The sequence below is a fragment of the Mytilus californianus genome, unplaced genomic scaffold (genome assembly GCF_021869535.1).
Source record: "Mytilus californianus isolate M0D057914Y unplaced genomic scaffold, xbMytCali1.0.p SCAF_1, whole genome shotgun sequence".
Taxonomy (NCBI): domain Eukaryota; kingdom Metazoa; phylum Mollusca; class Bivalvia; order Mytilida; family Mytilidae; genus Mytilus; species Mytilus californianus.
In genome coordinates, this window is record NW_026262581.1 from 111,632,570 (window position 1) to 111,693,517 (window position 60,948).

Sequence of the window (60,948 nt, forward strand, 5' to 3'; positions counted from 1 at the left end):
GTCATCATTTGATTTTTTCCTCCAGCAGTCAACCCCTTGCTAAAGTTGGGCATCCTTTTGGCTGTAAGGGTGTTTAAAATACGAAACCAAGTTCGGTCGCTGATGGGTTCATAGATGGCCAGATGCAAGATAAAACAAAATGGCGCTATCCTCAATTTCCAGTGGAAATTTTTCGAAATTGTTTCATATCCCGATCGATCTACCTATTGTATTGATTGTTGATTTGTTTTCGTCCTGAATATGAATATTTGCCACTGGACGTTTAGCAAGCAACACTCAATCAATAAACTTATAGAAGCTAATGCCATTTAATGAAGATTTTTTATCACTTCATCATTTAAGACTATTAACGTAATAATTATAAAAGATACCCACAGACTGAACTGTTATAAAAATAAATTGTCATTTATAGAAGATCAACAAAAATGAAAAGACGACTAACAAAATAATTTGACGCCTTTTCGTGAATTATTGGCCAGTTATTGACGATTTTTCACTATTTTTTTCTGGATTTGGCTATTAACTTGAAAATTTCATGTATGCTATATTAACTGAATCTGAAGCAAAAAAAATCAGAAATATAAGATATACAAAAATACAAAAATACCTAGGTAACTGAAACCATGAATGGACGCATATAAAAGTTATTGTCTTATATGATGATTTCTTTTACTCATTTTAACCTTTTAGTCTTCTATCTTGAAAATTGTTATATTGTTGAGAAATCTACTACCTGACAAAAAAATCTGCAATATGAGATATACAAAATGCCTATTTGACTGAATCATACATAGACCCCTTATAGGAGTTATTGCTCTTAAAAGACGATTTTTACTCGTAATAGTATTTAACTTTTTATCATAAAACACGATTTTTGACTCCTTTTAGCGTTGAAGTCTTTTTTCTTGAAAAGTGTTATCTCTTCGAATGTTTTACGATGGCTATTATATTTTGATTGACCGTTTTGGAATATCTGTGTAACAGATGACCATGGATCGTAACAACAATTTTGTCCTCTTTTTCAAGATTTTTACATTACCATTGCGACTTATCACCGTATTTTACTTGCAATCGACTTTCTGAAAAATGGTATCAAGGTTCTCTGAGCAAGCTCTACCGTGTGAAGTGTTTTCATATACATCGCTCATTAACTTCTCTTTTTCGAATATTTATATGGGAGATGCCATTAGTCAGCAATAGCTCACAATTGATCTTGTTTAATGCAAACGAGAAGTTTTATTCATATTTTAATGTGATTTTTTCCTCTCGTGTAGAACAGAGTTTAAGAAAAAAAAATTGTTCTTTTTTCTAATAAATGCTTTATCCCCATTTAGATACGATCTACTACCCCGTACGACACATATCAAAAGGTAACTTTGAAATTAAAACATTTTGACTGGAAAGTAGACAAAAGTTCTCATATTATGAAATAAATTCATTTCTATAATAGAAAAAATGCACAGAATCGAGTCACTGAATACGAATTTTATCAACAAACTTCCATGAAAAAGTCGCAAGATCTGTCATAAAAAAAACTGAGAAATATTTGAGAAAACGACAGATCCCTAGGGAATTCTCCTTTTGAATGAGGGAAGTTGATAATTGATTGGTACCTTCCGTGCAATATAGAATTTTGCACTGACAATTCTCAAAAAACAAATTCTACACTTTCATTTACCTCGAATGTATTTTCATCGTTTCGAAGCACCAAATGGTGTCATACACAGTTGCCGGCCCGCATGAGGCGTTCTACACGGTTATATTTGCCAGGAGATAACACCAGAACCAATAAGGCAGACTTATCTAATAGATTAAATTCAGCTCTGAAAAACAGATAATATACTACCTATAAAGAGTAGTATAGAGACTACCTACATTTAATACCTATCACTGAGCTGACTAATGAGTATATGGGATATTGCTTCAGACGAAAATAAAACTTAAGATCAACTGATAGTAAGGGACGGTTATATGTTAAACTATACCACTTACTAATATATAATATAAAGTGTCCTCTCTTAAACTTTACTTCATTAGAGTAGGTAAATACTAGTTCTGGTTTATTTCCTTCATGCAAAAGGCCTTATATTTTCCCTACCAACCTCTTGCTTTTATTTTCATTATAGCTTTGACGAAAATTTATACCCAGCAATCATTTTAATCATAATTGACATACAAGCAATATTATCCAATTGACCTTTTTGTCATATAAAGCAGCATGAACAATATCTGATCAATTTCCCTAGGTATAGTCATTTGAATATCAAATGCGGATATTTACTGGTCATTTAAGCAACTTTGTCCATTAGATCATAAATTTGTCAGATTAACTTGTCAAGAAAGGAACAAGTTTAAGGCTAAACAAAAAAATATATTTGCATTTTTTTTATATCATAGAGTTTCTAGATTTATCCAGTAGATTAAAAAAAATCTAAAATAGACAAATTATTAAAGTTCGTCAAAACGTTTTTAAAAAATAAATATAATTGTTTGGTGAAATTTGGTGTTACTTTAAGGCCAAGACACAACAAAGGAGCTAGTAGTTGCAGTATCCCTCGCTCCAGGAAATCAAATTAAATGCGTATGGATACTATAATTTGTTTGTCGAAACAGAATATTTATCTAACAGGCGTGGGATACCTGATGGGTAAAAGCCTTGGTCGTTACACCTAAACCGAAACACCTCTTAAAACAGATAAATTATCATAATTAAAGCAAATCATATTATGCGGGGACGAAAAATCCCTATCAAGAAAGAAATTCAGAAAATAAAAACAAAAGAGTATTTATTGGTTTATATAGGATTTGTTCTGGGCACGTCTTATATCATACTGAAAGCTAGTTCAGAGTCAATTACAACTTATAAATAATTTTATGTTACCCAGCTAGGAGTTATAGTCTTATTTTACTCATTTTAACCTTTTAGTCTTCTACCTTAAAAAATGTTATATTATTGAGGAATATGGTAACTGAAACTAGAGGCTCCAAGTAGCCTGTGTCGCTCACCTGATATTTTTGTTTACAATTGATGTATGAAACAATGCAACAATAACACTTTTTTTAAAGGAATCTGTGTGAATCAAAATCTAAGCTTTCGTTTGATTTTAACTGCTTTCAACCCATTTGTCAATTTAAAAATTGAATTTGTCTATGTAGTTTCAGAGGAGAAGATTTTTTTAAAGATTACAAAAATTTATGAAAAATTGTTAAAAATTTACTATAAAGGGCAATAATTCCTTAAGGGTTAAATTGACAATTTTAGTCATGTTGACTTATTTTTAGAATTTACTTTGCTGAACATTATTGATGTTTACAGTTTATCTCTCTCTATAATAATATTCAAGATAATAACCAAATACTGCAAAATTTCCTTAAAATTACCAATTAAGGGGCAGCAACCCAACTACGGGTTGTCTGATTTGTCTGAAAATTTCAGGGCAGTTATATATTAACCTGATGAACATTTTTACCACTGTAAGATTTGCTCTTAATGCTTTAGTTTCAGAGATATAAGCCAAAATCTGCATTTTACCCCTATGTTCTATTTTTAGCCATGTCGGCCATGTTAGTTGGTAGGCGGGGTCATCGGACACATTTTTTAAACTAGACACCATTATGATAATTGTGGCCAAGTTTGGTTAAATTTGTCTCAGTAGTTTTAGAGGAGAAGATTTTTGTAAAAGTAAACGGACGACGACGACGGACGGCGGACGACGGACGCCAAGTGATGAGAAAAGCTCGCTTGGCCTTTCAGGCCAGGTGAGCTAAAAAGGATTGGAAAATATTTATAGACCATTTGATAAGATGTACTATTTGTGCGCGGATATTCTATCAAAAATAAAAATAACGAACACCAAATCGATCTTAAATGTCTTCCAGAATATGGTCCGTTTTTAAAGTAAATTTCTATGTAGTTTGGCCTAAAATTTCTCTTCAACCATATAATGGTAATGTTCATTAACTTGTCAAATTAATAATGTTCGTTTGTGATTAATCATTGTAATCAAGCAGTCAGCTGATATCAAACATACATCCCTGTATCCATTACTAGTATTAAAAACCCAGAAATCAATTCTATGGATTAGCTTATATATTCCTTCTCTTTTTACATGCTATAAATAAAAACGATTTTGCGTAGTTACATATTTTTAATTCTGTCATAATGGATGAAATATTTCCTTTCTATAAATTGTTTCTTTTTATTATAGAGCGTTTTCGTGACGTTACAAAATCCTAAGATTATATAGACTGGTTCTCCTGTCTAGATAAATGTTCATATTACATATTTCGTATATGTATAGAACACGGTGATTATACATAGCTGGTACCCAGTCTAAAGATTTTACAGAAATCCAAAGAAGTAAAGTTTTTGGATTATGTATAAAAAAATGGTTGACATCGAAAATCAGAAGCTGCGTTTTCGAAATAAAACATAAAAATTGGAAAAAAAAGCCTAAAGATTGAAATTCCAGACTTAACATTGAACAAAGCAAATTAGTTGGAGAAACATTAATTGTATCTAGTTCAACTGGTACATTTGGTAACAACAGAGGAAGAACAACGTTAATTATTCTGTTGAAGTAGCAATATTATCAAAAACATGTATTCATTACAAGTCTTACATTAATGAGACTTGCCCTTGTTGTTGTCCCAAAAAGAAGTGGTTATAGACATTTTCTTATAAATGTAAATTGTAATTTTTCTGAACACATGTATTGACATCTAAATTTCACTATTTACACGCCAAAATATCTATCTTTTGTGTTCTGTGTTGTATGTCGTGCACAATTTATTTTTCTTCGCTCCTAAAGGTTGCATTAAATACTAGGGGCTAGAATGATATCCGCTTTCGTACAGAAGCCGTCCACATCTTACATTTCCGTTTTCAAATAATGCACACACAACATAATTTGACCAGACGAATGAGTCGAATGTAATCACCGGGCACCTTTCCACATTGTTAATAAAATTCAATTTAGAATTGCATATTCCTTTAATGAAAGTTTGTTGATATGTGAGGGAAAAATAAAGTTTTCTTTATCTTCAGGGTATACTTGTTAACAGTTTATGTTGGTTTAAAGAATTCAAGGCACCAATACTTTCTAGGTTAAATTCTTAGATTTCAAGCATTCATAGCTATTTCCTCTTACAAGTCTTAAAAATGACAGTCATTTCATGTCAAAACTATACAAAATATTGCATGTAAGAGTGCAATGGTTTCAAAAAATTGGGTAGTACAAAACAGGACCTTCTAATCTGGGTAACAGGCAAAATTTGTGCTCCTGTTTAAATTTCATTTATGTTTCATTATTCAATAAACTGTCAACAAGGGTTCTAAAGTAACCTCAAACGCTTAATAGATGTAAGAAGATGTTGTATGAGTGCCAATGAGACAACTCTCCATCCAAGTCACAATTTGTAAAAGTAAACCATTATAGGTCAAAGTACGGCCTTCAACACGGAGCCTCACACCGAACAGCAAGCTATAAAGGGCCCCAAAAATGACTAGTGTAAAACCATTCAAACAGGAAAACCAACGGTCTAATCTATATAAAAAACGAGAAACTAGAAACACTTATGAACCACATCAACAAACGACAACCACTGAACATCAGGTTCCTGACTTAGGACAGGTGCAAACAAATGCAGCGGGTTCAAACGTTTTAATAGGCGCCAACCTTCACCCTACCTGAAATAATAGTGTAACATCACAACATAGAAAGACACACTATAAAATATCAATTGAAATGGCTTAACTCAATCACAAGACATATTAACAAAAACAAGTGAATATACACTGAACGAATAAATTTGATCTATGACACAATGTAAATACAAAATTAATAAAACAAGGGGGTTAGATGTAAAACAATATCAGAAAGACAACCATCAGCTTAAGTTTTCATTTGAAACCAAAATCACCCAAATATTTTACTTACTTACAATGTTACAGCTATTACTCTGCTATTTTTTGGAGGGGTTGCATGCAAGGAAAGTATATTTTTAGACAAATTGGGAATAACTAACATATTTAAACAAAGGAGTGGTGTGATCTATAAATCATTTACAAAATATCCACTGTCGTTTGCCATGTTTACTTATTCTAGTAACTAAACAAATGATTTAACGTCATGCGGCAAATATTACAGGAATTTCAGGACAACAAAGCAACAATATTAGTGAAAATTTGATGTGCCGGAGTTAAGAACTAGAAATTTGGGCTGCCATTGGAAACTGAGGGAATGTTCGATATGGCAGAAATTGACTTTGCAGCAGGCCACCAACGATCCCCTAATTGTAATAGTTTTTTTTTCAACGATTCTTCAACGCAGAGCGTGGCACTACCCCTATACGAGGAAACTGATTAAATGTCCCCATTCCTACCGGCCGTGTCCGCGTATTTATGCATCCCGCAGAGCTAAACCAAAATATCTCGCTGGGAAAGTTATGCCCTCAATCGAGTTTACGGATTGAGTGTTGCTTTTAGTCCAGTGATCGCAATGTTTAATGCATATTCATGGCGCGAACAAATCAAAATAAATCCGTAAGATAAATTCTATAATGTGGGTCGTACGGGGTAAACGGTAGGCCATTTATACTCTGAAAGAGGCTTAGTTAGATAGGCGTAATATGCACCCTACGGACCCCTCGATGAGTTGTTGCAAAGGTTTATTGACATGAGGCGAATGAGGCACTTACACGAGTCATTGGATTTAACCTCCTTATGCTGACCAGGCGTGATTGTGTAATTATACATCCCACAGAGCTAAACGGGTGCACCTATTTGGGCCAAGTTTAACTGCCGGGCGGGAAAAATTCATGTGATCATATTTGTATACGGTCAATTAATTAAGCCACCAAACTCTCTTCGATGACACTGTCAAACAATGCATAAACAAAAATACAATCTTTACAAATATTGAACACCTTGGAATATCTCTTGAGGGCCTAGAAACGATTATTAGGCGTACTTAGATGATCGTTTTTTTATATGCTTATTGTTTAATTCGAGCAAAGAAATCTCAGTTTCTCATTATCTTTGGATAATGTAACCATAAAGATTGCATGTTAACACTTCATTCTTTCTTCTGGAAAACCTAGCGGTCGTAGTTCCAATTTTATCTACGATTATGAATGCGTTATGAAAACTAATCGTTTAGTCAAAAAAGATCCAGTTTTACTTCCTATCATTCTATATGATAACGACCTAAACACTCATATCAATTTCAGTTGTGATTTAATTTAATAAAATAGGTGTTTGAAAATGTTTTTTTGAAAGACTGAATAAAATTATCGGCAACTGCATGTTAAATTTCTTGTTTCAAACATATTCGTAGTGTAAAGATATATGAAAAGGGAGACAAATCTAAGTAGATAAATTTGGCTATTCTTTTTATGTCCCTTTCGGTCATATAACTCCTCACGTATTTCAGTACTTCTACATCCGGGGCTTTAAAATGTGTGTTCGGGTTTAAGCATTCCCGATGTCGGTAAATTCAGATAAGCTCTGTGAACGCGTCACATGAAAAAGGGTCATTTTCATTTTTCTTGCACTGTGTTGACACCGCTGCTGGTGGATTGCTAGTCCCCAAGCGTATCATTTCACCTAATGGCTTAGGATTCCCGTTTTGTCCGAATCTAACAATTCATACCTTAATACCTGCAAATTATATACTGTCATTTAATTTGTATTTACTGTATAACATAATTAGATTCATACAATACTTTTTTTTTTAATTTATATTGAAATTTATTTTTTAGGTATTGAAATTATGTCCCGGTAAATGTAACTGAACGTATCTTGTGAAATAACTACTTGGACTACTACTAATGTACATCTCATTATGACGGATTTATAAATACACAGTCACAACATAAACCTTGGCCGTTTGCTTCCACTACCTCTTTAGAACGGTTATATGTGGCCTGATGTAAGACAAATTGTCAACACTAATAACGCCTTACTTTGTCATGATAATGAACAGACCGGCATGTTTGAAAACTTAGTTGTACAGAATAAGTATATTTTGGGAAACTGCTATGTGGAACACTAAAACAATTCAGCAACTTGAAAGTGCATTAGATTTTTTATGTCCTTGATTTCTTTCAATCTTTTTCATCCATATGCAGCAAAAATTCACAATTTTAAGCCACCTGGCTCAAAGGGCCAAGTGAGCTTTTCTCATCACCGGTAGTCCGTCGTCAATCGTCGTAGTTAACTTTTACAAAAATCTTCTCATAGGACACTATTAGTCCAAATTTAACCAAAAGTGGCTACAATCATCATTGATGTATTTTGTTTTAAAAAAAATGTGTCCAATGCCCCCGCCTGCCAAACGACATGGATAAAAATAGAACCTAGGGTTAAAATACATTTTTTTTCTATTATCTTGAAAACCGCTATGAATAAAGAAAATATGACAGGGGCAGAATTGTTCTGAATGTTGAGATCTACCTATTGTCTATCTTTATCAAAAGTGTCAGACGACTCCTCATTGGAGTTATTGCCCCTTAAAGACGATTTCCCCCTCCCCGTTTTTGTTTTTGTTTTTTGTTTTTGTCTATTATCTTAAAAAGTATAAAGATGTATAGAAACGTTAAACAGCAAAAATGGTCACCAAGACATGATCTACAAACAAGTCACATGGCCGAACTCGTCAGACGACTCCTTATTGGAGTTATTGTCCTTTCATAAAAATGTTTACATTTTTTTGCGTGCTTGCCTATTATTGCAAAAACTATTATAGATAGACAGAAACTTGAAATAGTCAAAATGATCAAAAAGAAAAGATCTACAAATAAGTCAACACGGCTGAAATCTTCAGTCAACTGCTTATTGGAGTTCTGCTCTGTAATGACGATTTTAACCATTTTTTTTGCGTTTTTTGTCAATTAACTAGAAAAATATTGAATATAGACACTTTTTGTAGCAAAAAATATTAGCAAGACAAGATCTACAATTAAGTCAAGTAATGCCGAAATTGTTAGCAGAGTAGACTCTAGTGATTGCCCTTAAATGACGATTTTTAAACTTTGTTTGTCTATTTTGGGCAAAAAACTGAAGAAGATAGAGAGAAACTGTAAACATAAAAAAATGATCGGCAATACAAGATCAACAAAAAAGAAATTTTTATCATGTAATTCTATTCTAGTCCACTGTGCTGCATGAAGAGTATCCATTGTTGAAGATACACATATACCTACGTGAGCGACACAGGCTTTTTAGAGCCTACAGTTTTGTTTCAATGTAGCAAGTTACTAATGAAATTATCTCGAAAATAAGACATTATATATCTGCAGGTATAGTTCAAATAACATATTTCACAGATCACAATTTCTTTAAAATGTACGATTGTGGTTAAGAAATGACTTGTATTCGGTAACCGGCGTAATTAAGTCACTTTTCTATTGTTTTCGTGTCATCGGTTTTCCCACTAAATGAAAGTTAAATTTTATGACAAACATGACTTGTACTTCATGACCTGTTTTCATATGCTACATTATACACTTGTCAATATCAAAGCATATATAGTAACTTAGAAAGCCTTTTCCTGCAAATCAGGTAGTCAAACAAGGAGAAAGTTTAAGTCCTACTCTATTTTATATATTTGTCGGTAACAATGGGAAATACTTGGACCCCATAAAACAATAAATCAATTTAAATTTGAATTGATCAAAAATTTTACCGTTTATTGAATTAGCAACTTGTCTCTACACTTCCTCGATTCCATGCAAAGATATAGTGGTTATAAAAAAATAAAAGAACATGTGATGTGCGATATTGTTTCGGGATATAATTCTACACATTTTGTTACAAATGAGCCCGAAAATAAAACCTGCTACACCGAAGGACAAGTGATCAGTTTGCAGTACCGGTATGTTGTTTCTCATTTACAACAGATTTTTTAATATGGATGTAAAATTTTCCAGCAGGTTGTCGTCATTCCTATGGGAAACAACTGTGTAGCTCTACTTACCGACCTTTTCTTATTTTCATGTGTCGGACTTGCTTCAGACATTTGTAAAAAACACGATTATTTAATTTCACATACATGTATATTGATGGTGTTATTTCCATTAACAATCCAAACTTTTCTCATTAATATATCCTCCTGAACTAGAGATTATAGACACCACAGATACATCTACCTCCGCATCATTTCTAGACATTCAACTCGAATATGACAACAGCGATCGTCTCAGTACCAGATTCCATGACAAACGAGACGATTTCAATTTTGAAATTATAAATTTTCCTCACCTTAGCAGCAATATACCTCTCAACTCATATGATATCCAAGAGCTTGCAGCTGCTACTCAGACTTTGTAAAACGTCATCGGTGTCTGAGCAAAAAATAAGGAGCCAGGCTTTTGTCATAGAACGTCTCGTCCTTTTTCTCAAAAAAATTCATCGGAAAGTACCAAGACCAAATAGATAAATATTCAGTGTCTACTTCACAAATAATACAAAATGGTATTGAATTATAGATTCTAGGTGCTGAAGTTGTGTATCTTATTATTCTACTCTATATTTCCCGTTATTTGTCGTTGTGCTATTGTGTTTCTTTTGGTCGTATGACTTTTGACGTGACTGGGTATTTATGCATCCCACCATCGAGTTTTTAACTTTGGGCATTCCTGGTGCAGGTGGGTCATGAGGTGCGATTCGGACACAGGGGTTTTTACAGTGTTGTTTCTATTTTGTTTGCCCTTGTATTTATATTTATATTTACTTTATCGAGAAAGTGTATACGATATACTGTTTGTACTATCAACGACAAAAACTTTTTTTGTTGACCGTCATTTTCTACTACACCTTTTTTGTAGATGTCTGTATGTTTGTTTGAATGTTTTAGTCAGTTGTATTGTATGTCTGTGATTGATGTTTCAACAGTTTTGGCTGCTGGGTCCCAATTATTGTCATTAATTTATTATGTTTGTTTGGGTTGCTCACCCAATTTTGTCAATATAACGGAGCTATAAACAACTGTCATATAGAATTTATGTTTACTTAATGTTTACTTTATTGAGAAAGTGTATAAGATTAAAAATTTTATTAGTTTAAAATCCAAACAATATTGTTACTAAAGAAAAAAATACAAATATCAAAACGATAAACAGATTACAATACAAACATGTAGCATTGAAAAAATAAAATAAAAAAAATGTTAATATTTATTGCAATACTATTTTTGACAACATGCCTCCTCCATAATGTTATCTTTTCAAATATCTTGATTATATATATTATAATATTAGTCATGGATCATACACAGTTCATGTATTGACACTGTAGTTGTTTCTCTCATTATTCATTTCACTTATACTGTTAACAATGATAATTAATATATGTATACGATACACAGTATGTACTATCAACGACAAAAACTTTTTTTGTTGACCGTCATTGTCAAATTTACTATCTACTTCACCTTTTTTGTTGGTGTCTTTGTATGTTTGTTTTTAATATTTTATTGTTTTTAATTTTCAATCAGTTGTGTTGTAAGTCTGTGATTGATGTTTCAACAGTTTTGGCTGCTGGGTCCCAATTATTGTCAACCTATTATGCCGCTGTTTGGGTTGCTCACCCAATTTTGTCAAAATAACGGAGCTATAAACAACTGTCATATAAGTAGGAGGTTTAGCTAGATATAAAACCAGGTTTAACTCAAGAGTTTTCTTAGGAAAATGCCTGTATCAAGTCAGGAATATGGTAGTTGTTTTTCACTTGTTCCGTTGATTGATAGCGGACTTCCTCTTTTTGAAATTGCCTTGGAGTTCGGTATTTTTGTGATACTTTTTTGTAGTGAACGAACCCTTCTTTATTGAGAAAACTCAGTTATGGTCAAATAAATTATCCGAATTAACAAGATATGTTTGCATATCGACAAAGAACTAGTTGCCAATCATTTCAAAAGAAAAATAGAAGATTTTCTCAAATCCAAATGAAATATAGATTGTCTAAAATAAAAGATAGCAACTCTGGAAACATTCAACTTTAAGCAAAGTCGAACTCTACTTATCACAATAATAATGATGGAATTTTATGGAATATATTCTTTTAAAACAAGTGTACATTTGTATAGAAAGCACGTTAAATCGGTGAAAAACGTTCCTAAAATTGTCTTAAAATCATAAAATCTCCCAAACCTATGCATTATTTTTTTCTGAAAATTTATATGTTAATAATTCTTATAAGATTTGCATATTAGAGAATACGTTGATATGATTGGTTGAGAGGACTTCCGGTAGTTGTTCTTGACGTTGTTTATTTTTCGATAGACGACGTTGACCGAACTTCTTTTCGTAACCAATGTAAACAAGATGGCGGCGATAATGACACAATCCGGATCGACTTTAACAAAATTTATTTTCAATTCGCGTTAATAGGTCTTAATAGTTAAATTAAATAATAAACACAAAACATTCGTTTGAATGATAATAAGAGTTTTTGTTGTTTATTTTTTATCACATTGCAAATTTCATGGAGTACATATTTTTGCGTTAACCAACAAATATATTCATGCGCCAGGCCTATTCAATGACACAAATATACAATTTACGTGTGATAGAGGATACGAGTGTGGAAAAATGAATTCCTTATCTCCAATTTTAAAGAATTATAAGGATTAAACGCCTTTTTAAAGGAATTTATTGGTGTATAAACTGTACCAAGGACTTTTACTTGTTTGTGAGTGAATTGGTCGAGTTTATACACCAATAAATTCCTTTAAAAAGGCGTTTTATCCTATAATGCCTCGTATTTTCGTTTGCATTGATTGATAGAAAAAATAAATATATTTTGGGTCACCAACTTAGTTTTTGATGTATCAACCAATCTGGTACCGTCGCTGTATGGTAAAGACCACACGACGACCTTACGCTTAGTTCGATTTTTTGACCCTGTGATATTTTATCATACTTGATAGGAAATTTATTTGGCACCCACATATCATTTTTTTAGATGGATTTGATGTTGTGAACAGATTTTTTAAAGATAATTTTAACATTTTTTTTATAGATTTTACCTACATTCTACACAGAGTTTGAACTATTTTAAGGATTTTCTCTCAATAAATATTTTACATGTATAGCAGTTAAAAGAATTATTTTTCGGATTTTCATTTAGAGTTCAGCGTGCCAATGATGTATGAAAAAATTAACAAAAATATGTGACATAGTCCATTTACTGTTTCTTGACCTGAACATAAATTGTCAGCAGACTTGACCGACTTCCTCTTGATAAAACAACACGATAAGTAGCCAACTGAAAAATCGAAATCTCCTCTGCAAATATATTAAGATCGCAACTCGGTTCATTCACTTCTGGTGCTTCTTCAAATTTTAATGAAAGGAGTAGGTCCAATTTATCCTGAATATGTTTCTTTCATGTGGACAAAAAATTCGAAAGTTTACGAAACTTAGTGATATATAAATATTTTAATACTTAATGATTTTGTAACAATTGTCCTTTAATCCATTATATTAAGATTTTCAGTGCTATAAATATCTACTAGAAGACAATTTAGGCAAAATCTTGCAAATTTTACATGTTTTTGAGAGGGATAAACATTGAACTTCAAGGACATCTTTAACTAAAATATATAATAGCGATTAAATGTTGGTTTTGGTTAAGAATGACCATCTCATTCAGCTTTTGTACAAGATACTGGAAATTTGCAAACCGGTTGCAAAATTGCAGTATTAATACATTTTTAGGCCTTTGTAATTGAGCTATATTTCAAAACTACAACATAATACGAATAAAGAAATATGGTATGATTGCCAATGATACAATTATCCACAAGAGACCAAATGAAGACGATGTGACAACCATATGGCACTGCACGGCCTTCAACGATGAGCAAAACTCATTACGAATAGTATGCTGATATGGGGTTGCCAAAATTTTGTTGACAGTAGAAGAACCATGAACTTTTTTCTATAAATTGAGTTATTTCACCAATTAGTTCAGCGTTTAAAGTGATAACGGGTTAGTTAATGTATTACCTATATGAAAACAAAGTTGTTGAAATTCAAAAACTGAAATACAAAAAAAACTCATACACTGTGACTGAAGAAGATGATTTGAAAAAAAGTTTGATAATGATTGATGAGAAATAGCCTTTAAAATTCGGAATAGATGAAAATTTTACCAGATAAAAAATTGAAATTTTTTTGTTGCTCAGTCTTTAGTTTCTTATGCTCTGTTTTGTGTACTTGTTGATTGTCTTTTGGTCGTTATTATGTTTTTTGCCATGGCATCGTCAGTTTATTTTCGACATATGAGTTTGAATGTCCTGTTGGTATCTTTTGCCTCACTTTCATTATTTTTTAGCCGAAAAATGTGGTTCTAGTTTAGCATTATAGACATTCTCAACTGCTTTAACTTAAATTTTAGAGACGAAGTTTGCAGTGATGAATCTTTCTTATTTCGTTACCTAGGTTTGTACAGAAATACGAGAATATATAAATGTTTGTAAACATGCATAGAAGTTAATGAAACATGACGTTTTCTGTAAAAACAATCGTGTCTGTTTTAATTTACCCATTAAAATACCTTGTAGCATATTTACTAATTTAAGATGATGTTATCTTAGTTAAGTGAATTTTCTGTACTTACTAGCATGTAACTTGTATTCCTAATGAGATCTGACATCATGCTTACATATACATTTACTTTTTATCAGAGTTAAGTGAGCTTGTGGCTTAATTATTTTGTTTTCAGGTGAGCAATAGTTCCCATGACGTAAAATATCAATAAGAAAATTTCAAAAAAGAAAAAAAAATCTAAAAGGTTGGTTGCTGACGATAAGTAATGCTTTTTATGCCCCATTTATGGGCATTATGGTTTTCGGTCTGTGCTTCGTTCGTTCGTTCGTTCGTTCGTTCGTTCGTTCGTTCGTTCGTTCGTTCGTTCGTCCGTCCATCCGTCCGTTCGTCCGTCTGTCCCGCTTCAGGTTAAAGTTTTTCAGGTTAATGTTCTTGGTCAAGGTAGCTTTGATGAAGTTGAAGTCCAATCAACTTGAAACTTAGTACACATGTTCCCTATGATATGATCTTTCTAATTTTATTGCCAAATTAGAGTTAAGAACCCAATTTCACGGTCCAATGAACATAGAAAATGATAGTGCGAGTGGGGCATCCGTGTACTATGGACACATTTTTTTTTTTTTTTTTTTTTTGGTGTGCAAGAAGAAAAAATTGACGGTTATACATCACTAAAAATCATACCAATACAGTAAACAAAGGGCTAAGACAAGAGAAGACTCACAAAACTCCGTTTCTGTAAACGATGTAGATATTTCAAGCCATACAAATGAATATAAGGTCATCTACTCTGTCAACTGCCATTCCTTAACTCTGCATTGTATTAGAATCCCTTTATATGAAAATATAAAAAAATGAAGGGCCAACTACATTTGTTAGTTCTAGCAAAGTGTATGGCCGTTTTACTCGCACTAATTAAAACTGAATGTGTGCATTTGTTGTATTCTGCACTATCAATGGGCCTGATTTCCCACGTGCCTTTATGCACAAAAATTATCATGTCAGAAATTGCTGGGGTTAACATTAGTACCTATAAGTCGAAACGCATTCACTACTGATATTTTTCTTCCATACTCAATACAAAATTACCTTTTTAACACAATATCAATGCTCTAGGAGGCTGAATAATTTAAAAAAAAAAAGAAGATCTCACATAGATTAACCTTTAAGTGACGTAGTTTAGTTGATAAGTTTGATAAATTTTCATTTTTTGCGCTCCACTTATTAAAACGTATGGTGACATTTCCGATCAATCAAAGCTTTGTTCTGATACTCTAAAGTCATGTTGACGATGTTAAAGGCCACACGATATTGATCTTTATCAACAATTTAATATTTTTTAGATGACCCTGCGAATGAGTTTTGAATAATCATTAATATTTTATCAAAATATTGACATGCCCTATATTTTGATTTTCATGTCTGAAATGTGACACTTTGATATTAATCAAATGAATTATATATTTTTTTTATCCCAAAAAATGAAATTTTTCATGTGGTGGCTTTTAAAGCATTATGGGAAAATTGTGATCCTTTCAATGAGAAGTCTCAGCTTTTTTGAAGTAACAATTTTTCAGCTTTTAATACACAAGTTTCATCCAATACGTTCGCTATTATCAAATTGCCCTGCTGCTTGCATATAGCTTTTGGACCAATTTGCTAATACATAAAAAAAAATCTGTATTGGACCGGTCAAATACAGGATATGTAACCTACGGGTATGTCGGTTTTTATGCCTCCTCAAACTTTAGACATATTTCAAATATTTTATATATGTATGTTCAAGACTTGAACAAGTAAAACATTATAACCAATAGGTATGATGCAAAAGTGGATTGACCAGGGTGAAGGGCGGGTAATTTGGACATTCCATGGAAAAAGAGAATGTTGGATAGGGATACAATTTTTGAATATCAAAAGGTCACCTACGTATTTCATACCCACTACACAATTATGAACACTTCATGCTGTCCTATTTCTGTATCCCGGGGTTTCTTCGGAAGATGTTTTTCAAGAGCAAAACATATTTTAAAATAGATCACAGTTATGCAATTTTACTTTCTTTATAATTAATATTCAGAATTATAACATAATCATTGAAGTAGTAAAATTTTGTTTTGTATTTCATGCGTCCGAAGTGTTTTTCTGGATTTACCTTCATTAGGAACGCTCAAAGCCAAATAGTTGAAAGCCAAGGATGTATAAGAACCGAAAGAGCTATATTGCCAAAAATGACCTTAAAAAATAGCCAACTCGATCTAAGGTCAACTTTGCCTGAGGGAGTTGAAACCTTGGTTTCTAATAATTTTCAAAATTTATTAACGGACAATTTTAGAAAGGTTTGTTATAAATCATATCAGTACCGAAGTACTGACTACTGAGCTGATGATACTCTCGGGGACTGATAGTCCACCAGTAGAGGTATCGACCCAGCGCTGTAAAAAATGAAAACAACACGTTATAAATTTCATGCGTCGGAAGTGTTTTTCTGGATTTACCTTCATTAGGAACGCTCAAAGCCGAATAGTTGAAAGCCAATGATGTATAAGAACCGAAAGAGCTATATTGCCAAAAATGACCTTAAAAACTAGCCAACTCGATCTAAGATCAACTTTGCCTGAGGGAGTTGAAACCTGAATTTCTAATAATTTTCAAAATTTATTAACGGACAATTTTAGAAATGTTTGTTATAAATCTTGTCAGTACCAAAGTACTGACTACTGGGCTGATGATACCCTCGGGTACTGATAGTCCACAATCAGAGGTATCGACCCCGTGCTGTAAAAAATGAAAACAACACGTTATAAATGTCATGCCTACGAAGCGCTTTTCTGGATTTACCTTCATCAGGAACGCTCAAAGCCGAATATTTGAAAGCCAAGGATGAATAAGAACCGAAACAGTTGAAGAGCTATATTGCCAAAAAGGACTTTAAAAAAATAGCCAAATCCATCTAAGGTCAATTTTGCCAAGCTGTTACAATAATATGATTGATAAATTGCTATTTGCTATTTGCTTAACGTCCAGTTGCATTCATTTCATGCATATTCAGCACAAGAACTATTTTTAAAATAGTCGGTAGTTTCTGTAAAGGGGTCGAACAGGATGATAGTTAGGAGTTTGGACTGCCATGGGTAATTGAGGGTATCTTGGATGTGAGCAAAATATTTGCCTTGTAATAGGCCACCTACAGATCCCTAAAAGAGGGTTGAAAGTACACCATGCATTGGATTTAACGGCATCGTTTCGACCAAACTTTTCTGTGTATTTACACATCCCACACAGCCAATCGGACTCCCCTCATCAGTTTGGTAATATCTGTTGGATTTGAGGAGTCCAGGGATGACCGTATTTCTATACCCTAGTCAGCCCTTTGGGTTAGCTATAATATTAAGATACTTTCCTGTGAAATGGATATGTAAATTATTGAACTTAAATGTCATTGTTTCGGTCCAATATTATCTACTATATTTAAAAACCACTTTACAAAATTGGATTTAAAGATAAGTCTTTCATGCCACTTGCAGCTATGCCTAATCTTATATTTTTAGAAAAAAAAATCAGAAAACAGTTCCAGTTTTTACCATGTTATATCTAAAGCTGACATTCAGAATATTTATATATTGTTCTTGTATTTATTTAGTTTTTTTTTATTTAATTATTTAAGTTCGTGAATAAGTTTTAAAAAATGTATTTTGTATATGTACCTTGCTGTCAACGATTCTGTTAGATTATATAAGAAACAAAACTTTCTGACAGTTGTACGTACTTTTGATATTTATACATTACTGTTTACATCGATAAAATTATAACAATTTTATATTGACTATTTGGTAAATTAGAAATCACGTTTCTCCAAAATATATACAAAAAACAAGATAAGGAATGAGAGAATTGTTTTTTTCTTGCTCTTATTTGAAATTTGGTAGAAAGGCACCTTGGTTCTTTTATTTAACGGTAGTGGTCTCCGATAGAAAGAATGAAGCAAGTGTTTCACTTAAATTATTTATTAATCAAACGAAATTGTATGATTTTTATCGTGATGGTCATAAGATATTTTCATTTTAATCACATAATAAAATAAAGTATAACTGTAATGGGTGAAATTCTGTTATACATAGTTTTATAGTTTTTTTGTTGTTCTGGTTAACGTTTCTTGCGTTGGTTCCATTTTTTCATGGACAACTTTTGTATAAAAAATTGATACATGTTTTCTCCTTCTTAAGGCACGTTTATGTTTAAAAACAGACAGATAGCCTAGCCGACATTATAGGTACAGATACCACCATCCTTGCAATTGAATACATATTTGTTAAAGCCATTGGTGAAATTGCCTGCTGTCCGCTCTCCCTGTCTCGGCTAACAAAATTTGTTATTATATATGTTACCTTGTGTTCATAAAATTAGCATACACCGAACATGTGTTTCCAGGCAAACTCTAAAAATACAGAAGTTTGTAATCAGCCAATGAGGCAAAGTACCCCAAAAATCCTATTACTGTGACTTGACTGAAAGTGTTGCTCTCCAACCTGTTTTGCTGTTTATTCAAAATTCTGACCAAATTGCAATTTGTTTTATCAAAACAAACTGTTAAACTGATCAGAAATTTTATCGGACTGTTCTAGAAAAACAGTCAAGTCGTGATAGTGCAAGGTGATAAAGTAAAGCATACTTACAATCCTAATAAACTCCAATTCCACTTCATTGATATTATGATATTCTTGCAAAAAAATTCTATTAATTTCGTTATTGTAATTGTCATGCGAAAGGTGATAGGTATTATTTTTGAATTTATTGAATTTCTATAAAATTTCCAAACTAAGTTTTCATACAATTTTTCTTTTAAAAAGTCTTTCTTTATTCATAAGAATCAGACATCGGTTGAATTAAAACATCTTATATTCAATAAAATATATGTGAAATTACAATACGTTGTTAATAAGTTTCCATGGGCGATAATCTAAAATCATTGATCTTTTGAAATATTGAAGTTATCTTCCTTTAAAACTTCAAGAGAACATATTCATTATAAGCTTAAATTAGTCTCTGATGCATGATTTTTTATTATTAATTGTTTTGGCTTTACACTAGGTTTCAGTAACTGCGAGTACTCTCAAATCGTACTTTCTTGTTAATTTGACCTGTTGACACAATTTGTAATGCATTTCTGTTATTCATGGTTTACTTATTTTGTATTATATCTCGTCTCACTATTTTTATTATGTACCACCTTTGATCAGTGTTCAGTATGACAATAAATTTTCACTTCTGTACTCGTACTGTGAACAACAATTTTATTTATTTTGAAAAAAAAATGTTTCCGTACTCCTAACAACAAAATTTTTACATATAAATTTACCTGTGTACGTTAATTTTTTTAGCGCCATTTTGTCCCAGGTTAGAGTTATCTTTTTGACATTGTTCCTACATCTTTTTTTTATTAATATTGTATCTATATTGTGTCATAGATCAATCTTATTCTTTCAGTGTATGTTTACTTGTTTTTGTTTATATGTCTTTTTGATCGAGTTAAACGATTTCAATTGATATTTTATAGTGTGTCTTTTTATGTTGTAATGTTACACTACTGTTTCAGGTTAGGGTGAAGGTTGGCGCCTGTTACAAATAAAGGCAACAGTAGTATACCGCTGTTCGAAATTCATAAATAGATTGAGAAAAAAAAATCCGGGTTACAAACTAAAACTGAGAGAAACACATGAAATATAAGAGGAGAACTACGACACAACAGAAACACAACATTAAAATGTAACACACACAGAAACGAACTATAGTATAACAATGGCCATTTTCCTGACTTGGTACAGGACATTTTAAGAAAAAATGGTGGGTTGAACCTGGTTTTGTGGCTAGTCAAACCTCCCGCTTTTATGGCAATGTTAAATATAACATTAAAATGACAACATTACATGACAGGACTGCAATACAAATAAATGGAAGAACATATAGGACAGAGAAACATACGAATAAAAGGTACCAGGTTTAAAATTAAAATTAAAATTTTTTTTATATAGATTAGACGTTGGTTTTCCTGTTTGAATTGTTTTACACTAGTCATTTTGGGGCCCTTTATAACTTGCTGTTCGGTGTGACACAAGACTCCGTGTTGAAGGCCGTACTTTTACCTATAATTGTTTCTTTTTATACATTGTGACTTTGATGGAGAGTTGTCTCATTGGCACTCATACCACATCTTCTTATTTATATTTAAGTATATTTCACCAAGTATTTTAGAGATCAATTCAAAGAAAGCTTTGTAGCATGCATAGAAAAACACCATTTTAGAAGAAATAATTCAAAAACTTAAATTTGGACATTTTTTAGCAATTCAAAAATAACTATCACCTTTCGCATTAAAATTACAATAACGAAATGTATAGAAATTCTTTGTGAGAATATCATGGAACCAAAGTCTAATATGATTGTGAGTATGCTTTATTTTATCACCTTGCACTTTTACGACTTGACTACGTTTTTGTACAGCAGTTCGTTATTATTTCTGACCAGTTGAACAGTTTGGTTTGATAAAAAAAAATTGTTATTAGGTCAGAATATTGAATAAACTGCAATAGGTGGGGAGCAACACGTCAAGTCACAGGAAATTTGAAAAATTACTTAAAGTGGAACTGTAAACTAAGCATTTGAGATGATACATTTATGGATTATTAATCAATCTTCTAATATGACCGCCACCAAATTTTCCCACAGAACAGTTCGCTTTCTGTTAGTTCAAAGATCAGTGTATATAATTTAGTGATAAATCTAATTAACCTGATTGGGAATTCCTGTTTTTTTTTCGTGAAAAGTCACATGCATAAGATGAATGTGTTGCATATATGCAGATATGTATTTCATATGTCACCGCATATAGCATTTTTCCACATCTCTTTTCTAACTTGATACGCGTAGAGAATATCTAAAATCATCTGTAACAACTTGTATGTTTTTAACTGATTTGTTTTGTTTCAAGTTATCAATAAGGGAAATGGTGTTAAAAATCAGGACGTCAAGAGTCGAAAGAAGTTGGACAATGAGTGGATTTTGAAGATCAAAGACAAGAAGAAATGTGAAAGTAAGCACTACTATTTTACTCCCATATATCATAATAATTAGTATTTGCATCACTCATACCTACTTTGTTATCCTCTGTTGTTAATTACTATAGCTGTTTATAGTGTGAAATAAAACATCTGTACGTATTGATTCCATTTTATCCCAAAGTACATTCGTACAAAGACATCCTAATACCACGGAGAACCAAAGTGATAAAGCAAATTATCAAGGCTGTTTCCGCATTTTAAGTATATTGAAAACAACATCAATTTGGTTAATATTGCATAATAAATGTCGATCATAGGCATGTTTAGAATAAACTTTATATGTATTGTATGTAAATATATCTATTTAAAACATGTGCATCATTTTTCTCCATTCTACAGGCTATAAACTAATGTTTGATTTGAAACCTAATTATTCGCAGGGACTATTTTTGTTTCTTTGCGTGACATCCAGTATTAACCTGGTGAATCATTGAGATTTATAATGACGTTAATTATTTAAAAAGAAATAGTTATTGCAGAAATACATAACTTGTGCCATTACTAAATAAATTTGTTTACTTCTGAAAAATATAGTACTTTTATATTCCTTCAAGAACGGTATATTAGTCAGTCAATTCGCTGTAGGTATTCTCTGGAGGCTCCATGAGCCCGAGACGTTCTTCAAAATGCATCTATGTCAAGCTTCCAATGGTTAGAACTAATACAATGTTACTACAGAAGATTTTTCTTTCATGGTAATTTTGCACATAGTCGTTCGAATAAATTTATTTAGATATCTACATGATATATGCCTGTAAGATTTTAGGTCCTAAGCCGGGGTCACACATTCACGACTTTTACTGCCGTCCTTGATAGGACCATTCCCGATTAAACTTTGTCAAAATTCTGATCAAGATTCTGTGAATCGTGTCTGGAAATTCAAACTTTAATTAAAATTTGTAAAAACGTTTATTTAATCACGACAACAATCAGATATTGTTCAGGAAGCGTCCAAATTCAACAAATTCAAGCCGAATTTGTCCCGATTATCCCGTTTTCAATCTGTGTCTAATCCGATTTGTATCTTTCGAATGGTAAAAAACGACCGAATCTTTCCCGACAGCGTCCCGATTTCGTCGAATGCGATCTGATAGAGATCTGACAGTGTCCAGAGAGTGAACCGACGCTGACGGAAGGTATCCGTTAGAAAACTGTCGCCATATTCGGGATGATAAGGTACTGTCGTACCGCATTGCAAACGGCTTTGTCTGGGCTCAGTCGTATCGTGTTCTGTAATTGTCGGGACTCTGACGTGGGTATTATTGCCTAATTTCGTATTAATAACGGTACTGTTCCGGAACGGTTTCGGCAAAGACGTTTCGCATTCGGCAAGATCTGGACACAAACGGCAAAAAAACATAAATGACAAATTTTCTCCAGATCATGCCCGTTCCACAGGACACCGTCCAGAAAATACAGAACATTGTAACAATTTTGATCCGATACAGCAGAATCTGCCACGACATAGTTAAGATTGTAATCCGACTAGACAAAATCGGCTGAGTTTCCCCGAATGTAACGGGACGCACCTAACTGTCGGGGATGCTTGGCCGACTTCTCCGGACGATTCCCGATCCGTAGGAATCTGTTACGAACGTATTAACCACTGCGTTGAGACAATGATAGGACATTCCAGATCATTGAGGATAGTAATCCGACTTTTTCACTTTTCGTGTCTTAGCGCTGTCTGATCTCAAACAGGAGCCATAATCGGCACTGTGTGAACGCCACATAATAGTTTTTGCATTCAAGAAAAATCTGTATCAATTGATAAAAAAAATATCCTTTTGAGATCTTCCGATTGATATTTAGATATGGACAATAGCCTTAACCATGCAGATATTTGTACTAACAGTTTTTTATACAAAAGCGTAAACATGAGTCAATTACATAATGTTCTTTAATAAACAATGAATGATTATGAAACTGTTTAAATAATTTTAGTGTTGTCATTATAGGGGACCAATGTTGTCATTATAGGGGACCAATGTTGTCATTATAGGGGACCAATGTTGTCATTATAGGGGACCAATGTTGTCATTATATAGGTGACCAATGTTGTCATTATAGGGGACCAATGTTGGCTTTTTCATTTCAAATTTAATAATTTAAAATTTGAATATGTAGTAGAAACATTTTGAAATCACATGAATAAAGAAGGCTGAGTGGAATGAATTCTCAGCTTCTGAAATCCAAACATGTGACATGATTAGACATCGTTACTGGAAAAGTTTCAGACACATCTTCAATGAAAATCCTGCTAACAAAACCTAGTTACATTCTTTATATGGTATTAAAGTTTCAGAGCAGAATTCATTTGTAGCTGAATAATTATTTAAAAATTGAATGCTTCTTTTTGTAATTTTAATTGGGTGAAAAAGTTTGACCAAATGCCTTTTGTATGAAGCGTTTCATACTGAATATATGCACACGATCAACGCTTTTGCGACCCTATAAAATTACAAAGAGAAGCATTTAATTCTTATAATGATATATATATATATATATATATATATAACAAGTGTCAACTCTATGACAGATCCATCCATTGGATCCCCAGTGAAGGCTGAAAACACATATTATATTCATAATTACTCTAAGTATCAGCACAACAATGTGAAATCTGCAAATTTGGGATCCGCAAAATATACCAAATTTGCAGATTTTACGTTGTTGTGCTGATACTTAGAGTAATTATGTAAAACAAATTCCTTGGTAGAGGGGTCTGAATACAGCACAAACAACATTTTCCAAATGACCAAAAAAGTGAAAAGTATATTTTAACAAAACGCATTTGGCTAACAGGCCGAACAACTGAATGTTCTTAAACCCTGCTGACTGCCGTTGACGATTGCCAAATAAATTGATCACAAGATATAACATGGATCTCAATTATTAATATAGTACCAAACAGAAAACAATAAACTAGCGGAGAAGATGGTATACCGCAAACATGAGGTGCAAAAATGTGTACACCATATCCGGATTTCGACAATTAATGTCTCTTCCGTGATGTTAGGGATCGAAACGGTATTTGGAAGGCCATATAATTTACCTCAATTTAGGGTAGACTCTTGAATTTGAAAGAGTCGAAATAGGATGAACGGATCATATAAACCCGAAGGAAAATATAATACAAGCCCAAACGAAAAAATATAAACAAGTCTAAATAGAAAACAACGTTCAAACCTATGATTGCGATGGATAAAAACCGCAATTTGTATACGTGTGCATGTAAAACAAATGTCTTGGTAGAGGGGTCTAAATAAAGCACAAACAACATTTTCCGAAAGTACAAAAACGTGAAAAAGTATATTTTAACAAAACGCATTTGACTAGCAGGTCTAACAACGGATGTTCTTAAACCCTGCTGACTGCCATTGGCGATTGCCAAATAAACGGATCACCAGATGTAACAAAATGGATCTTAACTATTAATTTAATACCAAACAGAAAACAATAAACTTGCGGAAAAGATGGTATACCGCAAACAAAAGTGCAAAAATAAGTACACCATATCCGGATTTCGACAATTAATGTCTCTTCAGTGATGTTAGGAATCGAAACGGTATTTGGAAGGCCTTATAATATACCTCAATTTAGGATAGACTATTGAATTTTGAAGAGCGCTTCGGTACTTAAATGATTTACAATACAACATATATATATATAAGTCTAAAAATTTGCACAACGGCACTAATATAAGATGGTAATATACGAAGATGATGTTATAAAATCGTGTTGACAAATATTTCGGCTTAACAAATAGCCTTCGTCAGTGTCAATAATTTTAACAATAAAAAAAATATTGTTAAAATTATTGACACTGACGAAGGATATTTGTTAAGCCGAAATATTTGTCAACACGATTTTATAACATCATCCTCGTATATTACCATCTTGTATTAGTACCGTTGTGCAAATTTTTAGACTTTTATAATGTTTTCCTTATCTGCGCAGTATCATCTATTCTAGACGATCCGGTACATATTAAATTTGCTGGTTGGTCCTTCTATATATATATATATAACTACTTTTTGTACAACTCCCTCAGGCAATGTCGACCTTAGACCTTTATGTCCCTTTAGGTCATATAGCTCCTAACGTTTCTATGAATTTATACATTACTGGCTTTCAAATATTCGGCTTTGAGCGTTCCTTATATAGTTAAATCCGCAAAGCGTTTCGGACGCACGAAATTTATAGTGTTATTTTCATTTACTAGCACTTTGTTGATACCACTATTGGTGGATTTTTAGTCCCCGGGGTATTATCAGCTCAGTATCCAGCGCTTCGGTACTTAAATGATTTACAACATATTGTTTCTAAAAATTCCCGTTGCTTAATTAAAAATTAGTAAGAAATTAAAGTACCAACTTCCTTAGACAAAGTTGACCGTAGATAAATTTGGTTATATCTTTTATGCCCTTTTGTCGTATAGCTTTAACGTTTTTACGTATTAATACATCCATGAATGGCTTTCAAATGTTTTAGTCTGAGCGTTCCTGATGAAGGTAAAGCCAGAAAAACGCATTGGACACACGAAATGTACGAAGTGTTATTTTCATTTAATATATAGTATGCTACACATAATCATGAAATTACGAGTTGAATCAAGCCTTTCGTTGTTTTCCTATGCATTGTTTTAACGTTGTCACGGAAAGTACGTCCAGTAAAGATTACAGAATCGCATGAAACTCTTATGAATGTAATTATATTACTGAAATTACGCATTTCCCTTGATTTGCCATTTTAATCATTTCTCTTCATCAGATTAAATAATATTTCAAACTAGAAGTGTCGGAACGACATGAATGTCTGCCTTGTCTGCAGTCAAATACCATGCAGTGTCCGTTATTCCGCGAAGAGTAGATAGTCAAGAAACAAAAAGCGATCTGAATTTTGAATCTGTAACACATCATCCTACACTTAAATATCAACGGAAGACCAATATCTATGCAGCTTAATATCAACAAGCATATACGAACCTAATTGTTGACTAGATTGTAGTTCAGTGGTAGTCGTTGGTTCATGTCTGTCATATTTAATTGTTTTTTCGTAAATTGTTATGTTATAATTTAGGCCGTTAGTTTTCTCGTTTGAATCGTTTCAAATTTTTCATGCCGGGGCCTATTATAGCCGACTATATGGTATGGTTTTTACTCATTGTTGAAAGTTTCCCATATTGCTTACATCCACTTCATTTGAACTCTGGTGGATATTTGTCTCATTGGCACTCATACCACATCTCCTTATTTTCATATTGGGTATATAAATATGGTCAACTCATGCAGTAATGAAACCCGTTGCACAGAGAGACGTTCGTTATGTTGTGCGGGAGGTATAAATACTTAGCCGCGTCATGTCGAAATTGGGACGTGGAATGCCGTCAGGTCTTTGCACGTTTAAGAACCTTGGCAATCTCTTTTGGGGTACGTATAGGCATTATTACTTCAATTGCCTTCGTCAGATTCGAACCAATTTGCAAAACCTACCTACTTAATTTATTGTCAATTTGTTCTCGTCCTGGATATGTATGAATTGTTTAACAGACTGCAATTAGTCTACCGGCATAACGAAAAAAAGAATGCGAACAACTATTGAACTCGGAAGGAAGAAATGACTGAAACAGGTAACAATGTATGCCTGTGTGGTTGTAATTATTTGCGGGGCATACAAATGGTAGTTTATATATTCCTTACCGTACACATGCAGCAGTTTGACTTAGCCAAAAAAGAATTTTAAATAAATGATAAATTTAATAAAAAATGAAGTCCATCTTTATATTAAAATAAATATACCTTTGTTTCAAAACATAACGTTTGATAAGTTAAGGTTCAAATGGGGGAAATGTGCTTTTATGCTTTATAGTAGATGTTACATTTTTTTAAACGGTTCAGTTAAGATTAAACATCAGAAAAAAAATATTGTTATTTTTCATATTTTGAAATAGGTAGGCAAGTTAAACCTTGAATCTCCACAAATATGTGCTTAATTGTGTCTAATTATCAGTATAACCATGGAAGTATTATATTGACAGGAACTCCAACAAGCGGACTTCAAACGTTTATAGTGCGATGCCGCAAAATCGTTAAGTATTTGTTAATTTACTCGACATGTCATATGGATGCATGGGTTCCGATAAAATTTTTGGAACCTCGTGATTGATCGTAATTACAGAACATACCGAAATAACAGGATGTGTACTTAATTGTCAAGGAAACGACATTAACCGGCCATGTCAGTTTTTCCGATTTTGCTGCGTAAAAACAAATACAAAGAAACGAAATCCCCGTGACTGTTTTCACAACAACAACAAAAAAAAACAACAAAAAAACCAAATTTCTTTAAATGCCGATCCAGAATTAATAAATGCCATTCGTAAAAAAAATCTGTCAGACGTCAGAGTAATCTCGGACTAGGTTGAATGTTTAAGGTTTGTTTACAACTTTGGACTTATTATAAAAGGTGTAACAATTTATCTGTCTCGTAACCTGATATTGCTATGTAGAGGTCATCACGTGCGTGTAATTATAAAGCCATTTCAGTCTTTAAAACATATTTGTTTAATACGTACGTTAATAACATTTTTCAAATTGAGACGATAGAGAAAACAATAAATTTTTTTGTAACATTCGATAAAAATTAACAACCTTAAAACTTAAATTTAAGCTATCCGGCAGCATCCGGCACACTACACGTGCATCACATTGTTTTCCGCAAACACCCGACTTTAAGTACATGTAATTTTTGATATCGGATATTTCCCGATTTCCAAGTTTCAATGATTAAAACATATTAAACAAAACTAAAAATAAGCTTGCCCTCTTTCAGAATGCAGTTAATTTTCTTATGTCATTCTGTTAAATATGGACCGATTTTTTCGATCTTTCCAGCTTTTGTCTTTATTTATTGAACGGAAACAGGTGTCGTTATTACTTTGGCGATTCGCAAATAACCACGGGAGTTTCCGTGTTTATTTACATTGGTAGGTAGATAAGACACTCGATACCAAATCACGTGATAAGACCAGCTTCAGTTAACAGAACAGGCGAAGGCGGCATCGCAGATACCCCACAAAGGAGTTATCACGTACTTGACAAACTGAGTCGGAACCTTTTATTTTCTTCAAGAAATCAGTGGGATGGGAATGTGCTAATTTTTCGTTGGAGTTCCTGTCAATATAATACTTCCATGGTATAACATACTATGATACAGCCTGTCTCTGTCGAAGAGGGTTTTTTGCATTACTGGTACTACAACTTGGTCGGTATTGTACATAGATACCTGTTCCAGGTGAGGGATTATATAGATGTTCCTTGGAGCCTCTGGTTTTCTTCCTACAAACACACACTGTTTAAAAAAGCTTCCTGGTGTTTCAAACAGGGATGTCGATTTTGATACATCAAATACGCATTTCGACCAATAATATCTCTTCATTGTTACTCGAAACCGAAATAATGGGAAAACGACACCTGAAATAAATGCTACGGTGCTGAAAAAACGAAAAAGGAACAAAATCCCTTCAAACCTTGCAAGGAATCTAAACTACATGAGCATAAATTATATTTACTTTAAGGTATTTGGAAATGAATCAAATCGAATGTGCGAATGAAAACAAAACGTTATTAATTTCATGCGTCCAAAGCGCCTTTCTGGATTTACCGTCATCAGGTACGCTCAAAACCATATTTGAAAACCGAGGATGTATAAGAACCGAAAGAGTTGAAGAGCTATAAGACCTAAAAGTACCTAAAAATAGCCAAATTCATCTAAGGTCAACTATGCCTGAGGGAGTTGAAACCTTAGTTTCTTTATAATTTCAAAATTTATAAACGGACAATATTAGAAAGATTTGTTAAAAGTCATGTCAGTACTGACTACCTAGCTGGTGATACCCTCGTGGACTGATAATCCACCAGCAGAGGTATCGACCCAGTGTATTAAAAAATGAAAACAACACGTTATTGGTTTTATCCGGATTTACTTTCATCGGGAACGCTCAAATGAAATATGTGACGGCACAGGATGTATAAGAATCGAAACAGTTGAAGTGCTAATTGACCAAAAAGTACCTAAAAATAGCCAAATTCATTTAAGGTCTACTTTGCCTGAGGGAGTTGAACCTTAGTTTTTTAAAGATTTCAAAATTTATAAACGGACAATATAAGAAAGTTTTATTATAAAGTATGTCAGTACCGAAGTACTGACTACTGACTTCTGAGCAAATGATACCCTCGGGGACTGATAGTCCACCAGCAGAGGTATCGACCCAGTGCTGTAAAAATGAAAACAACACGTTATTGATTTCATGCGTCCGAAACGCTTTTCTGGATTTACCTTCATCAGGAACGCTCAAGCCGCATATTTGAAAGCCAAGGATGTATGAGAACCGAAACAGTTGAAGAGCTATATGGCCAAAAAGTACCTAAAATAGCCAAATTCGTCCAAGATCAACTTTGCCTCAAGGTGTTGAAACCTTAGTTGAAAAGATCAAACGTGGACGGAATCATTCGACATCATTTCCAGTATGTCTGACGTCTCCGACAAGCAAGTGATAGTAGACTTTAAAGATATACTACGACGCGTGACGGATATTTTTTTATTAATAAGGTCAAAAGGATTAACGTGTGTCATTATACATATGATAGTTTGTGAGATTATAAACATATCTGTAGTAATAATCATTTTCTTCAGAAAGCACCAGTTTTTGTTCTGTTATCTTCTGTCTGATTATTACATCAAGATTAAATATGTTACATAACACAATTGCCAACAAGTATTTGACAAGAGGGACGTCCAAACCTGAAAATAATTGCTGAATTAAAGCCTAATCACTCCATCAAATTCCAATCCTTCTTGTATGTTTCTTACCTGGTTTACACCTGTAATTAAATATTACACCGCAACCTTGTTAACAGCTGATAGGGATCTACTAAGTCTCTCTATAGCACTGCACTGACGCTATTTAAAGTGACAGACTAAGACAGACGTATCAGAGTTAAATCAGTCAGAAATAATATGGATATACCCCCGTGACGTACGACAATACACAAGGACAGTTTATACAGATTGCTCGAGACAGACCTCATTTATTATCCAAATAAAAATATCACACGGTAAAACTAATATCATTTTATTGTACTGCCGTGAGGAAGATATTAAAAATCCAAGTACGAAAGTTGTTACCTGAATAAAATCATATAATCGACTTTTTGTAGTAGATTTTGTCTTTATTTAATAGGAGATGAAATTATGTTGATTTTACAATTGTATTGAAAGTGGCGCTAGACAGCTCTAGTTGCATAGTATTATGACAGAGCTTACAGGTTATAGTATGTACTGCTCGGGTCAATTGCGCTTATCAACTCTGACAGAGAATTAATATCACTAAGTTTGATTGGTTCGTGTGTTGTTTGTTGTTAGATGAATGGGCGGTGATATAAACAGTTATGTTATAAACTATGACTTGGAATTTAAACATAATTTACTAACTACTTACAACTTTTACAATTGCACATGTTTCATTCACAATCGAGGATATGAATTCTAGAGATAATACGTGAAAACAACGAAATAAAAAATGCGTATTCTAAGAAACTTACAGTGCAAATTCTTGGATGTGTGGAACTTTGCATGGTTATTTTGGCGTGAGTATTTTTTTATACAATTAATTTAAGTTTGGTTACAATTAGAAATATTGACACTTGCATGCTTGCTGCTTTAAATTTTCGATTCCCCAAAACATATATGAAGTCAGCACACTTTTACAATTTTCCAAGTGAAGTGCTTCATATACGTCTTGTATTGTTTATAAGGTGTTAATAATAAGTTATGACAAATGTGCACTTAAATATTTGAATAAAGTTAGACGAAGGCTATCGTAGTTCATCAAGCAAAAATAAATAATTCAACAAACACATTATAGATTTTCTTTGTACGATATTATACTGTATACGCTTGAAAGGAAAGGTAAAAAAAATACTGTCTAGTTTTAAAACAAACTTATAATAATTTAGGCTTTTGAAAATCTAAGAATTTCATAAAAATTTAACCTTCAAATGATAATCTTTCCCATTTTCAACATGACTTAATTTTCAGTAGTTTTCTCTTCAATGATAAAATAAATTAATATATTTGAGGAATAAAACATTAACTATCTTGTTTAATTTAAAAGTTTGTTCGGTTTTTTTTTTTGGAATAATTGGTATCCTAGTTGTTCCACAGTTTGCACAGCTGACAGAAAGCGACAGAGTATAACTTGAAGCTATAATAAAATCAATCTTTTGAACTGTTAACCTTACAACCAAATGACCCCATATAAAATTGATATGTAAGTTCCACTGTCCAGTAAATCACCCGTTGGACATGTCAATATACAAATTAAGGATGTTTAAATGATTATGAATGGAACAGTATAACCAGATATTCCTGTCAAATATCCGTGAATGCCTTCCAGCTCACCGAGCAATATGCAAAGCAGATGATATCATTTTGTTATTTGACGAGAAAATGTCGAAGAGCTGTTGATGAAATTGGAGAAATGTTTTGAAAACTTGTTGATTTGTCTGCGTTTATTGTAAGCTAATCATACTTAAATTTGCACCGAGTAATTCTATAATTTATTGATGACCATGTCTCGCCGAAGTCTAATATATTGCAACATCAATAATGATGTACTTGTGACTACATGAACACTGATGGAATAAATATGTATCATCCAAATTTCTGTGGAAAAAAGCGATTTGGATTTTTTTTAACAATGAAAATAATTATTATAAATAATACTATATATAGTAATATATAGTCGTTTGTCATGTAATAAAACAATGAAAATAATTATTATAAATAATACTATATATAGTAATATATAGTCGTTTGTCATGTAATAAAACATGGCTCGTTTATACATATTGTGCTTAATATTGTTGTAAATGATGCCCTTTATGGGTTCTTGATTAGATTAATAAAATTCTCTATAGTCTCATAGCAACGTCTATAAATTGCATATAAGTATAAAAATTGTTTTTATAAGTATAACCTAATTTTATTTTTGAGAGTGTTGTTAAATGAAAACATTTTATCTTAATACAAGCAATATCAATATTGTATGCCTCTAACATAACACATTGTCTATAACAGAATAAAACGAAATATTTCCATATCTGTTTCAACTTTTATAAATTACATTTCATTCGATAATCATGATAATGCATTACAAAAATAAATAGAGGAACAAGTATATTCCGAACAGCATATTATAACCGATGATACAAGAAGATAAAACTGGCGGTATGGTATATCTTCAGGCTATATAGTCGTTTGTCATGTAATAAAACATGGCTCGTTTATACATATTCAATTCACGTTTATCAGTTTTAGACTTTTAGCAGGCTCATTAATAATGAAACTACAAAAATGTATTTGTAATTATTTTTGTTTCAAATTCTGACAAGATGAAAAATCTTTTTACTAATGAAACGGAACGTTCTAATCTTTTATTTACAACAAATATTTACAGGAGTGATAAGACGTTAGAATTTATAGAAAAGAACCGATCTCCCAATATTTAAAAGTTCGGTATGTTAAAAGAATGATATGCAAGATACCATGGGTGACAACGCATTTATAATGTCTTGCTAAAAGTTCATACTCTTTCCTTCAATTTCAAGTGCCTTGCAAAGCCGTATATACGTCAAACTGAAACAAATAAGTTTACATAAGTTCATCGGGGTTTGATTTAACTTTTATAGTTCAATCGCTATCCTAAATACTAATGGACTAATTACTTCTGGTTGCTAAACCGTTCAGTGACAAATATTACATGCACATCCAATTCGTTTACAAGTAGATAAATATAATATTAGCTGGGGTATAAAAAGTAGATGTAATCTAAATTAATGAATATTGGCAAAATGTATTCATCTTGCCATTAGAAATGGCCGGAGGGAGTCTCAAACCATACGTCAATGTACATATTCCTCGGCCACCCAAGGTATCTCATTTTCTTTCGTGTTTCATAACTGCTTACAAGACTGAGTTGAATCTGTAATTTAACATCTGGGTAAAATGTTGTTTATATCTATTTTCAGTAAATATTGGACTTTTTCATCATTTTCTATTTCTCACCTGTTCATTTACCTGTCCCGAGTTTACTTATGATAACGATTCCATAGTGATCGTTTGATGTATCATTATAATGTGTTTGTATAGCCTTACACTTAATTCTCATTAAGTCTTGATCTGTAAACAAACTTTGTCCCCGCCTTTCCGTTTAGTATACATAAATCACTTTAGGGATTACGAAATAGAGTACCGCTACATACCACTGTTTATGTTAGGTTTATTTGAAGATGCCCATAAAAACACAAACGTCGCTTAGATAACGTTCACTGTTTTCGTTTTTGGACATTTCAATTTTTTTTAAATAAGTGGCCTTCATTAATGACAAGGGCGAAAACTGGGTAGAAATATTTAACCAACTGCATATAAGGCTTAGAAAATCAAAAACTGGGAACTAGCAGTAAAACACTAGCAAATCAAATCAAAAGCAATCAAGGAAGACATGACCATTGTAGAGTTTGCAAGTAAGTATAGACATGACCGTTGCAGCACTATAGCAGCACTATAAACACAATTGCTGTAGGGTATGCGAAGAAAAAAGAATACGGACACATAGCCCTCAAATCTAGAACATTTGGCAAAACTAATCAAAATTTTTAAAAATCAGTGTAAATACCTACAACTTTCTCTAACTTTTCTGCTAAGCTTACAACTTCAATCTGACGATAAAACTGTTACTAAACAAACAATTACACAACTTTGTATACCTCTAGATCCCCCCTTTTTTGTAGTTGTCTTGTCTCACTGATGTATACCCAACGTCTACATTTGTTCTAAAACAAAACTCAATTCAATGGCTGCTCGTGGGCTCAATTATAGTACCCTTTCTATTGCCATTGGTGAAGTCCTCATACTAATAATCACTGCTTTTAAACTTCAGTACATTAAAGATGAGGTGTTCTACACTAAAACAACGTTATTCATTTACATGTCTGCAATCTTTACAAAATAATTTTATCAAAAGCTTTTACTGGCAATTATTCCCATGAAACCCCGATTTATATAACTTTTTCGATGTAAAATCAAGCCTCTGGCACATTAGAGTTCAGTGTATACGATATCTGTCAAATAAAATTGTGCAGCATCCCGACTCTGTCTAAATTATCTAAATAATGGTAGATAAACGCTTTAATTGAAGCAGTGACTGGCTAAATAGTCTGATAGACACATGCCATCTTTATGCAATACTTTCGGTTAACTTCCAGTGGTGCCTTAATTATCTTTTTTTATGAATGAAGAATTAGGCAAGGCTGTCATTTACCTTTGGAAAATATCAGTAAAATTATATAAATTGTTACCATGCAGACGCATAAGGAAATCGTCTTTGGGATTTGCGTGTAGTATACTTTGTCAAACCAAGTTACTTGATTATAATTACAGTTACGCTCATTCGCCTTTTGTAAGTAGCCCTCAAAATATTAGGTTGTCCGTCCGTCCGTTTACAATCCTATCCTGCTCTGTATCGTGAGTACCACTGAATGGTGTGCCGCAAGGTTTTCAAGCATGATGATGTAGGTCATGAAACATAGCTAAATGTTGCAACACACTGTGTATTGCAACATTAAGCTATGTTCCTGCGAACACATCTTGTCACTTGTATTTCTCGAATACTGCATGACAATATAAGGATATTGTGTTTCATCGATCAAGGCCGTTTGAAAATGTAGTGCAATTAAGGTTGCTACAAATGTCTGAAAGGCCAATGTCACAAGTTTATATAAATGTTGAAGACCGTTTGTTCATGTTCACCTATTTTCCGTCATAAAATGTCTGCTATCACTTGAAAGACTTTTTGTTACTTAGTGTGAATTTAATAAAAGTTTCGAGAAAAAGAATCAAATAATTTGGTTGCAAACTTCATATAATTTAGTAAACCCTAGGTTTGTATCTTTTATTTATATCACGGATACTACGATGGATGATTGGTTGTTCACCACTTGGAACTTGTATACCGAATAAGTTACGAGTCTGTAAAAGGTCAATAAAGCTTAATGTTAAGGTCATTGCCACTGCAGTGGGGTCTACAAATGCCCAGCCAGGCAATACTATATCCCTCTTGATGAATAATATTTTATAATAATATTCATCTTTAGTATACTATTAAGCCAAGTGATAAATATCTATAGACTCCTGTCCGAAGAAAACACTTAACAGTAGTTGACATTTAAGCAGGACCCTAAAGAGGTGTGTTGTTATCATATCATAAGGTATATCTAGTTGAAATATAAATTTTAAACATGATACCCCAATTTACTCCTTATAGGAACACTACGGATGCCACTACTGGAGCAGGCATTCCTAACTCTTTGGAAGCACTTGATTATTCAGACTGTAAACTGTTCTTTGTCTCTTTGCTTTTTTTTGCCATGCACGGTCCCCTTGTTATGTTCTTTCCAATGAATAATATACACATGAAAAAAAAACTTAACTGAATGGCAAAACCAGACATGCAAATACTTATTTAAAAGATACCGATTGCACAATAGATTTATTGTAATAGATGCAAATATTCCAATTTAAAGTTAATTTTGTGAAGTCAATAATTTCAGTGATAAGACAAGCAAACACGACCTCGCACTAGGGTTTCTATAAGTATATTTGTATCTAAATCAAAATTCATGAAAGTTCTGTTCGGAGGTTTTTTCTGTAAGATTAACAGTGTTACCATATTTCTAAATCTTGTATTTTGAACAATATATATGAACATTTTATGACTTTTATGGACGGTAACCTTTAACTTAAACTTTCTTATCGACATTCCCAAATGCTTGATTTAGTTTAAATACTGGGGATAAAGTGGAAAGGAGATTTTTATTATGATCAGCTTATAAAATTGTTAAGTGGTGATTAAGCAATCAATATCAGTAATCAACAGAAAATCAAGAGGTTTCAAGTAGGTTTTGCTCGTAAACAGATTAAAACTTTATTGTGTATTCCTGATATACGACGGTTGTGTACATATATATCAAAAGTAAATATTGAATTTTGTGACTTCTTTTCAAGTTATGTTTTACCGTGGTCATGGAATATAGATATATACACATATGCAAATTTCTATATTGTAACATGCAGAATATCTCGACGGGAACTGCATGTTTAATATCACGTGAACCTCATTTTTCGGGGTGGGGTTACGGGTATAATAACGTTCGTAGGAACAAAGCATGTATGTAACATGTCAGATCGTAAAATTTTATAAAGTGTTAGTGTTGCAATATTATAACATAGGATTATGCAACTTTCAAAAACCACAAAACTGACTGATTATTGTTTGCTTAACATATTGTAACAAAACTTAATGTATAGATAGGAAGCGAGCAAATTGAATATTTAAAAATAAAAATGTTATATATTTTTTTTCTAAATTTATTTCCAATAGAGCCATTTTGTTTTTGCAACAGGTCATCTACGGTCAAAACCAACAGTTGTCGTAAGGCCGAATGTTTCAGTTATTTACGCGTTGACTTTTTGATTTACAAATCAAATGTCTTTATTGTCATGTATAAAATGACCAATTACTACTACAAACACGATACAAACTGTTGGAATCGTTATATTATTACAAGCAAATTATTACAAAGAAAAGTAGAATAAAATGAAAAAGGAAGCTTCTTTTGTCCTCGGTTTACATTGAACTTGGTTGAAATTTCAAGTTAACCGAGGTCAAAGATAATGTAAACCTTTGCAACATTTATAAATAACCTTTTCTTTAAATCAACCGACGCTACTGTTATTGCTTAACTTTATTTTTTCATTGACTCGAAACACTGCAAGCGTTATAGCTTTATTTCCTGTTTTCTAACAGACCCCTGCGACCACTATTTTTTTCTATTAATTCTATTCACACTCTATTGCCTTATCGATTTCTTTTGTTTTCATAACCGGATTTTTTTTTCTGTCATCTACATTTTTAATAAACGGTTTAGTTCTATCATCAAATTTTCTTTCAATTTTAACATGCTGCATTTGAATGTCACAATTAATATATATTCACTGACAAGCTGTTTAGAAATTTTGTGGTCATTTAAAAATGTTATGCAACATGCATTGTACAGTTGTACAGTTCATATTGTAATAAATCAGTGAACAGTATAACCATATGATTTTGACATTGACTCGGGGGAAAATGCCCTCTGGAAACTGTACTTTGATCAAGTCAATTTGCATATTATGAAGAAGGGTTTATCTTGCTATATGCCAAGATTTTACCAACTTGACATAAACAAGATACTTCTGTCTATGATTGATTGTAATACCATTTATTAATAAATGTTAAAACAAAAGAGAAGAAATTCACCATAAGACCTGGTGTCAATCAATCAAGATTTTTGCATACCAATGTAGAGTATTTTGTTACCGACATGGAAGTCGTTTATTTTTTTTATAATTCTTGTCATACAAATTTGGCAAACATATTTTTGTTACTGCTACACGTATAGATGATCATTTCTATCTAAATGACTACTCAGAGCTCTACTGACTACTTGTCTGACATGACATGCTACCATTACACAGTATATGGTGATACGTTAATAGAGTTGGAAGATTGGCTGTTTGTTTCTTCATTTGATATCCTTTCCATATAAAGCAATTAAGCCGGCTTTTTTTTTAAGAAAACTTCAAATCCATGGGTTGAAATTGTATTTTCGATGTTATAAAATCTAATTTTGACACATTCTCGTTTGTCAAGGAGTTTAGTATGGCATTAATTGTCCATTTTACATGGTATGTACCTGGTATAATTAATTTTGGAGACAAATGTCAGAACTTAGTCGCACGGCAACACATCTCAATAAAAGTCAAGTTTTCATTTTGCTCACATACATTACAGGGATTTATAACTTAAGTCTTGTCACGAACATCGTCATTATTTTGCTTATTGTATTTCATAATTTTAGCATCTTTAAAATACAGAGATACTTCTTATGGCCCGAGAACACAGTTATTTCGTAGTGCATTTCTTTTAGACAATAAATTCAAATTAAAAAAATCGCACCTGCTCTATCTCAAAAAGATTTTTACAGTGTAGTGTACTACTATTGATACAAATAATATCAAAATTATAGAAACTTCTACCAGCTCTAACTCAAAATATTGACAATTCTGTGTTAAGGGGGGCTAAAATTCAGTTTGACAGCTTCAGACATTCTAATTTTTGACCTTTTTTAACTGGACCAAATCACTACTTAACATAAAGATTCAGCACCCAAATTTTTTTAACATGTAATTTCATCCCCTTACTTAATATTTCATGCATAAAATATCAAGAAATAAATTGGGAAAGTGTATAAAAAAAAAATGCAAGTTATACACTGTTCACACTAGGGACTATATTCGTAGACAACGAAAACCAAAGGACGATAACTGTGTCCTTGGACCTTATTACTTCAGATTAGAGAAGTTGAAAATGTATGGGAACATTTTTAACATTAAAGCAAATTGCCCATGTAGGTTGCAAAAAAAATATTATTTTATGCTTTCATCGGAATGATAATAACTATACATATACACATAGCAAAATGTAAGACCTGTATTTTAACGTGACTATGTTTCCATAATAATGAGTAATGGTTCACATGAAATTTAAAGATATTTTTTCATTACATCATTTCATTTTCAAGTACATTTCTGTACATTTACCAAGATTGTCACACGAATTTATCATGCAGACATACCTAGAAAGTAGCTGGGGATTAGACCAGGGCACGCTCTCTTTCATTTGTCTCATAAAGTAAGAGTTATTTTGAAAACTTAATCATAAAGTTTATTTAGGACTTAGTGCTTTAGATATTTCGTTTTTTAAATGCATGTATCACCCAGAAAAAGTAAAATTCGTTTGGGTTGTTAGACATTTAACGTCCCGCGGTGTATGAAAACAGATCAAATTGTTATTTTTGTCAAGTAATCTATCTCTCTTTTAAAACTACTCAATGTCAGTTGGCACACGGTAAATTAGTTTGATTTTGTATTAAACAAATATTTACCCAAGACAGATGAAATCTTGCCATATTTCAAACTTTAACCGAGGTTAAAGAAACCGTTTATTCCATTGTTAGGCTCTAAATGCAGTAATCGTGAAGATATAAAAGGTATTCTACGGCAAAAGAATGTAAAAATTGTTTTTATATTTTCATCGAAAAATATTAAATTATATTGAAAAGCGGAAAAAAATAGATTGAAATGAACTTTCAGAGCTTCCATATTTTATCGTTGGCTTCGTTAACTTATGGAAGGAAACACGGTAAATCTTTTTACCAACTACATAGTTTTATCGAGGACACAGAAGTGTTTCTATATCGAAGATATTGTTCTTGAATCATTATTTTTTTAATTATGTTTTGGAATATACATTTTTCTGCAAAAACAACAAAACGAATTTGTTTTCTGATTCTCAAAGCGATGCTATTTCAAGATAAACCTTTTTAGTGATGATTTTTCTGATCTTGACGTTTTTTGAAAGTTCCTTTTTATCAAGTTCCCGTTGCCTCAAATATTAAATCTATTCCTACTTATTTGGGGAAAAAAACACATAGAAGGTCCAACTAAAACTAAGTACCATGCAAATATCGTCAGCAATTATTTTGATACAACAAAAATAATGTCTCTTCTAAAGCTCTTACAGTTCGAAATTCCATACCTGGCCCACGGTCGTATGAATTTCTTGCATCAAAAGCAGTGATTAGCATTTTTAATTACCCTGTTTATTCCCAGTTAATTCTTGGTTTGTGTAAATATTGTCATTTTAGTTCTAGCAATCTTACAATCCAGAAGAGAGGCAACTCGTGTCAAAATATAATTTTAGGCTCGGATTCAGGACACGATTTTACGGAGAGCGCTTAAAGAGTCCAATTCAATTGAAATACTTTGAGTACATATCTTGATAGAAAACAAAACGTTACACAGTGACTATTGTTTAAATTATGTTACAGCTAGTTGTTTAGTTGTATTTGAAACGAAAAGCAAAGAGTCCTGGAACTCAGTGTATAATTACAGAAAACAAGTTCTTGACAAGTCTATATTCCAAATTCTAATTTTTTGATATACTGTAGTTAATTTTGATTTTTATAGTGTTTCGGCATATAAACCCTAACAATGATAAGGAACTACTGTTTTTATCTGTAGGTATTAAATTGTAACACATATGTTTTGAAAATTTTTTCAACTTTACTTCTATTTGATTATTGTTGATAATATCTCGCTATTCAACGTGCTTTTCAAATCTCTATAAGGTATAATTTATGATGGGTGCTGAAAAGGGGAACAGTTCAATCATATAATTGTATTTGGTTAATAATGTATTTAATCTAGTGTTGAAGTGGAATGGCGAGTTCTGTAATTGTGGATTGCTTTGATCGCCATTTTCCACGGGTTTTATTCGTCAATTTTATTTTATGTCTTTCAGAAAACTTGCAATTTTTCAATTAAGACTTTTTCAGAGCTTCGAAATGAGGTTTTCTTGTTACAGAATCATATTTTTATGAAATAAACCAAATATATTCTAATCATGTGTTCAAAGATATAAAAGTTTTCTTGTTAACTGTGAATCCGGTGATATATGAGCCATATTCTCTGATAGGATCAGAGTTGAAATGCCTCCCGATAACATTTTGGACCCCTCTCCCAAAAAGAAAACAACAAAAAAAAAATATAGGTCAAACAGCAAAGTTCCCTGGCAGGTATCAAGTTTGTGGGCACTATCCAGCTAGCAGTTTACCGTATTAAACATTTCTGTTGTAATTTTTTTCTCATGAATATAATTATCACGAACCTTATTTAATATCACAAGCAGATGCCGGAAAATGTCACCTGAAGACATTATCGAAAACACTGTAGACCCTTAAACCACTGTTGAAATGAGTTGTAAGTTTTTACAACAAATGTATTCTGTACAACTAGAATTCTAAACGTACAGGTGTCCTATGGCCATGTTTGTCCCATGCCATTGGGGGAGGGGATTAATCAAGTTTTTCCCAAAGAAAAATTGGCATGATCCCATTTTCTCCCTCAGCGTGATAGGGGAAACCAGGATCAGGCCTTTTTTCCCCTCTATAGTAGCACGAGTAGCTCATTGTCCTCTTGTAGTAACATCGGCGACGTCGGTTGGAAATTAATTATTCATTTAAGGAATGACTGTAATATTTTTTCTGTCTATGAAGAAATAACATCAAAAATGTGGTGCACACTGAATAACTCGCGTAGCGAATAGACAGAAAAAATATTACAGTCATTTCTTATAATTTAATTCTAAATTCCATTTTAAACCGGAGTAAACCATGAAAAAACGCTGATGACGTCACGGTCACATGACAAAATTATGTCTACAGTATGAGCTGATAAACAAAACAACGTCAGCCAATCAGAAGACGCGTTACATCCAAAATTAAATTATTAAAGGATATAGTAACCATTCTTTTAATTATTTTAGCGTTACAACAACACCATCATCGTATGATTACTATGATTTATTCATTTATATTATATATTATATATATATATATAAGAGTCTATCCTAAATTGAGGTAAATTATATGCCCTTCCAAATATCGTTTCGATTCCTAACATCACTGAAGAGACATTAATTGTCGAAATCCGGATATGGTGTACTAATTTTTGCAACTTTTGTTTGCGGTGTACCATTTTTTCCGCAAGTTTATTGTTTTCTGTTTGGTATTAAATTAATAGTTCCATTTTGTTACATCTGGTGATCCGTTTATTTGGCAATCGCCAATGGCAGTCAGCAGGGTTTAAGAACATCCGTTGTTCGACCTGCTAGTCAAATGCGTTTTGTTAAAATATTCTTATTATAATTTGGTCTTTTGGAAAATGTTGTTTGTGCTGTATTTAGACCCCTCTACCAAGAAATTTGTTTTGCATGCACACGTATAAAAATTGCGGTTTTTATCCAACGCAATCACAGGTTTGAGAACGTTGTTTTCAATTTAGACTTGTATATATGAGTATATATATATATATATATATATATATATAAAGTGCCTAGAAAATCAACCTAACGATGTTAGAGTAGATCTGTTTCTTTACTTCCTCCCCGAATGGGGCTGGAACCTGTACTTTTTATTTCTAACTTCTATGACAACACCGCCTAGCATTGCGCAGACACCTTATCCCCTCCTCTAACTATAGCTGATTAAAATCAGCTTTCGTTTCGGGAGGTGTTACCTTCTCGTAGGAATTAAACAAGGATATCTGATACAATACACGAAGTATTCTTTTAGTGTATATACATATGTATATATAAAAAGCATAGTCTGATGTGGTGATCACATTCATTCTCCTCCGTGAACCTTTTGTATGTGTTACGTGACTTTCTGTTGTAGGTCGTAAGGCCCAATGGTCAACACATGTTTTATAGTTGAAGCCCACACTAAAAAGGAATTTTGTCGGATGGTAAAAGTTGTTGTATATATAGGAATGTTTGAAACATATGTTGTGTCCTTGGATATGATTTCTTTATATATTTTCGAAACCGCCCGGATATGATTGCTTATTGTAGAGGGGTCCCATCGCATTGGATTGTTTGCGTGTTGGATTGGGTAATTTTGTGCTGTCTCCGTACCATGGCCCAATAGATCAATTATTTCTAAATAAGATATGAAAAATATATGCAATAAATGGCTGTGCAATTTTGATGGTTACATAATGTGGGGGAAATATGGGCATAGAGGAAAGTGGCTATATGTATACGTATTGCCAACTTTCCGTTGGTGAAGAATGGCAATGATCCAAAATTTCCCCGGGGAAAAAATGAGATCATGACAGTTTCTCGGGGGAAAAACTGCCATGAAGGAAAATGACTATATAACACCGGAAGTTTAAGCGTCACTAGATGCTATATGATGAAGTCATATAAAATGTTATTGTTAAGTATCCACGAACAAAAGCACGGGTATTAAACTTTTAAAATAGCTTATATACTATTTGTAATGCTTTTTTTGTTATTTAATGTTAACACGGATCTTGTCTATATACCAGCTTTGATTATTTGGTATTACTACAAATTTTCACTTCTTCGTACTATGAACATCAAAATTATTTCATTTCTCCTTAAATTCTTGCACCTGTACAGGAAGTTTTATCTAGCACGTATTGTATAGTTTTATTGTTGATATTCACCCCCATATGTACCAAGTGTTAAATTAGTTTTATTGATATTAAAGAAATTTCTTGGTATTCCTAAACGGAAGATTTTATACACACAGAAGAAGAAGTATACTTAACAACAAAATTATTTTCATTTACCTGTGTATAATATGACGCATGTTTTTTCAAAAGTGATGATTTTCTAAATATTGTTTAACATTTCACAGTGATATCATACTTTAACTTTGTTTATACCTGTTTATTTACTTTTGACCTTAATTATTTATCCCTTATAATTTTTATCAACTATATATTTGCATTCAGGTATCACAGATCAAATTTATTCGTTCATTGTGTGTTAATTTATGTTTTTTGATTGAGTGAAGCCTTCCAATTGATATTTTATAGCGTGTCTTTCTATGTTGTGATGTTATTCTATTGTTTCAGAAAAGGGAGAAGGTTTGGTACCATTAAAACGTTTAATCCCGCTGCAAATGTTTGCACCTGTCCTAAGTCAGGAATCTGATGTACAGTAGTTGTCGTCTGTTTATGTAGTTCATACGTGTTTCTCGTTTCTCGTAATTTTTAAATAGATTAGACCGTTGGTTTTTCCGTTTGAATGGTTTTACACTAGTAATTTTTTGGGGCCCTTTATAGCTTGCTGTTCGGTGTGAACCAATGCTCCGTGTTGAAGGCCGTACCTTGACCTATAATGGTTTACTTTTATAAATTGTTACTTGGAAGGAGAGTTGTCTCATTGGCACTCATACAACATCTTCCTATATCTATATATATTATGTAATTTTTAATAAAGAATTAGACTTAATTGTTTTGAACAGATTTTTATAGGGATAGCTTGTATGACATCCTAGATCTATATAAGTGAATCAGAAGTGACTTAGCAGTCCGATATTTTCAACGTATGACATACATTCTTGCGAAAAATTTTCATGTTCATTCTATCTTTTATGAGTTCATAAACTACCCAAATTGTGAAAAGTCATTTCATGCAGTTTGCATTTTATGGCAAGCATCTTTGTAAAAATAGTGATTGCTAAATTCTTCAGCCCTCGAAGGAAGCCGTTATTGCAAATACAGATCATTCTTTCTCCGACAGATTTGGTGATCTACGGTTTCTGTTTTTAAGCAGGTGTATAGATATCCTGACAACAGAGAGTTATGGAAAGCAAGGGCCTGTAAACATGGAGAAACAAATGTTGACTTGTCTGAGCACTGATAACGTTCAGTTTTTCTACTAACTAATATCTTTTATTGGTTTTAAATATGATTTAACAGATAGTGTTGGAAAAGATTCGTTCATAGATATTAAAATTAATTTTAATCTATGCCTGTTGGAAATGACAAAAAAGCAATATCAGAAAATGAACACGATTAAAACAGTTATACTTTTACATTTTTCTTAATTGAAAAGGAATTATATTCCTGAAATGGCATTATTTTCCTAAAATTGCTTGATTGTTTATAATTCAAACTGGGTTATTAAAGAATTTATTAGATTATATACAGATTTAAAAGCATAAAAACAGAATGTGGTCTGCAAGTCTCCCAAAAGCTGGAATTTCGTGACAATTTGATAAGTTTCTGTCAAGATTAAACAAACTTTAAAAATTTCCTGGACTATTAACTTGTACAAAACATGCACATCAATACTTATCATTTATGTGTTTACCTATTAATATTTACATAGCCGTTAATGACTGATTTAAAACAAATCTAATAAAACTCATTTACATCTCCCCGTTTTCTGCAGGCTTGCTTTTCATTTATGTTTTATCAAACGTAATTACGTTTACCTTATCGCAGATCCCCCAGCGAAGTTGTGCATTTAATTATGTAAAATGCATTTTAAAGCCCCAACAGACATACTTTGCAAGAAATGTTAATGGAACACCGTTTTGTACGTATCGTTTTATAACGGCATTGGAAAATAAATAGTGTAGACAAGTAAAAAAAGTGTTAAGTACTCATATCAAATGAATTGATCCAGACAATTTACAGAAGTTTGAACACACAAATAAAGTGTGTGCTTTAATGATTTAGCTATACCTAAAAAAAATATAGCACCATCGACAACCGGATCTAATATTTTAATACATTGTACATGAAACTATATTCAGTGCGATTTAAACGCTTGATACACGGTATATGGATAATTGACTGTCATTTTTTAACTGATTTTTATAGTTCGTTCTTATGTTTTACCGTAACACTACTGTCCCAGGTTAGGGGAGGGTTGGGATCCCGCTAACATGTTTAACCCCGCCACATTCTGTGTGTATGTACCTGACCTGTCCCAAGTCAGGAGCCTGTAATTCAGTGGTTGTCGTTTGTTGATGTGTTACATATTTGTTTTTCGTTCATTTTTTTGTACATAAATTAGGCCGTTAATTTTCTCGTTTGAATTGTTATACATTTGTCATTCCGGGGCCTTTTATAGCTGACTGTGCGGTATGGGCTTTGCTCATTGTTGAAGGCCGTACGGTGACCTATATTTGTTAATTTCCTTGTCATTTGGTCTCTTGTGAAGAGTTGTCTCATTGTCAATCATACCACATCTTCTTTTTTATATGTCATTAAAGACAGTATGTTGTTCTCGATGTTCTGGTTTCTGTTTTTTAAGAGTCGTTGCGTCATTGTCTCAGTAGTGTATTACTCCAATATTCCTCTATTCATTTAAGACGGGGGGAAATAGTTAAAAAAAATTCACTTAAAAAATTCAAGTGTCAGAATAAAGCTGATGTACTCTCAATATAGATGTTTATATAGTAAACTGTCTCATCAAAATTATCCTACATTACCCTTTTTGGGTTAATATGTTGATATTACAAACACTAAAATGGTTACTAAACGGAACAATTACTAGGTCGTCAGGTTAATTCATAACTGTCGCCGTTTGGTCAGCATAGGTGGGCTTGGGAGGTTTCATGTTGGATTTCATGTATACATTTTTGTATTTATATTATTTATCTTAACTTGTTTATACTTGTTATTGTGCCGGAAACTTTTTTAATTTGGAAAGAAGTTGTTTTGTGTTCAAAACAAAATTAACGACGAGTAAGCCACCGAAATGACTTTTTTTTTTGGGGGGGGGGGGGGAGGGGGGGAGATATATTTGTTCACAAATATCAATGAAGTCGAGTTGCAGTTATACCACTACTCATTCAGATATTGTAAAGTTACAGAATGTTACAAAGTAAGATCATAAGTCAATTTAATAGATCAAATTAAGTTGTATGGTTTATGATCATGAGGTGCAGCTGTCTACACATGATTGTCTAAGCACAAAGACGAGAAAAAAACTTTATCCTACAAACAAAAAATATCCTTCAAAATGGTTCGTTTGAAGTGCCATTATGAGAAAATATCGTATTAATTAAAATGTACAAAGATGTGGAATGTATACATTAAATGCAAGATTTATGAAATATGACATGACATTCAAAATCATGTTTTAATTAGACAAGAACATTACTACAAAGTTACAAGTGATGCGCACGTACCTGGTAATTATTTCTTGTATGTTACATCTCACTGTCTCGCTTAAAATGTCATACTTATTAGAAAGTATGAATACAAAGAAGAATTAAATTAATTATTGTAACAAATTCTGTCGTCTTCAATACTACCTTTCGTAAAGTAGAAATTAATAAATATAAACGACACTGACCAGCGTTATTTGTAAAGCAACACATTTCATTTAAGTTGCATAAACGTTTATAGAAGAATTCAGACACAAATAATATAAAAATAATTGCTAACATGATAAATGAAGATGAACACTGATTTATTCTTGGACATAGTTACTGGTACCATTTTATATAAAACTATTTATTACAATAATTTTGCTTTCAGCAAATAGACCGATGAGTGGCGCTTTGACTTTCCCGTTCGTTTAGTATTTTAATTGTATCTAGTTAAAGTTGAGAACTCAAAAATAAAGGGCATTTCCCTTACATTTCCAATCAAACAGTTGGTGCAATACTTGCATGGTTTTTCAATAATGTCACCAGGAGACCTTCCTTTTCTGATTCATATATAAGTTAAAGCTTTTGTTTTTGCCGGTAAATAGAAGCAGATTTGGTTACTCTGATGGTGAACAGAAATAGCTCGATATTGCCCACAAACCTGAACTATACACAAGACTGTCAGGTAACCTTGATGTTTGTCCTATATTTCTACCAAAATGTTATCAGGAGACCTTTTAACTCTGATCCTGATACAAAATAGGGGTGTTTTTCTTGACACATAGGGAACGAGGGTTGATCTTGTTATATTGTATACATATCACTAATTTTTCAAGTCGGTAAGCCGAACACTCTTTTACTTTTTAATAAATGTGTACTTCCCATGTGTACAAATAACAACGACCATTTGTTTTAAAAAAATTATCCAACAAACTTATATGCACAAACAATAAGTAAGCCTTGGTGTGTGCGAACAACTGTTTCTTGACATATTTTGGTTTAATCGATAAAAGTATGCTTCTGTAACAAGTAAAACCCATTTCACAGCTCTTAAAATGTCTTAATTAAAAAATTGTAAGTATTCTGAAAGAAATATAATAATATTGACGAAAAAATCGCGTGAAAATAGCAATCAAAGCAATCCTAAATTACAGAACTCGTCGTCCCACCTCAACACTAGATCAATTTCAGTGTTAAACCAAATATAATTATATGGTTGAACAGTTCTTTTTTTCTGCACCATCATAAATAATACCGTAAATGAGATTTGAGAAGCACGATAAAATACCGAGATATTTACAACAAAAGTTAATAGAAGTTAAGGTGGATAAATTTACAGAACAAAAATATGTGTTTCAATTTAACACCTTTATATACAATAAAACAATAGCTCCTTGTCATTGTTTAGGGGTTCGTATTCCAAAAGGGTTATATACACTTTGAAAATCAAAATCGTCTAGAGTATATTGCATACAAGACTGATTAGACCTTGATATATATACTTGTCCAGAATGTGTTTTTTATAAGTATCATGATACTCTGTATCTTCCAGAATGTGTTTTTATAAGTATATACTCCGTATCTTCCAGAATGTGTTTTTGTAAGTCTATACTCTGTATATGTTCAGTGATAATTATATTTGTTCCTGTACCTTCTGTGTGAAATACCCCCGTACATAACTAATCTCTTACAAAATTAAAAACATAAGTGTGTATCTAACAACGTTTTTCTTTTCTTTCAAGATATGATAGCCTTCTTTTTATATACAGATTAATTTAATACATTTTTATTTACTTTACAGTGTGTAGAATCTGTATGGCATCATGTCCTCTAGATGTACAGACATACACAACAGATTGTTTTAGTATCTACAATACAAACTTAGATCATATTCAAATGACAGACAAGACATTTTTCTTAGGTGTTCACATAGAAGATTTAAGACTTTTATGCAGGTTAGTTAGCTACCATTGTTTAAGATTCGCCTCAATTTTCATAAAATAAATGTTATAAATAAATATGAAGTCATGTTTCATAATGGTTACTAGTTGTTTATGTTTTTATACGCCCGTTTACGGGACGTATTATGGTATACCGTGTCCGTCCGTCCGTCTGTCCGTCTTAAACATGTCGGACAATAACTCAAAAACGCTTTAATTAATTTGCATGAAACTTTGGTAAATTGTTTATATCTATTGACGTGAGCTCCCGTTCGATTTTTATAATTTTTTTATTTTACGTTTCCGAGTTATGGGGTTTTATTCATTAAAAAGGGGGAATTTTCCAGTTTTCGGACAATAACTCAAAAATGCTATGAACAGTTCCATGAAACTTTGGTGAATTATTTATATCTATTGATGTGAGCTCCCTTTCGATTTTTATTAATTTTAGATTTTACGTTTCCGAGTTATGGGGTTTTATTCATTAAAAAATGGGGATTCTTCAGTTTTCGGACAATAACTCAAGAATGCTTTGAACGGTTTTCATGAAACTTTGGTGAATAGTTTATGTCTATTGATGTGAGCTCCCTTTAGATTTTAGATTTTATGTTTCCGAGTTGTGGGGTTTTATTCATTAAAAAATGGGGATTTTCCAATTTTCGGACAATTACTCAAAAATGCTTTGGGCAGTTTTCATGAAACTTTGGTGACTGGTTTATATCTATTGAAAAAGCGACGAGCGTATCATGCGCTCATGGCGCAGCTGTTTATTTTATAATGTTGGTGTGTACAGGACCTGTAAAACAGAGTAATTGAGTAAATTAATGTCCACGTACTTGTGTCAGTAAATAAATGTCCACGTACTTGTGTTAGTAAATTAATTTCAACGTACTTGTGTTAGTAAATTAATGTCCCCGTACGTGTGTTAGTAAATTAATGTCCCCGTACGTGTGTTAGTAAATTAATGTCCCCGTACGTGTGTTAGTAAATTAATTTCAACGTACTTTTGTTAGTAAATCAAACTACTTCTCTTCCTAAATAATTTTATTGTCCATTATTGTGCAAGTATCACATCTTGGAAATAAAAGAAAATATGATAGATGTATATTTTGAAATTTCTAATTAAAAGGAAAAGGAAATAGTCAACATCATTAACAATGCTTAGAACTATTTACAATTAAGATATGTGCATATTTTTCTATATACAATAGTGTGCTGTTAAACTACGAGTCGAGAAATGGTACAAATATCTTCTGAAAGCTGTTACTTTTTTTATCGCAAATACTCTTCCTAAAAATTAAATGCTAATTTGATATCAATAAAGGTTGTTTCAACCTAAATTTCTTGTTGTTTGTTGTTGGTCGTATGTGGTGGTTATCGAATAATGTATGGAGATTCTAGAGACAGTTTCAATTTTTCTCTAGAGCTAAACACTTCAACGCTTGTTTTTCAATTTTGCTCTATAGCTAAACACTTCAACGTTTGTATAAGGTTTTGGATGTTCAAATATTTTGGCTTCGAGCATCACTGAAGATACATTAATTGTTTAAATGCGCATCTAGAGCAGTAAAATAGGTACCATTAAGGTTATACTTTATTCAATAACCATTAACGAATTAAGAAGAATAGTTATTTTGCAGTATTTCATGTAATTGGAGATGTCAATATCACCCTTTTTTTTTTAATTTATACACAAATTACATGAAATGCTTTCAAAATTATCATAAGACATTGGTAATGAGAAATGAGAAAGTTATGATACAGTCACAGGTCCAAAATGTATAGAACTATTTGCAGGCCTTCGTTGTAACCAGAACGGCAATCTTAATTTTTTATGAAGATTTAATAAATTTTTAAAAAAATTGAAGGCTTGCCAGTTATGTTTTAAATGCGTTCTTTCAAAAATCGACGGGGGATTATAGTTTATATCTGACTGTGGTGTATAAAGAGTATTAAATGCTGTAATTACACCCCTGTTGGCGACACAAAAATTATTTTCTTATTCATATAAATGTAATTGGCTTTAATCTGCTTCTGTTAAAATTTTTGGGCGGAAAATATATAAACTACTTTTGATGTAAAGCAATTGACATAAACACTGAAAACTTTTGTTACAGAGGAATTATGATCTTCTTCATAAAAACACATGAAATCATCTGAAGTTTCCTGTACAAATCACCAAAATAAATTACTTTGACAAATTACATTTGAATCGTTTTGATTTTATGTCAAACAAGCTTATTACGTTAGAATATTAAAGTATTGGGTTTCATATTTTTCTTCTTTATAGAATAGGGACAATTCTCGTTAGAATATGAGAAATGCTATTTAAAGTAATTTTGGTTGATATAAGCTATAAATCAATGTAGTTAAGATCTCGTGTAATTGCTGCAATTTATTTTTTGTTAAATTTCCTGTGATGATATATCTAATACAAGTTACACAAGATGCGTACTTTCTGAAAAAAAATCAGTTTGAATTCACATGCACTTCTTTTGATGGGATCATTTGAGTATCAAACAATTAATTTGAAATTGAGTATAAGTTTCAAATTTCAATTTCAGTTCATATCAAGAAGCGGTAAGATGCGTACGTAAACTTCATGACCAGTGTCCACCAGAAAAACATAATGACATACGTGTTGCCTTAGTCAGTCTGGAAAACACACAAACAGAACCTTCACAACTTTGTAAAGATGATAATATGTTTGATGGTAAGGTCGCACTATAAAAGATGTGTCATTGATGATCTGTTGGTTGATGAATGTCCAGTGTGAAATATTTTATGTATATTTACTTGTAGTACAAATAATATATCAATACATAGCTTACAAGTGATCGGTGGTGGGGGGATGGGGGTGATATTTTTTACAACTATATAACATTGGCGTATTAGATAGTTCCACGCGAAGACCAATCCAAAGAGCTTGCTATTTGAATGTGTTTGTGTCCCAAATCAGACAGTTATCTGTATTTAAACACATCCAAACATGCGTCTTTTTCCATGTAGCTTATGACGAGAATATGTATTGTACCCTAGTATTTAAAAGGATGCATTTTGATTAAATAAATTAATTATGATATTATAGGTTTCACATTTTTCTCCCCTCTATAGATCTAGATGAACATTAAGACGTCAAACCCCGTTTTTGTTATTATTGCAGATGATAACGAAGGACTTTTGTGGACAAATCACTAAGACAAGATAAAAAATAACACTTTCCATTTTTTTAAGATGGATATAGAATAGTTATAATGATATCATGACAGTAATCTTTTATCATACAAATATACTCACTTGTAAAACATTGTATCAAATGAGAAAACATTTCATAATCGTTTTATTGGAACAGAGGACAGGAGGGGCGACTTAAAGCCAAGTATTTACCCAAATCTAATGTATATTTGGTTGGTTTTCCAATAATGAGAAAAGTACATTTACCATTAATCAAATTTTAATCCTGACCAGGTATGCTATGCAAAAACGCAAATCTTGTTATGTTTAAATTTCTACAGAAAGCACAGGAAAGTTTATACGAATCTGAGAGGACAGAAACCGTGTTGTTTATATAACATCTTAAGGATCAATGGCTGAAACAGGAAGTACTTGACAGAAAGTAAAAAGGAATGGAAATAACAACATGCACTTTATTGTATCAGTTATATCAAGATAAAACAGATTCTACCTTGCCAGAAATAGCATCCCATTCAGGATTTGTCTTGACATCAATGTTTCTTGATTAAAATGGTTTTTTTTTCAATTCTATATTAACGACTAATGGCTTCGAAATTGAAACCGTTGCTTTCATATTTGCGGCTTAACAAAATCTTTCCGTTTTATTGATAAATGCTTGCGTTAAAGCTGGGAAATCTGACAATAGCTTCATTATAGGGGACCAGGATTAAAATATGAACCTAATGAAAAGAAAATTATATCGATAATTTCAAGACAACACTATAACTGTGTTGGTTTTTTTATAGTTTAGATGCGATTCCTGTATTCTCCGATAGCAACGAATGAATTCCTCTTACAAAATATAGGTTTTTACAATTTATTAGCTTTTGAAATTTTCTTCTAGTATGTTTCTACTTATAATATTATATATATAAATCTACAGAGAGAAACAGGGTTTTTCAGTTTTAGAACTGTGTAGAAGTAATAAAATTGGTACTATTTAAAAAATTTTCTCACCATTAATTCGAACCCTATCTTATTTTCAGTATATGCAAGAAGCCAAAGCTGTTTTACAACTAATCATGATTACTCAGAACGATGTTTTAAGATTTCTATGGGTATGAATGTCTCTTCCATAAATCAAGTTACCAACAAACCGTTAAACCAATTTTGCAGGTATTTATATTGACGTTTCATTTTGTGAATTATAATTTAATTTTGGATGTAACACGTCTTCTGATTGGCTGTAAGTTTTTTGTCTATCAGCTCATAGACATAATTTTGTCATGTGACCGTGACGTCATCAACGTTTTTTTTCATTATTTATTCATTAAAAATGGAATTTAGAATTAAATTATAAGGAATGACTGTAATGTTTTTTTCTGTCTATTCGAAATAACCTCAAAAATGTGGTGCACACTTTTAAATAACACGCTACACGGGTTATTCAGTGTGCACTACATTTTTGATGTTATTTCTTCATAGACAGAAAAAATATTACAGTCATTCCTTTAATAAAAATTATAAAAGTTAGATTACTTATATGATAGAAGCAATATAGTATTAACATAAATCCTAAATACTAAACCCAAAGACTAGCAATTCTATAAGAAATTGTAAACATTATTTTCGTATGTATTCTTAGTTTATCGCATAGAACAAACTTCCAAGAAATGAATTTAAAGTTCTAACTTTTCCTACAAGTCTTCTAGCATATTACAGTATATTTGCTGATAATCACAGAATTGTTTTTCTTCACTGAAGCTTGCTATTTAATGTGCAATTTAAAGTAATCTTCGTGATCATGCTGATTTCTATGTTGAATTTATGCATGAACTAAAACCACTCCTACTGAAATAAACATTCAATATAAATTACATAAGGTAATCCATAGATAAACTAATTATAAAATTTATCTTAATCAGCTGATTTTAATTACAAAATCATCTTGTTCTATACATATATATTGATACAAGCAGAGTAAAAACTGCAAAGTATCTATAAAAACAGCATGGAATGTAAATGTGTACCCGTAGAAACCTACAAAAGTGTCGGTGTATGGGAGTGTGATTTTGAATTACTGGAGATTCTTGCAGTAATAAAAATGGTTTATTTGCCATTTTTTCTGTTTTACAGGAAATAAAGGCAAAAAAATGTCCAGAGGTACAAAAAAATGGATTATTTTATAGATTCAGTGTTTTTTCAATAAGCAAACGTGTCTTTACAAAAAAAACGCCAAAATACACAACAACGCTAACTTCAAAATGTTCAGTTCCGTTATACAGATGTTTAACCGCTATATTTAATTCTCTTTTCAAATTATATTCTTTGAATGCTTATGTTCCCTAATTTTTTTGGCCTTGCATGATATCATAAATCCAAAAGTTGCACTTTGGCATGATTCTTTCAATAGGACAATGTGTCCATACCCTTTTTTGATTTTCTATATGATCACTCAGTTTTACTTTTAAGTGTACTTGTCAGTTTAAGTTTACACCTTTGGGTTTGTTGTTTTTATTAAGAATAAAATAAGTTTTTGAGAGTGCATCATCACAGCGAAACTTACCAACAAAAAGCAGCAACAAGCATTGACAAATCATTGAACTGAGGTCTTCGCATGATCTTCAGCAATGGATTTGTATCCGTATCTAATTCTGTAAAATCAAAATTTTTCTTTTAATTCATCAGCAAGACTCAATTTTACGGATATGTATGGTTCTGGGTAAATAAATTAATCCCGGTAAAAAAAACCATTAAGATAAAGATAATCCATAAAGCTTTGAGTGGATGACAATAATAAAAACATGGATTTATTTTTCAGCTTCCTGGTAAAATGTAATCACCAATACTAATTTATTTAAGGTACAAATTCTCCACCATTTTTACCCGACGAAATATTTACACCTGACCAGAAGCATTTACACCCCAATCAGAGTATACAAAGGGCAACTGTGTCGATACTTCTGTTCTTTCTTGGTAAATACTATTATTTTCCTGGACATAACAATTTAAACTTTGCCGTTTATAGGAGTTATCGATCTTGCTTCCATATGTATTACATAAAGGGCGTCATTTGCTTTTTTGTGTTATCTGAAGAGGAAACATTTATATGATTATTTTATTTTGTAGCGAACTAAAGAGTTTGAATACATGCATAAGTAACAACACTCAATTAAAATGTGGAAAAGAAGCTAAAAGTTTGGTTGATGTTTTAATCAGGGCAAGCATCAAAAGGAGTACCGAATGTGACAATTTAGTGCCTTTATCGGTAGGTATTGAATTTTCCGATTTTAAAAATTTTAACTTTATGAATATTTTATTTTAATGATAGTGATTGTGTGAACGTTGGCAGAGTATATTCAGCTGCAACTAAGTAGTCGATAATGATTGATGGCATAATATATAATCGGTTATACTCGGTTGTAAAATACTCTGAAAAAAAGAAGCTCGGTTGCATGGGGTTTAGCAAGTAAAAGCTGTCGATATCATGTTAGGAATATATTTGTTTCGTCATTAGATCAAAGTGCCCCCTTCCCCTTCCCAAAATAAATAAATCCCTAAATGTCTCTCACTGATTTTCAATTTTAAGTATGTTTATTATAACTTCCTTTATATTGCAATTAATTATGAAATATCTATTTTTTTCCTGATTTTAAATTTCTCTCAACTATAAACGGCACCACTATCAACACCCAAAAATCAAGATTTGAGCTAACCAAATCAACTACTTCACAACTGATGGAAAATTAAAACACAATTAATCATTGGTTTCCCCGAATAATTAACACCATTACTTACCATAGAGGAGTTTTCGCGTTGTACTAAGCGGTTGCAGCACTCCATTTCGGTAAAGAGTACTGATTCGGTTTTATATGAATGTGTGAAAAGAGGCAAACATTAAGACTTATTTATAGACAAAATGGATGCATTGGATTTATTAAATTGCTTATTGAATGATGGAAGTTATACTCCCAGAACGGATCAGACTGACTACTAAGCTTAAAGAGGAGACTTGATGTCGTGATATGTATAGAATAGATGTAGATACGAAGATTACATGCCATTTCTTGTTAGAGCAGTTCTGGAACGTCTGAGATATAATTATGTAATTTTCTGTAATTAAATCATATTCAAAGTCATTTATCTCTGTTTGAAATACAGCTTCTTGTCTATGTCTCTAGTTGACCACTTTAATTAAGTAGTACTAACCACAACGGAAAAGGGAAGTGAAAACGTCACGATATTTAAAAAGACGGTGAAGTCTCTATTGAAATGACTTAGTTCATGCAGATAAAAAGGAAAATGCAAATGTTCAACAATGCAAACATCATATTGTAGGACTGGACTTGAAGCGGGCGTTCTCCTCCTCCTTTCTAAAAATCGAAAAAATATGATTTTTGTCATAAAAATGTAAAAAAGGTCCCCTCTTTCCCCTCGGTAATTTGTATTACTGTGTATCGAACCCAACTCCCACAACCCTGTTTCCTCAAATCTGGTATCCTTACCGGGATTGTAGTATTTTTTAACATTGAAATACGAATGAAAAGAGATGTCGGGTAAATGCCAATGGCACAGCAATCCAACAACACAAACACTAGAAAAGGAACAATTAGAGGTCAGCAATACACAATATATTTTTCTTTATTTTCTACAATAGACAATACTTAAGTTTGGAAAGCCTCAGTTATATACTATACCATATATTACTAAATTGTTTTTTATTGGTAAATTATGAACATAAGATATAAAATGCTTTCGGGCTATATGCCCTACTGAATAAAATTAAGGCCTAAGTAAAAAACAAAACGTGGATCATAAACGATAGAGTGAGATTTACTTCATTAAGAAACAGACATATTAAGATAAATGTCTACATTGTGGCGACAGAAGAGTTGTAATACGTAAATTACTTATCTTTTTTACAAAAAAAATATGTTATTATATTTTATATCGTTGACATAAGGTATGTTTAGCTATTGTATAAGTAAAACATTTGTTCTGTAGGAAGTTTTCGGGGATTTTTAAAATAGGATACCTAAGTAGCTTATTTCAATACGTTTTCACTAGCCCCTTACGTACTTCGATTGGTGTAAAGGTATAAGAGCCCATGAATTTTTTCTGGAAACATTTTCAATCTTTTCAAAATCATGTATATGTATGAATGAACTGGATGATTTAATCAGGACAGTCTATATAGTTCTAAAATAATTAGGTATGAACCAAAACCTTGCCAAACAAGATTTTACCTTCGTATAAGACATATAGAAGCAAAATATATTTATTGGGAAGGCTATTGCTCATATCTACATGTGACAAGATCTCAAAATTATGTATAAGACCTATAATTTCGATTTTGAAGTTTTGCATTCAATGCCAGCCATTGAACGAAAATGAAAGACAAAATAAGAATGTAAAAAAAAATACTGAATTCTAAAAGACATCTAAAGGGTCCTATTTGGTGCATTTATAAAACTTTGTGATTTTCGATTTCAAAGGGGCAAACAAGTGTCCTTTTCATACCCCCTCCTTTTTAGCTTATATGTGTGACAATAGCTGCCCAAATTAGAAAGCACACCAAATATAACTTATGGCTGTTTTCAGTTGATACAGAAAAGTTAAAGTTAAACACTTTCTACCATTTTACTACCTTTCACATAGTCAGGAATATAACGACCACTCACAATTTGTGTACACTTTTAAATATATCAAAATTATTTCACAATGTTAAGTATACCTTTATTATTATATTTTTTTTATTTTTGGAGGTTAACTTTCGAATTTAGTGTATTTGTTAAGGGAGCTACCATTTGATTTTTATGGGGGGGGGGGGGGGGGGGGGGGGGGGGCTAGGATGAAAAATTTTGTCCTGCATTTTTTTTTAGTTGTAATTACTGTCCTGCCTTTTTATTTTTCACTCTATTCGGTCCTGCCTTTCTTACATAAATTGTTATCCTGCTTTTGTTTTTTGCCAAGTTGCTCATCCTGCCTTTTTTTTTACTCAAAACTCCTGTCCTGTCTTTTTTCAAATTTCATCCTGATTTTTGTTGTTGCCAGTTGAAAGAATAAATATTATGACAGAAACACCAGAACTTAGACAAGACTTCAAACAAAATGAATAATTGATTTTACAGTAAGGATAGCAAGATAAATTTATTAAAGTTGTAGGAGGCAGATGTGTTCAAAATGATATCACATAAAACATTCCCTTAACTTCGTTGCAAGTACTAGCTTTTATACGTATGATGTCAAAACACTTCAATATTTCTTTCTCAAACGATATAGAATTACTTGAGAAATATGTATCAGATTAATGAAGTTACCGATTAGATGTCAAAGTATTTTGCAGTATATCAGTTTTTAAATAACTATGATGTGCTTTCAAGCATTACATAAAATAAAAATTGACAGACCACACAAAACGCTTATTATTTAGCAAAGGAATTTTTTATAATCTTATTATGGAAAATCTCGGCGGGAAAATAATTATTTCGTGTTGAAGAAAAATGATTCGGTATGAAATGACTAATTCAAATTGAAAAAATTGTATATGATTTCCAAATACTGAAACTGACACTTATTATTCATTATTATGAAATTCGTATTGTTATTTTTATTATATTGATAAAAAAGAAGATTAGTTTGCTTTAAATAAATATGCAAACATTTTATTGCACCCCCGTGGGCAGTGTTTTGTATCTTTCGTATCCTTATTCTGAGGTTTGATGGCTATGTGTGCATATAAAGGGACATAATTTATGTCAAGCCAACTGTAGCATTTCTAATCCTTAGCATTAAGTACAAAATTCAGATGTGGAACGAGCGATAAAGATGTTTATCAATGTATTTAATGTTTTATACCTAAAAAGCTTATTTCAAGTTTGTCATGCGATAGTGTCACAACATCTTAATTTTCTAGTCACATTATATAACTTACTGTGATTTCTTTCTTTAAATTACAACTCCATTTCATAAAAATTTGAAATTTAAATGGTTTTTGATCGTCTTTTCATTTTTTCACATGTATGGAGAATGTACATTTTAATTGCATTAATTTCCGATTTTCTTCACGTGTACTTTAAAAAGACATTTAACAAAAAGAGTAGATATAAAAGCAAGAATTTAAAATGTATACAATGACACCATCTGCCATTTCAACTCAAAAGCAAAATTTTGTGAGAGACTGTATAGTGATCACAGTTATATATTTTAATTGATACGAACATGTAGCAGCTCCTTTGAATATATTTTCAGGAGTAAGTCCCTGAGATGAGTTAAAGATCATGATTTATATCAGCTATCACCATGCATCTTTGAACAGTACTTTGTATTATAAATTTACTTAACCAATTTATGTCTTTTGTGTAATTCTCTGTGTCAGAACTAATTTGCTTTTGGGATGGAAAGAAAATTGTCATTAAATAAGTTCATTTCAGGAAAACATTTTAACTTTTTTATGTACTTTCATTATTTTCTTTTTTATAGTTTCTTTCTATTCTTTTTTCAGCAAGCTTCGTCTCCAGATCACAACGGACAAAATTCAAACTCAGGGAGTTGTTTATGGAAGAATTATATACACAGAACACTTTTGCTATGTTTAATATTTTTGATTTTGAAACATTCCATACGATTATGACCTAAGCGGGATAATCACGTTTGATAATATTTCATCTGCTATAGTAGAGTTGGAGTTGCTGTTCTTTAGCTTATTTTGCAATATTTCATTTTTTCGTTATTTTGTTACATTTGTTATCATTATTATTATATCTATATGTACATGTTAATCAAAGCAAAGTTGTTTTATTTGTGATAAAATATTTCTCAAAACACATTATTTGTTTACTTATTCCTGTCTTTATATCTTCATTGAGAACATGAGAGTTTTTATAATAGGATAACTAGACCTCAATCTAAAAACAAATCCACATCTTAACACACATTCTTCTTAATAGACAAGCGTCAAAACAAATGGTTTTATCCATTTTCTCTGAACAAGTTTAAACTGATTCAAAGAAGAATTAGAGGAAACTGAGCAACGAGCAATGAAAAACATGCATACAATATCATGATAAATCATGACTATGATTAAGAGAAACAAAGACAAACTATGGTCCACAAAACATTTCACACTAAATAGTGAAAAATGAGCATTTAACATGGGTAGGCATTATATTTGACCATATTTTACACCTCGCTAAAGCTCATATATCGTCGTCAAATATAGTGCCTACCCATGTTAAAAGGAGAATAGGGCATGACATGAAGGAATTATTTCTTAACTGAAACTAATGAAATTCGAACTCATACGTACGAATGGGATATAAAAACTAGTTTTTTGTTTTAATTTCTAAATCTCTGTTCTTATATCTAAATAAATAGTGAAAGAGCAAATGATAGAGTAAAATAAATAAGAAATAAGATAAATCCAACAAAAGTATATAACTGAAATTTAAGCATTTATAT

General features: G+C 32.1%; 1 protein-coding gene across 1 annotated transcript; it reads left to right on the top strand.

Annotated features, from left to right (window-relative positions):
• Positions 1–30,959: 30,959 nt before the first annotated feature.
• On the top strand, positions 30,960–60,316 carry LOC127730792 (uncharacterized). The gene is made up of 6 exons (XM_052239373.1): positions 30,960–31,318; positions 49,176–49,329; positions 51,879–52,027; positions 53,535–53,664; positions 55,618–55,756; positions 59,993–60,316. The coding sequence occupies exons 1-6, from the start codon at positions 31,252–31,254 to the stop codon at positions 60,119–60,121; spliced, it is 768 nt and encodes a 255-aa protein (XP_052095333.1). The 5' UTR covers positions 30,960–31,251; the 3' UTR covers positions 60,122–60,316.
• The last annotated feature ends 632 nt before the right edge of the window (positions 60,317–60,948 follow it).

Bases quoted from the DNA above. Each gene is read 5' to 3' on its own strand.
- LOC127730792 (XM_052239373.1), top strand. From the start codon at position 31,252: ATGCGTATTCTAAGAAACTTACAGTGCAAATTCTTGGATGTGTGGAAC. The intron at 49,330-51,878 runs GTTAGTTAGCTA...TTTCAATTTCAG, and splicing joins GATTTAAGACTTTTATGCAG to TTCATATCAAGAAGCGGTAA. The intron at 53,665-55,617 runs GTATTTATATTG...TTTATTTTGTAG, and splicing joins CCGTTAAACCAATTTTGCAG to CGAACTAAAGAGTTTGAATA.